The 71,806-nt window shown below is 47.1% G+C and overlaps 2 protein-coding genes across 2 annotated transcripts; both read right to left on the bottom strand.

The window, feature by feature from the left end:
• Positions 1–23,298: 23,298 nt before the first annotated feature.
• Positions 23,299–35,449, bottom strand: LOC144096951 (uncharacterized). Its single transcript, XM_077629758.1, has 6 exons — positions 35,304–35,449; positions 33,637–33,853; positions 30,662–30,882; positions 25,607–25,868; positions 24,436–24,843; positions 23,299–23,563 (listed from the first exon to the last, which is right to left on the bottom strand). Exons 1-5 carry the CDS (start codon positions 35,316–35,318, stop codon positions 24,440–24,442), a joined length of 1,119 nt encoding a protein of 372 aa, XP_077485884.1. The 5' UTR covers positions 35,319–35,449; the 3' UTR covers positions 23,299–23,563; positions 24,436–24,439.
• A 21,400-nt stretch (positions 35,450–56,849) lies between these two features.
• On the bottom strand, positions 56,850–59,680 carry LOC144096950 (uncharacterized). Its single transcript, XM_077629757.1, has 4 exons — positions 59,449–59,680; positions 59,138–59,339; positions 57,655–58,656; positions 56,850–57,070 (listed from the first exon to the last, which is right to left on the bottom strand). Exons 1-3 carry the CDS (start codon positions 59,542–59,544, stop codon positions 57,665–57,667), a joined length of 1,290 nt encoding a protein of 429 aa, XP_077485883.1. The 5' UTR covers positions 59,545–59,680; the 3' UTR covers positions 56,850–57,070; positions 57,655–57,664.
• Between the last annotated feature and the right edge of the window lie 12,126 nt (positions 59,681–71,806).

The following is a 71,806-nucleotide window of genomic DNA, read 5'->3' as shown; positions in this document are numbered from 1 at the left end:
ACACGTTTTATTGAAATTAATCAATTATCGCTCACCTCACAGTACAAAATGCTGCTTTGTACGTAAAAATCCACCAGTCATTTCATCGCGCGGGTTCGGTTTGGGGATCGCGGTATTGCTACCGTGACACACAGTCACTCAAATAGCTAATGCTTATTCACTTGTGGTATCTCCTTTTCAATTCCGGTGGCAAGCGAGAAATATAGGAAAGCATATTTTGCTCACTGTGGTGACTCAGTGAATTAGACGTTCGGCTGCTGATTCCAAGGTCTCGGGTTTCAATCCCGGCCGCGGCGGCCTTATTCTGATGGAGGCGAAATACATAACATTCGTGTACTGTGCTGTGTCAATGCACGTTAAAGAACCCCAAGTGGTCGAAATTAGTCCGGTGCCCTCTACTGCGGTGTCCATCATAAAACATGGGTCACTTCTGGATATTTCACCCTGCAAATTACAATGAAAGCGTATTTTTATTGCAATCAGTTTAGTTGTGGTAACGAGGTAACGGCACCTTAACGCAGTAGCAATGGGCTTTTTAAAGTCTTTGGAACAGTACTTTGAGGCTTTGCTGCTGTTTCTCAATAAAAACAAAGAAAAGCTTCTAATCCTTCGCGTTCAAAACATATTATGTCATAATCAAACTACATACGTGTGCACTGAGCCCGCGTTAAGCAGTGACGTTAGATGCCGCGCGTGTTTATACTTGAGAACTGTTTCTGCTTGTAGCAGTATTAATTATCGTAATCAAAGCGCCTGCGTCCTAACGTTCCCTCACACGAATGTCGTCATGTTCCTTTCTTGCCTTCCTCTCGCAAAAAGCAAGAAAGCAACAGCAAAATCAATAAGAAATACGCGGAGGTTCTAAGAATTTAAATCGAAAATTCATCTTTGAAATAGCTCAGCATGGCCAGCCCCTGTTCGCTTGCGTGCAACGTCGTCGGAAGATTGGGGGGTAGCAGGATTGGTGGGATATTAAGAAAGAAATACAGAAGTATATGGAATAAAATTATAGAGTTAGTACAAAAACCAAGGTAATACCAGCAAAGAAAACAACAGAATCCGGGTATATCGCAGGGAGTACAATGAAAGAGAGGGAAAAAAACTGGAAAAGAACAGACAGCAGACCTATATTCGTTCGTTGGAGTATTCCTGTTCACCGAGCATCTCATACTGGCTCAGCAAAAGCGGAGGCGGCTTCGAGAACGGCACCGCAGACGCGAAAATCTGCGAAATCAGATTAGCAACACCCGGATTCCGCCACCGTCCGCAGGGAAAACCGTCGTCCGCTGCGCATATAATCGCCGGTATCGCTTCGGCGCCGCTCGGGTGCGGGACGCTCTCCCACCGACGGTATAAGCCTTCCCGGGCCTCCCGTATTCGTTCGCGGCTCCGACAATGGCGAGCCGCGTTGCGATTTCACGCATCGCTGCGACTCGCTTCTCAGGAAAAGCACACATGTGCGTAGGATGACGTACAAAAAAAAAGACCCACTTTATTCGAGAAAAAAAAAAGGAAATTGTGCGGTACGTTGCGTTCTGCCCTCCGAGACGTCCAAGCCCCGTCTTCGAAGGGCCCTGGCGCGCAATTGTTGGCGACTTAGTTCTCTCCGCAGCTTATCTTCTTCTTTAAGCCTTTCAGTTTATGCAGATGAAAAGAACGGCGAGTCGTGTTTGCAGTCTTTGTGATGGCTTTCGAGTTTGTGAACGGCCCTGGACACGAAACAAGGTCCTAAATAAACGCACGTATGGGCCCTCCTTACTGGGCGCTTCTCTAGCCACTCCCTTTCTTTCCTTGAACTTGCTGCTGGTTCGCTTTTGATTGTTATCAAGCACGTTCTTTCTTTTGCTTTTCTACTCTGAATTATTAGAGCTTGTCCGCGATTAAGCTAACTACATGGTGTACACCCGCGGAGCTGCCAGCAGCAGTTTTCCTCTATCTGCTTGATTTGTTTGCTTCTTTTGGTAGCGACTAAACTTTACCCTTCTATGAGACACAAAATTTCAAGAATGTTGTACGTGTGGTGCTATTAATAAGCGCATAACTGTCCTCTCTCACTTATCATTTGTTTGCAATTGTGTGTGACAGAAAAGTGTGTGTGTGTGTGTGTGTGTGTGTGTGTGTGTGTGTGTGTGTGTGTGTGTGTGTGTGTGTGTGTGTGTGTGTGTGTGTGTGTGTGTGTGTGTGTGTGTGTGTGTGTGTGTGTGTGTGTGTGTGTGTGTGTGTGTGTGTGTGTGTGTGTGTGTGTGTGTGTGTGTGTGTGTGTGTGTGCGTGCGTGTGTGTGTGTGCGTGCATGTGTGTGTGTGTGTGTGCGTGTGCGTGCATGTGTGTGCGTGCGTGCGTGTGCGTGTGCGTGCGCACGCGCTCGCTCGCAGGTATGGGTGCCACAGAAACAAAAAATTTAGAAAGCAATGAACACTGGTTAGCAAAAGTAGCTTTATCAGGCTTTATTTTTTATTACGGGGGGGTAGGTCGTATAAAGCAGAAAAAGAATTACTACAACACGTATTTAAACACGTATTAAAGAAAAACATGAATTGTAACGCGTTCTGTCTAGTATTTATTAATTGTTTTCACTCTTATGTCAACAAAACACACAGACAAAACAAAACTTTTTAGCCGTACGTACAGCAGTACAAAACACAGCACATTGTTTCTGCATGACGGTACTGGCGGAGAACCATAGCATTAGCCTTATTTAACCTCTGCAGTAACCCTGTAAGGGGAAGTGACGAGGGAGGTTCACAGTATGGTAATCGTGGAATCAGCGCGTGTCCCTTTCTAAAGATCACGTGGAAAGAGTTTAAAGATTGTCAGTATGGTTATTGTTTTGCAGAGAGGCGAAGAAATGATTCAGGACAAGGTGCTACTGCGAAGGCCAGGCCAAGAGACGCAACAACATCCAAAACAAGAGATCCAACACGTGCCAGATGAGTGAGTGCCTACATCTTATGCTGATAACATGCGCTATTGTCGAAACAGTTTGGAAATTATCATAAAATATGTTGGGCTGTTGCAGAAGAACCATATCTGTTGCAGGATGGACACATACATTCTCCATAGTCATAGCGGTATGAATATAACTGTTCTTAACTGTGACATACAGAAGATATATGATATAACAAAGACTTCTCGCGCGATTAGCAAGTCAGTGCGAAAGCCTTGATTTTATGCGGAACCATTCGAATTTGGGAAGCCGTTATGATAAGACGGCGGACTAGAGAGAGGATCCCTTTCGTCATAAAGGCACATCTTTACCAGTTTGATATATAACGTTTTGCGCAGAATTTTTTTTTGTAATTCTGGTAATGATGACATTTGCGCGCCTCTTCACACACTTTTGTAAGCTAAAACTGCTATGAGATAGGAGCCTTCATAATAGAACACAATGGGCAACAACACTGACAACTTTATGCAGGTATCCGTTGCAGTGGATGACTGGCTGCTGGTTAGGTGCTCTGAATAAGTTAATGAGAAAGGATCTTACAGCTGCTTTATAAAATCGCGAATGTGCCTTACTTTCTGATTTCTGCCGTACTATTTACTTAATTCAGTGCAACTTTTACGACGTGGAGGACATAACCAACTCCGTGGAAGAATTTATGGCCTGCAGAGCGCACATAGGGCCGAGAAAAGGGAGCCGTTGTAGAAAGAATGTCTATCAGTGCATGTTATGGGTTTCTGATAGGTCCTCAACAGTTATAAAGACTTGAGAAATCTGTAATTGCATCTGTAACTTTTATCAGCTGCACAATGTAAGCTTCACTCTACGAGGGAGGATTCTTGCACGGGCTTTCCAAGGTGCTGCAGCCTGTGGCACGTGGCTTTACTGATGCCAGGTATGTGCAGCTTCATTCAAAGAGGCGAGAGCGTCCAGCGAAGAATACCTGAAGGAAGAACTTACAGTGACTGAAAAGTGATGGGAAGACTGAGACCTATGGCAGTTTCACTTTAAGCCAATGTTGCAGCATGTATGTCAAAGCAGCATGTATGTAATCATATACTTTTGCTCTTGCTTATACTTTCCTGCTCCACAGTTTGCAAGTACAGTCGAGAGCAATATGAGAGGGAATAAACTTTTTTCCACAGAACTGAAAATTCTCTCATTATTACTCTAGTAAATTTGAGAACGAATTTTGGATATTGTACGCCAAGAGGAAAACTAGTTAGAAACGAGAAAATTTGTGCATGTCACACATAATTATAGAGTTTGGTTTGGTTTGGTTTGTTTTATTTGTGTTTAACGTCCCAAAGGGACTCGGGCTATGAGATAATTGTAGAGTAATTAATTATTTCTCAAATTTTGTCCCCTCCCATACCGCTCACGACTGTGCTTCGTGGAAAAGGAGCTCTGTTTAAGGGCCACTGGTAACTGACAGCAGATGCTGTCCCTTACAAATCTCGTGAAGGCGTCTTAAATTTTTGTAAACTCCTCTGATGTGTTACGGACAGCAGGCCTTGCTTCGAGGGGCGTCAAGGCAAAAAATGTTATGCATAGCTGTTCACTAAGCACAAGAAAACGGGGACTAAATTTATAATGTTCTTACCCCCTCTTCCCTGTCATGTCTTCGGGCATTGCGGGTAAGAAAATCATGGATAAATGCATGAACCAGTCCGGTGTCGGAAGTCTAGGTCTCTTGCATGATGCAAGTTGCTAGAAGTGCTGCTAACGTTATCCGCGTTGGCTTTAGTCGCTTACTACACGAAAAATATGCATGCAAACACATGCGCATGAGAATGCACCATTGAAATGGCGGCTCCTACAGCCGAACTAAAGATGACTCCGAAAGCAGGAAAAAAGAGCCAAAATCATGGGCTGCGTTTTTATGGAGGAAAAACGCTAAGGCGCCCGTGTGCTGTGCGATGTCAGTGCACGTTAAAGATCCCCAGGTGGTCGAAATTATTCCGGAGCCCTCCACTACGGCACCTCCTTCTTCCTTTCTTCTTTCACTCCCTCCTTTATCCCTTCCCTTACGGCGCGGTTCAGGTGTCCAACGATATATGAGACAGATACTGCGCCATTTCCTTTCCCCAAAAACCAATTATTATTATTCATTTCAGCGTTAGTTGTTTCCTCCACGAATATTCGCTCCCATTATGCATCAATGCGTGTTTGCCAACATCTAACAACATGTGTATAAATGTCGCCTCTGTTCGCAGTGCCAAAATGAGTGTTTCTGTGCGTCGTGCCGCATGTACGGTGAATACTCGAGCGATATTACCGTGTCGATATATTCCGGAGCGCGAAATAATACCTCGCGTGTCTGCATACAGCTCAGTAATCTGGGACGATTAACGTACTGTGCCGAAACGTGCAGTGCAATGGTTCGGTCGCTGGCTCTAATTATCGGGAAAGGCGCCGTCTCTGAAGAAGTACCATTTCCGTGGAACTGGACAGCTGGTTGCTATTTCTGAGGGATAATCGCGCTGTCGTTCTTCGGTACAAGGCACCATTATGAGGCACAAATGATGCTCTTCAGTGAATATGCGTTGGAGGGAGGGAACAAAGCCGCGGGAGGTACGCTATAGTTTAGTCTCGAGCATGATCACTCAGGATAAACAAAAGAAATACAAAACCCCGCATAATAAAAGAATTTGTGAGAGAACTTTTCGATATAATGGAGTGGCACGTAGAAAAACCACCGCTTCTATTTTTGCGCTCAAGATCCTTGGGCACCACCACCATTCTATTCTAAACACAGAACAAAAGCGATGTAAACCGGATAACCACCTGATAATTATTTTAAATAGTTACGGATCTATTCTTAAAACTGACGAATAATATATTATTATTCGTCATGTACCATGCCGGGAGACCAGACGGGTTTCCGTCAGACTGTAGACTTCTATTCTTAAAACTGTGCGTCTGGCAGGAAAGTTGGAGGCGTACAGTCTGTTTTTAGGGCTGTAATGTGTGTATAGTGCTTATTACGCTTGGGTTTTGTTGCCATTCGCATGTCTCGTTTCTTTCCTCTTTTTTTTTTACCTTCTTCCTCTTATCGTCCTGAAGACAGAACACGATTTGCCCTCTTTATTTAGAAATGCTTCTTGGCACCCGAGGCTTTCAGTATGCACTGATCTTTCTCCGTTGTGCTTAGTACTTCAATCCTGAACACATGCCCTCGGAGATCACGCTTAACGCTAACATCGTGCCAGCCACCTTGGCCGGCGCCGACTTTGCCACTGCTTTTCCTGTGCACGACCGTTGGGGTACAGATAGACTTGCCGACTTAATAAGTCTCCTTTTAGAGCCCACGATAGAGGATAGTGAACGGTCATGTATTCAGTTCATGTGCTGCTGAAAGGATGATCAACGCCTACGGAAGTATCTCGTATGCGCTCCGAGCTGCAGAGCTACTCCGTCGGCATTAGCCGCCCTTATTTGTATTTTAATGACCTGCGTGAGCGCAATTAATAACTTTGTTCTTGGACGTCTCGCCTCCCTCGCCCCGCCCCTCTCCAGAAGAGAGCGCTAAGTTCCCACACACCCTCGCTCTTAAATTTAGGAAGGTTCCGTCTCACGTATGGGCCGAGTTACGTGAAAAGATCGGCGCGCGCCCCATCTCGCGACGACTTCGCTAGGCAATCGGCGAAAGTGGGTCACTGAGAGAAAGTGGTGGTCTAAGGGCCACCGCATAGATGGCGTCGCGGTTTCGCACAACTTGGCACGTGAGTCGACTGTGAAAGATGGGGCTGTGATTCCCGCCACCGAAGGATTATACCTGCTTCCCACGTGTCAGCAATTATAGAATATGTTTGCGTGTCATGACATGCATGCTCCCGGAAAGGCTTAACAATCCACGGGCCGTGGGCTTCAAGTTTTCATTTCGTATTGCAACTTTCTCGACCCGTACTTGTGAAATACATCGTGTCGTACACCGTTAATACGTCATATGGTTGGTTTATGGGGGTTTAACGTCCCAAAGCGACTCAGACTATGAGAGACGCCGTAGTGAAGGGCTCCGGAAATTCGACCACCTGGGGTTCTTTAACGTGCACTGACATCGCACAGTACACGAGCCTCTAGAATTTCGCCTCCATCGAAATTCGAACGCCGCGGCCGGGATCGAGCCCGCGTCTTTTGGGCCAGCAGCCGGGCGCCGTAACCACTCTGCCACCGCGGCGGCTGTTAATACGTCATATGCCGTTCTTACAGTAATACGTTATAATGCGCTCTCACACATACTTTTGCACGATAGGTGACGCTAGCGTTACTCTAATGCCATATCGCTTCCCTTCCTTAATGGCCACAATGCTTATGTTTCTTATAATTTCCACTCGTAAAATTTTACTTATGACTGCGTTGGCGAGTAACTGCACCACAGTAACTGCACTGCAGTAACCGCACTGCAACAAGTTTCAGTTATTAGAGGGGAGGGGGGGGGGAGAATTCTAGAACTAGAACGGGCTGCACCACATGGGACGGAAAAAGGGCTTTGCCAACGTGCTGGTGAGCCCTGTCGCGGTGCCATAGCTTCGGAGTGAATTCGGAGCTTCGCTTCGAATTTCTGGATGGCCGCTGGCTTTAAATGGCTCCTGAGGTTTTGCCTTGGGTTATCCCGGCTATAACAAAATAGGAGCTCGGGGCGATAAATTTGCCCTATTTTTTTTATTTCGTTTCACCATCCGGCAGCTTAGGCCTAACAAGATGGGCTGTTTTTTTTTTTTGCAAAAAAAAAGGTTCATTTTAAAAGGCCAGGTAGCGCCACTATTACTGGAGTTATCGTCGCATCTGCATTTCACTACGATGATCTCAATGCGCGGATGCGACATACAGAGCGACATCCTGAATAATGCTTGTTTTTAGCGTACGTAAACGTGTATGCGCTTTTCTAAAGCTCACTATTGTACTCATTTTCAGCAATATCGACGCGAAAGGTACATGGACGCAGAAGAATGCGATAAGATAAACGATGTTTCGGACCTGAAGGATTTGCTCAAGAAACAGAAACCGCATTTATCTAAATTAAAAAAAAAACTCCTGTGCGCTAAATACTGACCTAATCATAGCACATTTTATGATCATTAGCATGTTATTATTACATAATATTGTATTGCTCTATATTATTATAATATTGTATTATCCTAGCATATTATTGTCTACGTTATTTAAAATGGAATTAAACATCGGTACTTGCCTGATTTTTTTGTAATTTATTGATATCGCCAGCAGATACAGTTTTCAGAAAGGCTGGCTAGGCAGCCGAAGCTAGTGGCTGCGTTTCCTGCCGGGTGGAGAAGCAACTGATGGCTTGTGGGCACGTTGTGACGTTCTTTGAAGATTCCGTTTCGTCTGCTCGTTAAAATGGCTGTCAAAAGGAAGAGCCATCGCTCCTCTAACTAAAACACCGCAAAAATGCAAGAGTAACCTTCAAAACAAACGAGCAACATGCCCATTCATCGAGCCGGGATTTCGGTTGCTCCTTCTTCCGGTAGGTAAAGCAGTCTGTCGGATCAGCTGCTTGGCTCGCGTCTGTCAAAACTTTACCCGCAGCCGAAAGCAATTTCTCCTAAATTCAAGAAAATTGAGGATAGTACCGATATTCATTGACATCTCAACAAAAGTAGTCTATAATACGCTACCTTGTGAGCGATGTCTGCACTTGATTAGGCAAGTACTTTGCGCACAAGAATAATTCTTTTAATACCGACAGATGAATACTGAATAGTCTGTGCACACTCATAAAAAAAGACGTGACCATTACTAAGAATGAACCAAAGAGGCACCAAAAATATAAAAAATTGGCCAAAAGCCGCGAAGTCACCACTACATGCTGCCCATTATCAGATTTCTTGCCGCGTTAGAGCGATTTGTGGGTTTCTGAAGCAAATGTTTTTTATTACGTGAAAATCTTCATACTCTCCTCTTTCCTCCTGACTTTGATGTCCTGACAGAATGGTCGTTCTTTACAACTGGGGTGAACACTGTAGACAACTTTTACGATGAGCTGGTAAGTGAGAGTAAGCAGAATTGCATAAGGATTTTTTTTCTCAAGGCGCTTGTTGATGCAGCGCCCGTCTGCCTTACATAATATTTTCCCTGTGCCAAAGGGAGCTCATAAATGACTACAGACTAAAAAGGGATGAAACGTTTGTAATGTTGTCGCGAATTAGTAACGCGTCCCCGACTGCCGAAGGGGAACGCTATCGCGTGCAGTTTCGAACGAAACAACAAAACAACACACAAAACAAAACGAGGCCAATTTATAATTTAAAGGAAAACAACCGATACGGAGCGAAAACAAGAAAAAAAAACGCACTCAACAAGCGTTCAACACTACAGAATAAAGGAGAGAGTTCACCAGGTACTGAGCGTCCCAGGTGAAGCGGGGATGCCTTGCAGACTGGGCGGACGCGGTTGGATGTATAGTGCGACGCGTCGCTGGCGTTGCGTCGAAGGAAGCGGCGGAAGGGAGCCACGGGGTAACAGGAGCGTTGAGGAACGCAGGAAAAACGCCGGTGGACTCCCGTCAGCCGCCCCAAGAACTTGGCATTAGCAGGAAAAGTGTAGCCAGGTCCCGTCGGTGGCGTCCCAAAACGTCGTAGACTTAATGCAGGCTATCCAAGGGAGCCTCTCGGCAGCACGTACCTTCAATCCATCGGCTGCCACCTTCAAACTTGAAAGGAACGCAGGAGGCTTGTGTCGGTGATCCAAGGGACGTCCACGGCCGATGGCTGCCACCTCCACGCTTGAATGACCCGACCTCCGCTGCGCTGTCTCCCTTCACACCTCGGGTTTCTGACACGTCAGCTCTCCGCTCCTCGTGCTCGCCACACTCTTCGTCACCGTCGCCTCGCACACACCATTCGCACGTCCACACGCGCAACGCTGGGCTGGCACGCGCAGCGCTCCGCTGTCCGACGCACCACTGTCGACGGACCGCGTTCGAAAATCCCCCGACGATTTCGTGTGCACCTCACATATGTCTAAGTTCACAGTCACCATTACGTTTATGAGGTTTTATATTATTGTGCTTAGACATGATGGTGCACAAACTTGAACCTCAATAAATCCTTCATTTGTGAAACAGCTCTCACCTTGAAAAAATTGGTTTTTAGGGAAAGGAAATGGCGCAGTATCTGTCTCACATATCGACGGGCACCTGAGCCGCGCCGTAAGGGAACGGATAAAGGAGGGAGTGAAAGAAGAAGGAGGTGCCGCAGTAGAAGGCTCTGGAATAACTTCGACCACTTGGGGATCTTGAACGCGCACTGACATCGCACATAACACGGGCGCCTTAGCGTTTCGCCTCCATCGAAACGCAGCCGCCACGGTCGGGTTGGAACCCGGGGACTCCGGGTCAGTATCCAAGCGCCCTAACCCCTGAGTCACCTTATTCTTCTTTTGTGGCTGTGTATTTTAACGAGATATCGTTTATCGTTAAGGGCCTCGTTCTCAAGAAAATCCGGTGTCGGCGTTGTCGTCGTCGGGAATGAAAACTCACGGGCATAGCCCTGGCAGGTGGTACCCAGAGAAGCAACCTAGGAGGCAGGTGGGCCACCTAGGTCACGTGATCTTGTGGCGTCATCACAACCTGCTGGCCAGATAGTGAGCAAGCTGCCCACCGTGGGATGCGGCAGCTAAATTCATAACTGGTCTCTCGGGAGCAGCAACCTGGGCGCACAAGGCCCACCGTTGGGAGCTCCTTACATTGCAGTGCAGTGGGGCATCGTTAAAATCCTTCACCACTGTGCCAGGAAGTTATATGAGCACTCCCACGAATCAAGGAATGTAAAGTAGAGAATGACCCCTGCATGTATTTGAATTAACCTACTATGCTATCGCGTCATACCTTTAGGGCGAAGCTTAAGTGTCCCTTCCAATTTTTTTTTGCATTGATATCACTATAATTAAACTAGTTATTAGCGAAAGGAAATGGCGGAGTATGTCTCACATATCGACGGACACCTGAACCGCGCCGTAAGGGAAGGGATAAATGTGGGAGTGAAAGAAGAAAGGAAGAAAGAGGTGCCATAGTGGATGGAGGGCTCCGGAATAATTTCGACCACCTGGGGATCTTGAATGTGCACTGACATCGCACATAACACTTGCGCCTTAGCGTTTCGCCTCCATCGAAACGCAGCCGCCGCGGTCGGGGGTTCGAACCCGGGGACTCCGGATCAGTAGCCAAGCGCCCTAACCACTGAGCCACCTTATTCTTCTTTTGTGGCTTCAACCATGCAACTAGGTAAACATACCGTTTTCTATTGTACACCATGAGCGCCGATTTCGTCGCCATGCTTACTCTGGCCGGCCGACTTCCGCCGGAAGTGGAATTGCTAGCGCGTCTGCTTGGTTCGCGCCGACGCCTGCATTGACCGCTTCCGGCGAGTGGCCGGCCGACCGGCGAACATATATAACTCTGCTAGGTTGATGGCGACCAGATGCTTCTTGGCCGCCGGCTGGCCGTCTAGCGGCGTTCGTACTTTTCTTCGTCGGAGAATCGTTCCGTATTGGTCGGCCTTTAGGACGTACAGATTCTCATTATTTCTACTGAAGGCTGGGACCACTATGCAGGCTCCCGCTAAAATTCAACCAACAGATGAAGCCTTGCACTCACGAGCTCTTGCTGGACTTTCAGACCTATGAACGACCACCACGCCTTCTTCACATATGTACAGGATATGCCAGGTGAATTTGGGAATACTTAAAGCAATTCTCGAAACTGGGTTTTTTGAGGTAAAATATGACGTTTTCAGCAAATATTACCAACGTTTGCGGGCATGCGTAACACCGGTGAATCGTCTTAAGCAGTAAGCTGGTTAATTAAGCTTTAATAATTCATTTTAGTTATTAGTTAGGCGTCTAGTTGCATTTCGATATTTGTATCCGGTCTTCAGTAATATCCATCAGTTTTTAGAATTTTTGAACTGCGATTGCCCATCGCGCTGTGACTCAACAAAATTTGGCTTTTTCGCCTTGTTACGTGTACTTAAGGAGTTGCTTTGCCTGCATGCTTTCGAAAGCGCATGTATTTTCGCAAAATGCAGCCAGATTTCGTAGAGCCATAGCGGCGAGGGTAATCGCGTTTTCGAAATTCTAAAAAACTCATATGGCTATTATTAAAGACCGGCTACAGATCTCTAGTTGGAACCGGTTGCCCAACTGTGATAGTTAAAAACATAATTATCAGAAATTAGTTAACCAACTTACTACTGAAGAGAATTCACCTGCTCTCCCATGTTCGCCAACACTGGTAATACTATGCAGTAATAATTAATAATAATTGGTTTTTTGGGGAAAGGAAATGGCGCAGTATCTGTCTCATATATCGTTGGACACCTGAACCGCGCCGTAAGGGAAGGGATAAGGGAGGGAGTGATAGAGTAAAGGAAGAAGAAGGTGCCGTAGTGGAGGGCTCCGGAATAATTTCGACCACCTGGGGATCTTTAACGTGCACTGACAACGCACAGCACACCGGCGCCTTAGCGTTTTTCCTCCATAAAAACGCAGCCGCCTTGGTCGGGTTCGAACCCGGGAACTCCGGATCAGTAGTCGAGCGCCCTAACCACTGAGCCACCGCGGCGGGTATACTATGCAGCAAAAACCGTATTTTGCCCCCAAAAGCCCGTTTTTGAAAATTACAAAGTCTTCCCTGAAACACCTGCTACATGTAAAAAACTTGGTGACCTTGACATTGATATGTAGTATCCTCTACAGCCATAGCTGGGGTAACACATATGGAGATCCGCTCTTGATATGGGTCTCGTCACACGTCCTAGGGCGGCTCGTAAATGCGAATCGTCTCGGCCAAGTGTTTCCACTTGTCGTGTTTCCAGCATTAGAGACGCGTTCGTCCCGTTTTCTTTTTTTTTTCCAGGCTTAGAGACGTGTTAGGCTAGGTGCTTAGGATGAGCTGTAATAACGCTTGTTGATGGGCTAGTTGGTGCGTGACTTAGGCGGGAAAACAGCGCTCAGAAAAACAAGGACGAGAAGAAGGTGACATGGACAGCGCGAGTCCGTGTTACCTTCTTCCCATCCTTGTTTTTCTGTGCACTGTTTTCCCACCCAGATTTAGGATGAAAGGTGACGCCCCGTCGTGGTTCAGTGGCTTAAGCGCTTGGCTACTGAGCCGGTAGATTTTATAAAAAATTATAGAGTGACGTCATCAACCCGCCGTAGGACGCACACAGCAAGCCGAGCGGCGCAATTTCGGACAACCAACCTTCCGATCGTCTTATATGCCCCTCTATGGCTCACCTCAATCTGGCGCCAATTTTCCCAACTACATTCGTACCAAAATTGTGAAGCAACCATTTGTCGTACAGCGTTACGGGCACGTAAGCAGCCTTAAGTGCCCCCTGAATTCTTTTCCTCCTCCTCCTCCTCCTTGGTATCCAAAATTGAGAATATGTACTAAGGCACTTTTCTGTCTTCGTTTGGTTGCCATTCCTTTTTCTTTCGTTGTTCGCGCCACGACTGCTATAATAATTGTCAGCAGACACCTGACATCCGCCGTTCGGTACAAACCCGACGGGCGTGCACATGGGTGGAACCCAGCTTTCTTTGTTTTCGCTACACCACTGCGGCGCCCCTGTGAGGCGCTTAGGTATTGCCTTTAGACAATAGACGCGCGTCGCTTGCAGTGCATGTCATATATAATTCAGAAAGCCTGGCATTCAGTGGTAGCAAGAGGCATGTTTTTGTCGGAGGCTGAGTGTTGCAACAGTATTCAGTTGCTCGAGCCACTTGCGCGTGGCAGAGCGCTAGATCTTTCTGGCATCGCATGCTACCGTTCAGGCGGCGCCTAGTTACACGTCTCACTTTTCTTCGAGTAGGCCCCAGCCCGGACTAATGACCTATTGACTTGCACATGGTGTCAGTGGTCTTTGCTTGTGCGTAGTTTTGGCGGGAAATCAGCTTCGGCGGAGTGGACGTCGAACGTGTGGGCCTAAAGTTGTCCGTGGAGACTCTGCCTTGGCGTTCATTGAAGAAGAGCGTGAAGAGCGTTTTTTCACGCTTGATGACTTTGAAGCGGCCTTCGTAGCGTAGCTGTAGCGAGTACCTAGCGCTGAGCGCACACGAGGCTTCTTGAAGCACGAAATCTGCCAGATACAGGTTTATCTGTATACAAGCTATGCGTCTCAGGCTATGCGCAGACCATGGATGAAATCTTATTCAGCCGGATTCGCTGTTACCTGCGGCAAATATCTCAAGAACTTCTGTTCCACTTAGTAATGTGCAAAAAAATTCTCTTTAATCACCGAACTAAATGGCGCGCACGTATTTGGCAGGGAAAGCAGCGAGGACCAAGAAACAAGCAGGAGTAGTCATTGCGAATTTCTATCGGGGCTCTGGCCCAACCTGGTTTTCTTTTATCGTGCACAAGATACAAACTCGCGGCAATAACGCGAGCCCGGGAGCTGGTATCTTAAAGCACGGTATTAGACTCCCCAGTGTTTTAAACTTGTTGAATACCTTTCCCGCTGCGTCACTAATAGTGAACTTTTGGTTCGTGTCAGTGCATTTTTACAAACTAAATGCAGATGGCATTGGAGCGCAAAATGATCGCCGAATGAAAACTACATGAGCGAATTTCTCGTTTGAGTTCGCGTATTAGATGCGGTAACAAATTTTCCTGAGCGAAGCGGATAGATCATTTGATATGTATCTGTGAGTTCTTGTGACTTCCTGTCTTCGTGCGGCACTCCTGCACTGCATATTTTGAAAATAACAGTGACCGGCAAAAGCGGGATTAACAGGGCTAGCTGCTTGATTTTGCCTTGAAAATAGCACAAGCAGACACATTCGCATGCATAGACGCACGCACTGGTATCTGACGTAGCTGTGACTTATTGAACTGCTACCTCAGTGACGACATCTCACACTGCAAGCAAGACGAAGAAAGATGTGGTGTAAAGTAAACAAAAACAGAATAGCGCATAATATGTACAGAACAAAGCTTACTTATAAGGTGTCCGGAAACACATTCTTTTGGCAAAGTGAATTTATTGCGTATTTTTATCCCAAATTTAATAAAATCGAGATGTTATCAAGCTCAAATGTTTTTTAAATCTAAAATCAGATGTTCAGTATGGTTTCGGAAAGATTCACAATTCTCTATTTCTCTGCCACTGATAGACCGGCCCCATCATGCAACATAATTTTCTCCGTGCGAAAGTTGAAAAACTATGAATACTGTGTTTATCGTTGCTTCTATTTCGGTAACAAAGGCCAGTTTTGTTTAAGGACTGGAAATCTGCGAAACGTGCAAAAATGCGTGAAAAAGTTAGTAAGGGATGCTCGCTAAACTGCTCCGAAAATCTCTGAAACAGTATTGATAGCAAAAAGGGAATCAGGCCAGACCGATTTCATCACACGTAGGCTACTGCAACTACCAACAAAGGCGCATAGGATGGCCAGGAATTAACGGCAGCAGACAAGAAATGAAAAGCTGTTTTTGAAAGACAGACGAAACATCTCCAGTTACCTTCTGTTTCGGGACAGCGTATATATTTATTTCTCGAGTTTCCTTCCGAGCCCATGACCTCCGCATATCTTTGTGTATTGGATATCCGAAACCCATCCGAGCGACGCCGCTTCCAATATCCTCAAGTGCCCAGTTGCACGGGCGACGGCAGTGTTTGCCGATCTTGCGCCAGGGTGCGCAGCACTCACACGCCCTGAGACGTCCTCAAACGCAGACGTCACGGGTCAGTCGGCTTTCTCTTACGCCACGTGGGGCAGAGGACGCAGCGGTGCGTCGCAGCGACGAACGGTGCCACATCGCAGCGTGCGGCGGCCATTCGCGATACGCTGCTTTTCACCCATCGTCGCGGCCCATGGATCAGAACATATAGACACTGCAGCGTCCGGGCGGAGTGCGTGTGGTTTGGAAGAATGAAGGCGTCCCCGCCGCCGGTGCCTTTTGAGGGCTATACGGACTTATGCCTCGTCGGCTGCTCTGCACCTGTTTGCTGACACTTTTTTATTATTTGTGTTCACAGCTGGTGACTCCAGCTTTGGTGCGTACGCAGTCGGCATTGTCTCGCATATCTGCCAGTTAGTTTTGTGGGAGTCATTCCCGCTACGGCGAAAGAAAAAGGGAGGTTTTGAGACGCGTTAATAAAGGTGTTTATTTTTTTTCGCATTTTTGAACAAATTCTATCGTTGTTGATTTTAATTGTCAGGTAGAAATCCCAATCTGATAGGAAGGATTGCTGCAGTCAAAAGGAGGTATTTTTTGCAATTTCTGACCAGCACAAAAATTTCTTTATACATGCGTGGAAAAAAAACAACAACTGTTCTGTTAAATGTTGGTCCCTAGGGTAGCTCAAGCTCTTCGAGATAACTAAACTTTTTCCGCGCACGGTTCTCTTTTATAGAAAGCTGCATTAATAATAAGAAGGTAAAAGAATAGGAAGGTAATAAGAATAAGAAGATAATACTAAGAATATAGCCTCTGTAGAGTACGGGCGCCCCTGTGGGCGGGCACTCGATGAGAAAGCATTTCCAGAGCAGTCGAACATACCATTCGAGTATACCTGCATTTTTTTATTTATTAAACATCATTCCTTTTAAACACCCTTTTCCGCGTGCCATATCTGCAGTTTGTTCTATAGATTTGTGCCCGTCTTTTAATATAAACTCAGTCGAGACAACTTACAACGGCCGCAGTTATAGCGAACGCTCGCTTATTACGACCGTCAAAATGTGTATTAGGGCTGTTGCATCGTATCTCAGATACAACAGAGAAATGTGGCCGCACAACTCAATTACAACGAAGGAGGATACTCTGTAAAATTGTCCCCCGGAGTCGGAAACCCTGGCTTTATAAGAGGAGAGCGATGAACGCCTCCAGGCTTCTGTGACACCCCCTTCCCATCAACAATGCGACCCCCTGAAAACAACAACAACAACAGAATTCGGGATGTACAGAATACCTACGGAAAGTTTTTTGACAGATGAAGCCGTTAAAAACGCATGCCCTGCAAGGCGGCGCCTAGCGCTGGTGAAAAGAGCAGCAAGCTTGGCGTTACCGTCGTTGTATGCACGAGAATGGAAGACTAGCGAGGCGCAGTGCTGCGAAAGGTACGCTCTCATACGCACGCCACAAGGGACTGGGCGATGCGCGGCTATTGTTTTCGACAGGTGTGCTACTATTTAGAGGTAGGGTGGGTATGACAGGTGATTTGTTCACCGATTTGTTCACTTAAAGCAGCTTGTGGGTAGCAGCATGATCGGCGAGGGTTATGCGACTGCTCTGGGGAGCTTGGAAAGCGCCGTAATAAGTTCTAGTTTGAATAAATAGACGCATATAACGGACTTACAAGATCTGACATTGCGCTTTTGGCTCTAACATGGGAAGTCCACTTGCTACGAACTTCGGATATAACGAACGAATTCCGCGCGACTGTCAGGTTCGTTATAAGTGGGCTCGAACCTCATGTGGTAACCAGCTCGAGTGTGCATCCGTTTGTCAACGCGAACATGATGACTCGAGTAAAACATCTGATTGTCTACTTGGGCTTTTATTCTCTTAGGTTAAAAAAAATTAGCACAACATAAAGGCGTTCACAAGTGATAAATACAGGATAATGCACTGTCAAGTCTTTCTCACTTGTGAACCTTTTTATGTCGCGCTGAGTTTTTACCCAACTATATAAAATCGGTTAGAGGAGCTTCAGAGGTGCCTCGTTGAACTAAGTCTTCGTAATTCGTTCGTTACTACCATCGCCTAAATAGCAGCTGAAATTAAAATAAAACTAATCCTTTGCTGATGACTTAGGCGCATCATTTTCACTGCATTTTTTCTACTATATGTAATGAAGAGACAAAGAGGCTCATAGGTCATGTCAGCAAGAAAAGCACCATTGCGTTTGAGCCAACTGTCACCACTCACTTCAGAATGTTTACTTGTAGGAAGGCGATATGTGAGGCTTGGACATGTGGATACCTGGACATGTGGAAACTTTTGCGTGCATTTTTTTTCCCTGATGCACAGGACTTAGCACAGTGCATTGCTATGAATAGTTCTGTACTGAGCATTGTTGTGCATAGTGCCGGACTGCCAGACTGTTCCTAGTTTCAGACTTTTCCCACTAAAACACATATGAGTATTTTTGCTTTTCCGTTTGTAACCTGGCGCCGTAAATCGTGTCGGAATTAGCTACGGCCTCAATAATCACCAATGCTCGCTCCCTGCCACGACACTGTTACATGGCTGCGGCGATTCAGGGGCATTCCGTTCTGAATACTTATAAAATATTCAATCTAATGATATTTTAACGATGATGAACCACATTTAAGCAACGCAGTAAATTAGAGTGCCACAGGTAAATTCCTACTATAAACTCCCTAGCGGAAACACTGAAGGTTGCCAAGGCGTAAAACATACTTGTTCGGTAGCCAAGGAAAGAATAAAGTTTAAAATCTCGTGGTGCCGACGACTGCGATTTGCGTTTTGTTCTTTGCCACCTTTTCCCGCGCGAGCTGGCGGAAGCGCAGTCCCTCGTCGATTTCAATGCAGGCTGGTGGCGACTTCTGTCTGCAAGCCGGCTCACTAGATTTAAAGAAGCGCCAACGCGTGAAAGTGTTCGTTGTTTATATTAAATCTAAAAAGGAAGAAAAAGTTTAGGTTCTTTGGTTTATCCCGGCTTTGCGAAAAGCAAAAAGTACCAGAGTTTTTTTTTTTAATTTTGAAAGATGAAATGTAATATTACTACGTATATGTTCAAAAGCCCATTTTAAGTGTAGTGCACGGCATGAACAAGAACGAATTGTGAAGGATAAGGTTAAGGTAATAATGTTAAGGTTCCTTGACTTTGGTCAATCCCTACGCACATTGCACATTGCATGCGACCACGGTGGCTGTGCGGCGACATGGCGCTGTTCTGTTGTGCGATCACGGTGGTGGCAGTTCTACGGAGGCCTAATGCAAATTCTCTCTGGCGTCAAGATTTTGTTGAACATTAAAAAACTTTGAGCATTAAAACTTTAATCTCGATACCTTGGCTACAGCTTGCCTGCACAGCCCTGGCACGCGCATTTACGTTATCGATAGATGCTACAGCTGGCGAGCAAAGCTTCAACGAAAGCCGTCACAGCTTGGAAAATGAAGAAAACAAGCAAATTCGGGCTTAAGAAAGAGTCGGAGTACGGGCAAAACTTACGAGACTGGACGTTGCTCGAGGGCATAATCATTGCGTGTTGTTACATGCCACTACGTATGTTATGATGCGCAAGTAAGGTTAAGTTCTGCTTCACATAGATACTGTCGGTGTTGCCCCCTCGGAGATGCAGCGCGCGTGCAAGCTATGCCTTTTCGTGTTAATGCGAGCTACCTGTTTTCCTAAAAGCACACACGGCGATCCTTTCTCTGTGTTGAATAATATGCAAGCAGTTTTTTTAGAGGACTCACCACAGTGCCACACTGCCTTTGTCAATCTCCAGCCGAGCCTAAGTTCATGAGTTTAACCTCGGCCACGACGACTCCATTCCGGCATTGATGAAACCCAAAAACAGCCGTCAACTGGGATTTTTTTGCGCCCTAGAGAACACTAGACAAGGGACATGGATTATGATGATAATGAGGAGGAGGAGAAGGAATTTCTTTTTGTGTTGCAAGGGCATCTGTGGCCAAAGACCGCCATGACACAAGGTGTTTTCATCTCCTCAAGGTAGGGTCAAACACCGATTTCCCAAGAATTTCACCCTAAAAAAAAAAACCGAGCACCAGGTCAGGGGGAAGCCTGCACCCACTGTACATTCGATGCGTACCAGGTAGCAGTGCGGATCGAACCACGCACCTCCAACACGCGGGGCGAACGCTCACTCGATTAGGTCACCGTTGCGGTGGACATTAATTATGATTATAACGATTGAAATACCTATCATTACGGCACCTTGGGTAATTGTCGCGGTAAATCGGTAACCAGATATCCTGCATGCAAATCCGCGTGGGCGATGCAAATAATGAGGGCATGCGCAGTGCACAAGAAGGAAAAAAATTATAATAGAAACCGCACATCATTAACAGAAATTGTTACTAATGGCAGACGAGACATTCGAACTCCGATATGTTACTGAACATTTCTCTTGCGTACGTATTCGATTTCTCCTCTGAAAAATGTTTGTCTGATGCTCTTTTGCAGCATTGCCTGCTGTCAAGTCGGCAGTCATTGGACATTGCCAAGGCAATTTTTTAGAGGCTTTTTTATCCACTGCCAACAACATCGCTGTCTGTTCATGTTGGTGTGAAATAAAATGAAACTAAAAAACCGGGGCGAAATACAACTGAGGGACATTTGGCCTAAATTGCAACAACTACCAGCTCCCGGTGATTGAATAAGAAAGCGTAAGCGGGATAAAATGTGAGTGACAGGAGATAGCAGAAGGCCTGACGGAACATTCTGAAAGCCCCATAGAAAGACTTTGCAAAGCTTAGTTAAAGACGTACAACAGCAGCTTTGTTACCCGAAAAGAGAGACAGTAGTTTCAGAAACCTGGGATCTATGCTGTATTCCGTTATTTTTGTAAGTGGAGACAAGAATAAGTACAAGAACTGCCCTGGCTGAATTTAAGGCGCATACGAAGCACTAGTCATAAGCAGCAGCATTTCATGCATCTTCTTGTGTTCATTAGGCCAAACGGGCTCGTTTTTTGAGCGTTGTCTGTTTTTAAAGAAGACTTAATGATATAAAAATCTAAACGTGGAGCGCGCTTGCAGTTAAAAAAACAACTAAACAAGGAATAACCTTGCTGCAGGAAGCCTCGATGCTTTCTTTCGTTCAGCAGAAATAAAGCCTATATTTCCAGTACACTATTCATAATTGACAGACCTCGAAGTTTTCAAACTGGTCATCCCGTTCAGCAGCGAGCTTCCTGGCTCCTTTTCCAGAACTTCAAAAATCAGTATCTTCATCACAAATAGCTGCGCCGCTGTTACTGCAGGAATAAGCAATGATACAAAGCTTGCCGAAGTGACACTTGCCTACCAACTTCCTTTTGACAGCATTCGACTGCTGTCTAAATTCACCTTTTGCTCTCCCCACGTTGTATTTCTGTTCTCCTCTTTTGATGCTTGCTTCATTAATAACACTGTGCAGCGTTTCTCCAGCCGCATGAGTAAGTTCCTTCGCTGTAGCTCTTGATGGCAGCCGAGCGCTGCATCTTTTACGGAAGCCATGCAAGTCGACGCCACTGAAAGAGCGCTTTATTTTCTTCTTTGTTTTTTTTTATAGTGACAGCCGGTAACGCATTCATGGTGGATGAACAGCGCAAAAAAGGCGGGACAAAGCTAAGACAGGCGCTTGTCTTGCCTTTGTCTCGCCTTTGTTGCGCTGTTCACCCACCATGAATGCTTAACATCTCGTCCAAATCTCAGCTTTAGCCGGTAACGCCTCGTGTACCGATAGCCCGGACACCCTGTTGTCAGCGTGGTAACACAAAGAGTGAGGAGGAAACGGTAGATAGAGGGGTTCAAGATGTGAGGCGTACTACTCTGATGGGTCGGAACGCTCTGACCACTAGTGACGCCGTAGCGAGAGCGACCACACACGCAGCGCAAGACGAACCGCACGGCAGCGCGCCGCGTAGGTCAATTCTCCCCCTCGTTAATTTCCCTGATTGCGCGTGTCACACCGGACGCCCGCCTTGTCCGTGCAGGACAGCGCGTAACACACGGTCGCAGGCGAACGCACAACTATCTTACTCTCTTAGCCCCCATTCCCTACTCTACGTTGCTAAACACCCCGACTGGAGTGCGAATTTCAGAAGTCGCTGAAGTTCGCACTGCCAAAAGGAAACGGCAGGTGAATATTTTCTTTCCATCCAGGCAGCCTATTATAAAGTTGTAATTGTGTAGTACATATAGCCTCGCCTCCTATTCCTAGCGTCTTGTCCGAACCTGCTGGTACTCAAAGCTGCGTTGGTGACCACATCAGGCTTATAATTATGTTTCCGAAACGAAGCATTAAAGTCGGACAGGCAGCGCCACTTTCACAGCGGTGCCTCTATGAGAGCCACTTCGCCGGATTACGGCATTCTGATATAAGAGTAGCGACAATCGCGGAATCCCACTCGGTTCCTGCTGAGCGATTAATGCGATTTAGGCCTGAGATTTAACGTCGAGCGAAAGCGCTTGGAAGTAAGAATATGTACGTCTTGGTCAAAAGTCTTAAGGCCACCACATTCAGCTGGGGCGAAATGAATGTTCCTAGAATGCTGCGTGTGGCGGATCATTTAAAACACAAGTCAAGCAGGAAGCTTCTCTACCGCTAGAAGAAATATTCTGCTGCATTCAAGGTCATTCGGTTTTTAATAGTGCCGTAATGGCTCTGTTATGCGTCTGAAGCGAAAACCCTTTGGCCTTCAGACTTTGAGCAAGACTGTGCCTGTGATAAAGGGGATTATGATGGATAAAAAAAGTGAGGAGAAGGAGAGATTGGTGGTTTCCCAGGTGATGGTAGCGGTTTTCTACCGTGCATTGGTGGAAAGAAAATATTGGCTATAACATGAAAGGAGAACAGAGGGAATAATTAAAATAAAGCGAAGTACGTGGTAATGTGGCGTTTAACATTCCGAATAGGCACATTGGCTACGAGGGACGCCGTAGTGGAGGGCCTCAGATTAATATCGACCACGCGATGTTCTTTAATGTGCGCTTACGTCGCACAACACACAGGGCGTCTCCGGCGAAGTGAGACCACCGAGGCCGACATTCAATCCTGTAAATTTGGACTTGGACTCAGCAGCCTAACGCCATAGCCACTCAGCCACGGCGGCGGGAAAATAAAGTAAAGAAAGTGATGACGTACGGCAAAGTCACAGCCTATCGCGCTCGCATAAACTTTCAAGAAACGAAACTGGTATACATTAAGATCCGACACTCGTTGCCGCTGCTGTCCGAGAATCTTCGTCTCTGTCAGAGAACAGGGATCGAAATGGTCTAGTGCACGACGTAGCGGTGGCCTTTCGGCACTACACACAGGTAATGCACAGAGAATATGTTCTGTCGCCTCACTGCAACTGCAGCTTGCGCAGGCAAGGTTATCAGCCATACTGATTAGAAAGGAGCATTGGTTAGTGAACGCAACGCCAAGCCACAGGTGACACAGCGAAGTCCTTCACGTTGCGGCAGGCGTTGGGGAAGTCGCCACTGGCGTCGCGTAGTGCAGAGCACTTCAAAGTTTGGCCACCATGAACAAATTTCGGTGACATAAGCCTTCGCCCTCATGTCCACCAAACTACGGCATTACGGCTAGCTCTCAAATTTGTACACCGCGGAAGGGTGCATGTTTCGACAAACTATAAATGAACAGAACAGATAACGTGGGTTTCTTTTTACAATATGTACAGGGGATTTTATTAACAATGGCGCTGAGCAGTGCGCCGTACATTCTCATGAGAGCGGTGGGCGCGCGAGGTCAACAATATATTACACGTTCCCGAAAAGCATGGCACCTGTGCCTTTCTCAGTGCGTTCGATGATGTGCGGACGTTCTTGGGCTGAGTGGGTGGCAAGTGCTCTCGGAGCAAGGGCCTGATTGCTTCGCGGGTGGCAGCTTTTCGAAGTTCACTGCGGCAGTGCATTGCTTGGTTGGATCACAGTGTGTCTAGGAAACCTGCAACAAGTTAAGTAGAGTGGTATTTCGGTCATTGTAAATTAACAAAAGTGTAATTAAGGTACCAATTATTAATTATTATGTGGCTCATTCATAGTGGTACACCTCTACAGCGCCTAATGTTTATTGCAAGGCTTCAAACAATAACACGCATTTATTCCCTCACTCATACACATGAAAAAGAAAGGAGTGAACTGCAGGTTCGTCTCACGACAACTCTGTATAACAGTAGAGTATGACAGTATTTTTGGGAAACTTAAACGGCGGCATATAGTTTTCAAATACAATTATTCCTGCGAGAAGCTCGCACTTTATCACAAGCCGTTAGAAACTGCCTCAACGTGTGCTGCAGTCTCTCTCGCGCAATGAACTAGTTCAAAAATAGTTGAGTTAATAGTAGCTTGCAAATCTAGATCCCTACCAAGTCCAGCAATTTCGGACAAAAATATTGAAAATTGCAAAATTGTAACATACTTTTACTATAATATTGAAGGTAATCGTTCATTCTTCTGATATGCAGCAAAATCTTTATTTTAAAGTGCTTCCATCAGTCCCATCGAACAGTTAAGACTCCCATAGAAAGCCAATGGGGAATACTTTGGACGATAGTAAAAACGTTAATAGAAGAAGAAACCCAAAACTGCTGTCGGATGGCCTGCAGACATATTGACTGTTACAGAGAAATCTTACATTGTATTAAAAAATTTTGTTCACAAATGGTTTCCCACTCAAAAATACTCTTGGCCAGAATTGCTGAGCATGGTTGACACCGAGTAACGTGCGACCAATAGAAGAAGACGAAGCCCTGCACTGGAAATCAAAATTTCGTCTAGACTAATGGTGCCTAGAGTAGTACTCAGTGACCTACTCACCCGCTCAATGCCATCCGCCGCCGTGTCCGCCATGGCCACCACCGCCACCGTAGCCTCCTCCGACTCCGCCTCCGAATCCACCGCCGCCGCCGCCTCCTCCAGAGACTTTAACGACCTCAACGTTGTGGACCTCGGCTCCTCCGCCGCCTCCATGTCCTCCGCCGAATCCTCCTCCGCCGCCTCCGTAGCCTCCTCCGCCGCCTCCGTAGCCTCCGCCGCCGACGGGGGCTGCGTGCGTCTTGGTCTCTTCTTGCACGGGGAGCTGCTGCAGGTTTGCACCGCCGCCACCGGCACCGCCACCATGGCCGCCGCCAAGACCACTTCCGAAACCACCGCCATGTCCGCCACCGAAGCCACCGCCGAAGCCACCGCCGCCTCCTCCGCCGAGTCCGCCGCCGAAACCGCCTCCTAACATGGCGCACGGAAATAAAAGGCCGTGACTCAGTTCATCCTCATTATATTCGTCACAGTTACCTAAGCTCAACCCCATTGTTATAGTCACTATCACAGCAAGGTTTGTGGATAAGAGCCTCGTTATCTCTGTTGAGGTCGAAGCAATCTACTTGTCGTCTCATGTCGACGTACATAGAGCAACGTCGTGCACAGAGCGATGTCGGGCACAGAGCGACGTAAAACTGTAGAAGATCTGCAGATTGGGCTAGTTGGTGATGCATAGTGCTGGTTCAACAGCGCAACAGCCCACACAGACCAAGTAGGAGACAAGACACACAAACCACACACAAACTGGTTTCTGTGTCTCGTCTCCTACTTGGTCTGTGTGTGCTGTAGCGCTGTTGACCCACCACGACGTAAAACATTGGCGCCAACCGGCGCACACGTATCCTCTTATGTAACTGCCTGGGGAAGCGATACAGACGTGCTGATTATGAAAAATCACCTTTGTTTGTTTCCACACCACTAAGTGAGGCGCTAACTCATTTTCTCACTTTCGCTGGGAGCGTTGCTTATTAGAGCGCAATGTTTGGCTATGTGGTTAGTTATTATGTTACGGGAGCGTTGCGCTTGGCTTGGCGGTATGAATGGTTGTTCGCCCCTTGGTAATTATTCTTCCTAATAGTCCCCACGCATTCAGAATATACCGTTGTGCAACTGCTCGACTACTGCACATTTCTCTTCGCCTATAATCCTCCGGCTTAGTTTCGTCACTCACCTCCGTAGCCACCGCCTCCTCCGCCTCCGGTGGACACAGCCTTGACTTCGTAGACCTCGTGTCCACCGCCGCCTCCACCGAGGCCGCCTCCAAAACCACCACCGAAGCCGCCTCCGGCGCCACCGCCGAAACCACCTCCGAAACCTCCACCACCTCCACCGCCGCCGCCACCCTGGACTTGGGCCTGGCCTTCCATGGCGACGACGTAGCCGACGGGGCCGACGCGGGGACGGATCGGCTTGCTAGGGAACTGGTTGGGGATCTGTGCGTGTGGCGTAGTGGGCCAAAAAAGAAATCGTGAATAAATAAATTGAAATTTGCAACACAAGACTTCAAATCGAGAATGAGGGAGCGAGGAAAGGTGGACCAATCACTGTCATAACTGCCAACACATCCTCTGAGCTTAGTAACAGTGACGTGGGCCATGATCTTGTATTCACGCCAGTGCTGCCACCTAGTGCCGCTCAGCGCTTCTTTCTTCTAGCACTTGCATTTCGAGTGTAAACATCATGTCTAGAATCTGCTCTTTTGCTAACCTGCACAGACCTCTAGGTCTCTCTGCCAAGAATGCATCATTCTGTGCTTCTCTCGATAACTCAAACACCGCGAATTGTTCTCATGACGATTTATATCTCTATTTAATATGGCTGTATATTTTTCTGTTTAACACGACTTCTATGGTCTATACGTTTATTATGTATACACCGGTCTTTAAAGATACTTGATAAATATATTATTGCACTGCGCTTATAACCCTATCTTCGTTTTAAAATGGTGCCGCATCTACGAATCATGAGAAAATTCAGCGGCATTAGCTAGAATACTAGCCAATTTGATTGGTTGAAATGAACAGAGCCACAAAAAGTTTAAAAGAATTCCACTCAGGACAAAATAAATATATAGCTTCAAATCGACAAGACTGAAAAATGCGCATCAAACTTAACAGCCACAGTAAGTACAAAAAAATGTACTCATTATTAAAACTATGCTCCAGAAATAAAGATACAGGCAGAAAACGCGAAGAAATGTAGTAAATGAATTTAGCTGTTAGCCGTGCTTGATTTTTCACTGACTTCTACTTACATAAGTTTTTTTCTTTTCTACTTATTTTGACTCCTTCTTTTAGCGGCCACGGTTTCTCAGTGGTTATGGTGCTCGGCTGCTGACCCGAAAGACGCTGGTTCGATCCCGGCCACGGCGGTCGAACTTCGATGGAGGTGAAATTCTAGAAGCCCGTGTACAGTGCAATGTCAGCGCACGTTAAAGAACCCCGGGTGGTCGAAATTTCCGGAGCCCTTCACTACTGCGTCCCTCATAGCCTGAGTCGCTTTGGGACGTTCAAACACCCATCAATCAATTTTGAGTCCTTTGAGTTTCATTCTTCACTTAGAAACCGAGGCTAAGCGGAGGGCTCCTCCGGTCGTAGTAATTCTGCAGATCAAGCTGCTCGTTATAATTTAAGCCCTCAACGCGCAAGCCCTTTCCCTGCGTCGTACAGTTCGGCGACGAGTGGACGTCACGACAGTCGCGTTGGAAGCCGTTTACGTGCAGCCTCCGGTGTCTTCTGTGAGGTCAGTGCTCGAAACGAGGACACCCGCGCGAACGGACGTCGTCGGCCGCGCGTGTCCGGCCCCAAAGGTGGCCAGGCGCCGCCACCACCGCCGCCGCTGCGAAGAGCGACGAATCGCAGAGCGGCGGGAGCGATTATCCTCGTCGTTACGCGGAAGTTATTACGAAGCGCCTGACTCGCAGCTATATTCCCCACGGCCGGATGTCGCCCCACTCTGTATCGCACCGACTAACAAGGAAGATCCAGAGGGCCCACGCACGACACACGCTTCACGAGGCACGAAGCACGGCGTTTTTGTCCGCTTTTCTTCACGGCGCTTTGCTTTCCCGCCAGACTCGATCGAACAGTCGGCGCACGAAAAAGCTGGAGTTTTTTTTTTATTTGTTTGTGTCCTCTCACGTCTCCCCTCCTTCGCTCTCCTCCTGGATCTCCCGTCATATCGTCCTCTCTTTTCCTTCCCTCCACCGCGTTTTTTGTGCGGTGCATGTTTTTTTTTTTCTCTCTCGAAGCCAGGCAGCTGCTGTGTGCGGGATCGTGAGTTGTGTGTCATGTTTCCATCGAGAACGAGCGAAGGAAGGAGGAAGGCTTCCGATCGTATCGCTTTCGCCCCGCGCAAAGGTTTGTCAACAGAGGAAGTGGACCGGCCGATGAAATTACTTTGGCGAAACGGATGCGGTTTACCCGCAACACGCGGATACACACAACAACGTGGGCTCTCTCTCCGATATTAAAGAGGAGAGAGAGAGAAAAAAAAAAGCAGACCGCTGTCACAAGTGGATACCACGCAGTAAATAGGTCCTCATCGTGATACTTGAGATGGTTTGTTTTTAATTGGTTGCGCAGTATATTTCGCGTTAGAATGAAGTGACACCTGATGGAACACTAGCTGCAGCCACTGGCACACAGCAGGCTCGGTGTTTTCGAAGCATTACGGCTGAAGGGCAATAAGGACTTTCTACACAACGGCTTTGCTGCCTCGCTTGGGCCTGTTCTCCTCACGGCTGGGTGCGTAGTGGAGAAAGACTACCTAGTTTGGTGTACTTGGATTTCAGTAGGGCTTCTGCGTTTTTGTGACGGGCGTTTTGGGAACTTAGAAAAAAATTCTATCTGGTTTCCTTCTGCGGTGCAGTATGCGTCTTCTTCAACAAGGGAGTGCGACTTTTTTCTGCATTTTTATCTGAGCTAACTTAAAATACCGAAAAAATATTTCAAACCACGTAATTACCCTATTGTGGCGAATTTGGCCAGGGAATATGTTGCACGCCTGGCATTGTGATCGCTTTATTTTTTTTTAGCTTTCTTTGTTATTGGGAAAAATCAGAGCTCACTTGCACCCTCCGAGTCTCTCTATATACCACGGCAGCAATGATAGTGAATGAGCGTACCTTGTAGCGCTGCTCGGCCTGGCTGCCTTTGTAGACACATACTTTAATGAGGTATTCGAGCCGCTTTCAAACGGCATACTGATGACTGAATAAGGTGAAATATGGAATCATTTACGTTCGAGGTGGTGTACTCCTTTGCATGCGGTTTATGTGTCTGCGTTGGTTAAGTTCTTTGGGAACAATGTTTCTTCAACCAAAGATTTAAAGCTCAGATGCTGCTTTCTTTGCTCCGCACACCAATTATGGCGGTCATAAAGTAAAGCAATCGAGACTACTGTAACTCAGAGATCCGAATTTCACTTGTTTTATCAGTTTCTAAAAACAAAAATGTCCCTTTTGGGATACGCCTCGCAAAGCACAACAGTTTCAGTCCGCATCCTATCACAGTCGCCGACGAGGTCTATAAATAAAACTTGCAGTCCCGCTATTTGCTGCAGCAGTTTTATTCGAAAAGAAGCTAAGGGTGTTGCGGTTGAATTTGAGAGTGCCCCGTACGCATGAATAGCTTGTGAGGCGATAAGGCGTAAGCTTATCGCGTGTTAAATGCGTCATAAGATGCTATCAGTTAACAGTCGTTGTCAACGTGTGGTCTGGTGAGATTGATGAGCACGGCCTAGGCCACAGGTCGGCAATCAAGCCATACTCTTAGGTGGTGATATGGGGCAACGAAGTCCTTATTGAGTCAACTTACTTTCTTGCAGGCGCCAGATGGTGTGGCGAAGTATGAACGAGGTTCTAAACACTCTCATCATTATCCTTTAATGCACAGAATTCAAGCCTCTTAGACGGTAGCGTAATCTAGGTGCTGAATGAATTATTTTGAGAATTTGGATATTGTTCTTAAAAGATATTAGAGTGGCATGTCTACTAGCTGACGCATAAAATGGGTCTTACATTTAAGCAAGTTTTTGTTTGCATTCTGTGTTTAATACGTTATGTTATTGTGGATTCACAAAAAACTATATGCAATTTGTGAACAATGCCTCGCTTGTTTCTAGTCGTGCTGTGACACTGCTCTGCTTTTGCTTAGTCTCATATATTGTTGTTCTTGATTAATGTTTTCCTTGACAATTCATTTTTTGTAAAAAATTGTCTCAAAAATTAAGAAATATTATAAAAATTTTAAAATTCATACATTTTATAACATTTTCAATTTAATAAAAATCAGTTAAATAACCATTCCATGAACCAGTCAATCACATACATTACAGTGAAGGTATTGCTTTTATACTGCACCTGATTTCGAATTATATTACAAAAATTTGTTCTCTTTCAAACCTACGAATAAAATTTGCCGTCAAAGCTAGTTTGAGGACAGGGCAGATATGACAGCATGCATATAGACGCACCTGGTTCAGGCGGGTAAAGCTTATGAGATAGTTGAGCCTGTAAACGCAGCAAGTTTAGCGAGAGTGTCAGTATAAGACGAGTTTTGTCTCCTGTACCTTAACAAGTGCTTTTTCTCGTTCCATGTGTTGAAATGGAAACTCGCTGTAGAGTATATAAGGACTCTAAGTTTCAAGGCGGGGATTATGACTATTTTGTCTTCCTGTTGTGGTGCGTTATTCTTCTAATCCTAAACTATCTTCTGAATTCGTTAAATGCGCGCCAATCTAAACTACAGTGGTATTTTTTCTTAACGAAGTTCCTTTTGTTTTCGCTTCCACAGCAACAACACTTTTATTATGCATTCTAAAAAGCGACATGCTTGTCAGTTTGCGCTACTTACCTAGAGCCCCCTAGCATGTGCTCTACCATATTCTAATGTCACAATCTAGCACTAATGTTATAACCGAGAAAACGCTGTACCTGTCGTGGTGCTCTAGTTTGAGGCAGGAAGCATGTAATTTCTGAGCCCGAACTCCCCTCTGGAATAGAAGCACTTAATTTGGGCTTCTGAATGAAAGGGATGAAGCGACTTCAATTAAAAAAAAGAACAACGTGCTAAGGCGCTACGCATACTACTTCATGGCGACGTCAATACCACCTTAGGCTCTGAAAGCCCTCAGTAGAGTTATAACAGACATTGTGGAAGCGCGTGAACTAGGACACTGGTTGTAGTCGACACAAGTCGATTCGACTCGACCACCGTCTCCCTACCTGGACGTGCTGGAAGTCGATGGGCACCGAGCTAGTGTCGACGTGGGCGGTGAAGCGCCGCAGCGTGGTGACCAGACGGCCACCGCCGCCACCGCCGCCTCCTCCGCCACCACCATTCTTGATGACGATGACGTTTGCGGTATCTCCGCCGCCACCGCCTCCGCCGCCTACAGCGCCACCGCCGCCGCCTCCGCTAACCACGGTAGAGGGAACCTCAATGGCTGCAAGAAAACACGACGTTGCACTTTTCAACGATTTAGAATTGTATACATGTCTAGTCTAAGGAGAAGTAAATTTTTGCGAAGAACATAATTTTAACCTGAAGTCATTTTCTAGTTTGCACTTAACACTATTTAGACCTAACACTTACTTCCTACACTGCGCCTACATGCACAGTGTACATGCAGCCTTTGTCAAAAGGAATGATCCCAGAGGATTTGCTTACAATATCCGTAAAATTCCGTAGTTTTGGAGAGGCGAGGAAGAGAATTCCTCTCAGCTACACGTGATTTGGAACGCTGGGGACGCATAACGAGCTACACAGCACGGGACAGAAATAAGCCGCTTATGCTGTTCACTTTTGACAAAGGGTGCACTTATTTTTGTAAGATCGCTTTCGTTCCTTTATAACTTGTAGGCAATAAACCCCTTGAGCTGTCACGTCACTGTTCGTTTGTAATTCATTCTCAAACAGACATGAACTGATACAGTATATTTCGTTTGTTATCAAAGACTCAACATTAAGATTAGTTTTAGTTGAAACGACAATTCAGTGCATAAAAGTACCGTAGCCTACACTGAACGGACTCCTTTTCGGTTAACTGTAGGTCAAAGGGACTCTTGAATGCACTTTAACTTTTGTGGATTTTGTCTTTTTTGTCCAGCACTTACCTTAAACTAGGGCTCTGTTAATTTTCAAGGCAGAATCTGTCTTACGTGAGTGTTACAGTGCTTTTTCGCTAACTTAATATAGGACTAGCTGTGTTTCCGGTTGTTGCGCGCATCTTCTTGTAGCTTGTTCTCACCAGTCACTCTACTTTCTCTTCCTTCAACTTCTTGTATGGCGCCATCTTTTTCATAGTCTGTCGTCTTTCATTAGCTAATCGTGATCCACCTTTGATCGCCGTTTCCTGCTCCGTATGGTTCTCTTGCGCGTGGATTTTTTTCAGATGCCAACAACCGACATTGTCAATGTATCACTTTATTTTTTCCCGAGCTAGCATCTGTTTTCTTCATTTCGCCTCATCTTTTCTCTCTCTCTCTCTCTTAGACCCACTGCTCCCCTTCGAGGCAACTGCATAAAAAAAAAACATCCTCTCATAATTGAAAGCGTGCTCTTCCGCAATGCTACATAGCGAACGGTGAAGCTAGCTTTTGGTTCGAGTTTACGACAAGGATGTTTCGCGCTGTCAAAACAATGCGATATAGCTTCATTGATTCCAGGCAGGCTTACCATACGTCGAATCTGAGTGAAAATAATATAACTAAGACAAAACTAAGCTTTAAAAAGACCTGTTACTTATTTGGTCCGAAGAACACATTATACCTTCTAAGTCAGTTGGGTTCCCTGATAGTTTGGCTTACGCGAAAAAGTTACTGTAATTTAAAACGTGGAAGTTGGAACTTTGTTGTCGACAATGCAGTAATTCGATTTTTTCATGTCGTGATGACGGGTGTCAAATTGTCATTGCACATTCCACTTTCAGCTTAGCAATATATGTGTCCTAATTATATAGTACCGAGCAAGGCGTAGAGAGGAGCCCAACCTCTGCTTTCGCGGTGTTTTCCACGCACTGCAGGTTGTAAAACCTTGAGTGGTTCAGATTTGCGTTATATTTTTCACTTCCAAGCACCACTGGTACAGCAGTAACAACAGTGTTCGCCGAAGTTTACCACTGTGTCCTTGCTAGAAAAAAAAAGAGAAGTGGTTAACAACAGGGAAATAATGCGGACACCACCAAAGTTAGGCACAGCCGCAACGCTGCAATATCTGCCCAGCTCGTAAAAGGCAGGATAAGCATTTTTCGAGCAGCATAAATATAAAAGGACAAAAGAGGAGATCACAAAAGATAAGAGGCATTCCAGAAACACTCATTTAATTGTTGATGAATATAGGTAATTTATGCACCTTCTTGCGTGAAATCTTCCAGGACAGCAGACGTGTTACAGGAGTAACTCACACGTCTCTAGGCGAAAAAGCTGTCTTATCTTGCCTGCGCGTGCCCAATAGGAGACAGCGCAGCTGAATTTCTCCTCGGCATCTTTATTGGCAGAACCAACGATTGGCTGCTATCAGTGCGCAAGCTTATTTTTGCAGACCTGGCCATTTGTGCAGTGAACTGGGGAGATTTGCGACAGGTGTCCGCACTTTTATTCTTGAAGGAAAGAATTCTCTTGCACTTCTGCCTAAGTTAAAAAGAGGGTAAGTTTTATTTTGTGGCCTCTTAGGAGAAAAAAAAGAGCGGAGCAGTTACAAGCTGTACATGTGTTTAGTAAAGTATTACTTTTTTTAGGGGAGTAGCTAGGCCGATAACTTAAGGACCAGTGAAGACCTTCGATTATCTTACGTGCTACTGAACTGTAAGATCGTAGTATTTGTCCGTATTCACATCCCTTTCTAGCATGGCTCCAGTCAGCACTCAGAAGTCAAGCACTCAGAAGTCAAGCATGTTGCGCAGTTTTTTCATATTTGCCACCTCAATAGCAGAACACCGTAGCCTTTACTTACAGCTACAAACTACACATACGTGCATCTCCTCAATTTGATCAGGGTAGTGCTAGGAAGAAATAGGTATATGAATTTATCTGTGTTCTCCGCCATGTTCACTCTAGCAACGTTCGCTCCTCCTCCCACGTACTACTCTGATACACTCGTCAAAACTGCAAAGTTGTAGACATGGAATTCAATGCAAATCTCTGTGGGGCTCCAACCACTCATGGCGACATAGCAGCCACACTCAAACACTGACGCTCACCTTGTACGCTGACGGCATGGCCACCGCCTCCGCCACCTCCGTGGCCACCACCGAATCCGCCGCCTCCGAATCCTCCGCCGCCGCCACCACCGTAGCCGCCGCCTCCGAAGCCACCGCCTCCATGGCCACCTCCAAATCCGCCACCTCCTAGGCCGCCTCCGCCTCCACCTAGACCTCCACCGAGGACCAGGCCCCAGCAGAGGGACAGCGTCAAGGCCTGTTGGTAGCAGAAGGACGAGTGCCACACAAATGACGACATTGCGAGAAAAGCAGCTTCATGAAACATCACTCACTGCAGCGGTTTCTACTAAAGTAGAGGCTTTCTCGCGGCCTTCTATACAACTACACGGGTGACAAATTTTCAGACGGCAGTTCGGTTCTTGAGGTACGCCTGACTCTCTGCTAATTTTATTTAATCAGAGAGACTGTCCCCTGAAATCGTTATAAAATTGATAAGTAGGGTTCTTCTCACTGCATAAAGCTCTCAGACAGCGCGTCCTACTCATCCCACAAAGCGTGAGAAGCCCCCCATCCTACTACTAGGCTTGGTCTCTGTATTGGGCAAAACTGAAGAGAAGATAGAAGTTACAGAAAACATGAGGGAGCGAGGCGTGGCTGTGGCTTCATAGAGCTAGAATATGCGCGCTGATATCCCATGTCCAGAAAAGAGGTTGCTGTCATCGTCGCCATAAGACTAATGATTGCTGTCTGAGTTTACCGTTTGAGTGAAGTGCAGGTCCTCTGCGTCGCATCAGAATCCTCGCGTTCTAGTAGCTTCTGCATTTACAGTAAAAAAAATCTCTTTACTAACCTAAATATTGTACGGTTGGTTAAACCATTAATTTCACTTATTTATTTTCCATAAATTACATGGGAAGGGGCGTCGAAAAAGCCGCATAGGGCATCTTTAAATACCCACCACCCCAAATACTGCTGCTTTGCGAATATGAAATGATCTGCTGCTGTAGGCTGCACTGAATAATATCCACTAGTAGAGGAAGATTCAATCTCAATTTCATAGCGTTACGTAACTCTGGCGGATGTATGGCGAGAGCTATGTAAGGTCACCGCTCGACTGGAATGGCGAGGAGCTGTGAGCCGATATGTGAACGCGCCGATAAGGAGCTGCTTTCTTTCCACTGGATCACATACCTGCACCGCTAAGCCCTAAAGAGCCGCCGCGTTTCCCCCGCATACCTGTCACGTTGTATACGCCCATTTTCCTGCAGATGTTTATCCTGAGGAAAAGCAAGCAATCCGCAATATTTTTCCACCGCAGTCAGGATAGAAACAATGCAGCGACTCGCAGTGTTGCTAATCCTCAATAAAGAAAAAAAAAGCACCCCCAGGATTCGAGAAGACGCGCGAGATGCCCGCCACAAGCTAACTCTACGAGCTCATCTACTGCGCCCGTGCTTCCTCCTATTGTCCCTAGCACCGGCGGTTTAAATAAAAGCACGCTGCGGGTAGGATCTATGAGCGGGTTTTGATCACAGTGAATGCCGCCGCCTTCGCCATAACGCGGTGCACTGCACGGTCCGTCGCCTCTTCCGTCCTTCTTGCTTCCTTCCTCCCCGCCTTTCTCATGTCCGGCAGCCTCCGCCCCGTTCCGTCGCCGATCGCCGCCTCGGTTCGTCCCCGTGCAGGAACCCGCCACTTCCTCTTACCTTTGTGATCGCCATGTGTCTTGAGATCTCTCTGCGCACTGCCCGTTTGGCTCGGAGGCCTCGGTAAGCACTGATGCCGTGTCTCTGGTGGCAGGCGGCTTTTTATAAGGACTACACTCTCACTCGTGCCGCTGCGTTGCCCCACGCCGCGTGTTGGTCGGCCCTGTGGGGGAGAGGGTTCGACGTCGTCGTTGGCGGGGAGGAAGGAACCAGAGCTTGTCCGCCGCCGCTACACACAGCCCTCTAAAAGCAAGGAGAGGAGCATGTGGGTGCCAGGAGTGAAGAAGAAGAAGAAGAAGGCAGGGAGGAATGGTGAGGAGGAAACGAAGCTGCTTTCACACCGGGAAGAAGACGACTGTGCCGCCGGACCCACATTTTCACTCTCGTTCCGTCCGTTCTTCTTCTTGCCACTTCCCAGGTCCGGCGGGCCGGGAGAGGCGCGAGGGGCACTCGCGTCGCCGACCCGAGCGGAGAGATCAAGCAGAACCGGAGGTTCGCAGTCAACCGTTTTCCTCTCCCGACGGGCTCGCGCGAGCAAAAATGAAAGTCCGCCTGATGGAAGTGCGCGACGAGAGGAGGGGGTGTGGAGGTAGCAGAGGAGGAAAAGGAGGAGAGTGCGAGTGAGAGTTGGGTGGAAGCGCAGGTTTCCGGATTATCCTCGCGCCCGGTGACGCGCGTCTGCCGGCCGGAGCAGTTGCTATAAGCGTTTGCAGTTGCATCGTAGCGTAGTAGTACACGCGTGGGATCGCGTCGCGAGCGGTTGCGTGTACCGCGACCGTAGCGACGCAACAACAAAATAACCGCCGCGAAATGGTAGTTCGCCGATCACGACAACGCGCTGCTGTCCCATTCGATTTGAACATTTTCGAGACGTTCTGGGCGGAAGACGGAATGCCCGCCTTTCTGAGATCGTCTTCGAGACACCCCCTCAGACGGACGCTTGAGTTCATCTCGCATTGTGGTGATCACTCGCAAACTATTTTTATCACTAAAGGAAACGCACCTTGGTTTCGTACGCAGGTTCCGCTTTTACCGGCCAGACGTATCCGACCTGTGATAGCTTCGCCCGACGCGTCCGGAGCTTGTTTGGGGTGGCAGAGCCTCATTTGCGCTTGAAAGAAGCGCGAGTCGTTACTGCGAGGTCAGAATCTAAATATGAACGAGGTCCTCTTTCGAAGTTCTGTGTGTTGAATGTGGAGCTAAATCCAGACATGTTTGAACAGCGCTGTTTCTAAGATTGTAGCACTCAAAAGCGGTGTAACGAATGTCCCCAAGTGATGCCGAAACAGCCGCGATGAAAGATGGTATCTCTTCGCAAAGAGAAAGTGTCCGTGCGACAGTCCTTATTTGCATCGCGTGCATATTCATAGCGCCTATTTCTAAGCCCTTGTCATGCGTATGTGAAGTTCCCTCGCTGGTAAGCGCTGAGCTAGAGCGGGCGCACAGAGTGAGACCGTTATTCGAGAAATAACAGAGTTGTGCTTGACGATCAAACGCGTGAATTTCTGTGCCTGTTCCAATTTATTTGCATGCAGTACTTGTTTTGTGAAAAAGCAAACGTCACTAAAAACCTTCCTGTAAGTTATCCTTAAGGCCCACCGGGATTATTGCAGAGTGGGATACCGGAATACGTTGAAAATGACACAAATGAATGAAATACATTAAGTTGACAGCAAAAAAAAATATTCAGGTAAGAAATGCCTACATCCATAAATATTGGCGTGAAAACACAATACTAGTTTTCTTGCATCTAACGGGAGCGTATCTCTGTTTCAAAGGAAGAACATTATTATCGTGTCACGTATATCTCGTACCGACAGGTTAGCGGGTGTACTTTCCGCATTGCGGCGAATATAGGCTGCCAGCTAACTATAATTATGTTTTAAAGAACCCTGTATTTCACCGAAAATACAATCAACAATCGCTTTTTAAACTACGGATTCTTAGGTCGGCATTTTGCTTGCCACCATATAATATGAAAACCTCCTTAGAAAACGCCAGATGTTTCGGGTCACCAGTTGGGTACTAACCAACAGGGTAATTTGGCCAGTCTGCGCGCGTTGTTCTCACGTTGTTTATATACAGATTGCGGCTCGTTAACCTTGCTCTTCGCAGTTAACCTTGTGCAACTTCGAGCTTGGTTGAATGCAATTGTAAGCATGAAAGGTGACAACTGGTGCGGTAGCTGCTCAAGCATCACCTACTACTACAGCATGTTCGTACTTACACACTAGTTCCTTATGCGGCTGAACTGCCATCCACCCGTAGCGTCGACGGCCGTGTTATACGCGAGTGGTCTCTAATAACGTTTGCACCCTAAGCTGCAATTGGATTTATTACGAGACAGACAAGGAACGTTTACATTCAAGTAAAAGTTTAGGAAATCTTTTTCCAGGTCCGGCTGACAGTTCCGTTGACCATCCCCCTTATCACCGAACGGATCGGCACCTAATGTTATGCTGTTCTGAATAAAGCGAATCTCTCTCTTCCTCTGCTCTTCCCCGGAAGCACACCGTTTATTAATATGCTTCCCACCAGCGATGATAATTCTGCCACCGGTGCCATTGCTAAGTACAGATAAAGGCGTTGCGTACTTTTTTTTTTCAAGGCTTGTCGGTGAGCTGCCGTTGATAGCCTGAGAGTGCTTGACAAATGCACTTGAATGCATTTCTGTTCTTCTAGCCATTTCTTTCTCGTGGTGCGGATTTGCGGTCACTTCTTGGCCAAAGTTGATGTCCTTTCTCATTCCTCCAGTAGCTGTTAACCTATTGTCACCGGTGTTTCTTTTCCATACCGTTGAACCCTATACCCCTTCGGTTCATACTTGTTTCTAAGCCTGCTGTTGTGCTCAGCCTGCTCAAGTCCTGAATCATGCACTGAATTTTATCCTCTGAGGTTCTACGCTGTGAACAGTCGTCGGCAAATGTCATGAATATTATTGTGCTTTTTATTAACTCTTACTCATTGTTCTTCTCTACTCAACATTGCCAGCTGATGAAGCATGCTTGTTCCCGCCCACCTTCCGACATTTCAGGCGACTGGCGTGCGTGACTGCATCGAAACAAATTCTTTAGTGCGTCTGTTCTTATGCCCGCACTCAACGAATTCACCACTGTATGTCTGGCCCCTACCTCCCGGGTTGTGGGCAACCTCCCAGCTGGCTGGCTATGTGCCTAGGTGACGTGTACTTGTGACGTAATCACAACCTGCCCATCGCATTGTGAGCAAACAGTCCTCCGTAGTAGGTGGAAGTTCAATTAAAGTTTGGTCCCGAGAGGTTGCTAGGATTGAGCAACCTGGGTCTTACAAGCCCCACCGGTGGCAGCACCTGTGGCAGCATCTCTTAACCGCTGCGCCACTGCGCCAAGAGTGATATGAGAACTCCCGGTAATCTATGAATGTAAAGTAGAATATGACTTATCACTCATATATGGGCACTCATCCAGCAACGCTATTGCGTTATGAACTTAACGTGGGGCTTAACTATTACCTACTTTGTACTAGCACTAAGGCCCCACTCAAAGATTTCGCCGATGTTTGTCTGAAGCCTGCTTGACCTTGAAAACAAAACCTCGGCCTGAAACCGAAACCGAAGTGAAAACCGAGGTGCTAGTGGACCTAAATCAGATTTGACCTTACCCCACTAAATCGTCCGATATTTTTTTCTCGCACACCCGCAGCTGTTTCACCAAATACGGCATATTCCGCATGGCCTATGATGGCACAGACCTCGCTTTTATTTTTAACGCATAGATATAGATTGATTTTCGCGGCATCAGTTTTAAGGCTGCTCCGTAGAACAGCTGAATAACAATAAAGCTAACTTTGAATAACAGTCTGGGCAGCAATAAAGAGCACCCGTGTATTTATAGGCGTTCACTGTACACATAGACGTGGCATCATTATTATGACACCCATAGAGAGGTTCAACGTTAGCGCAGCAATAACAGAATGCGTTCTTGTGCGTGAAGTGTTCCTCTGCAGCAGATCTGCTTGTAGATCATTCCTGTTGTATCCGACGGCGTTGGCAATGACGCTGCTCACGGTGGCATGAGGATGGGGACGTGACGTCATCTCAGCGAGCGCTCCACGCGATGGCGTCGCCCACCTGATTTTACATTGTGACGTAAACACAACCGGAGCCGTCTGCCACAGTCGAGAGCGGAATTCAGGAGGGCGCGTCCGACGACAGCTTTGAAGCCTAGTAATAAAAAGTTAAAAGGAGACAGTCGGTCTCTGGTCGATCTAAGACGGAGTGAAAAAAGAAAGAAGGAAAGAGCTGCCGTAGTGGAGGGATCCAGAATAATTTAGGCCACCTGGAGATCTTTAACGTGCACCAACAACGCGCAGCACCCGGGAGTCTGTTGTGTTTCGCCTCCGTCGAAACGCGGCCACCATGGTCGGGTTCGAACCCGGGTACTCCTGCTCCTTAGCCGAGCGCCCTAACCACTGAGCCAGCACGGCGGGTGACTCACAAATCAAAAAGTTCGAAATCCCAAAAGCATAAATCGCAAAAGAATACAGAAGCTGCGCTTAGTAAACACATTATTTGCAGCTTAATCGCGCAGGTATTTTTTCATAGTGCTGATACCTGACGTCTTGAACATTTAAGGTGGCCGCCGTTACTGGCGAGGAAATCCAACGAAGGGGCCTATTTTCGCGTTACTGCATACTGGACTTGAGAAAGGGAGAGACGCTAAAAGGGAAACATTTATTATTATTATGCTCATTGTTTCGGTTCAATGTTTAGTGAACCCCCAAGAAAAATATTTTTAAAGGAGTAATTAGTCGTTACCACCCACATAGCACAGCCACACGGCTAAAATAGAAAGCTGCACAGCTTTCCCGGCAACTCCTTAGTTATCGAAAAAATCGTCTTGGTGCGGGGCTTGTATCCGTACCACCGCCTCACTGGAGAAGTCGCTCTACCAGGTCAGCTGACTGGGACGGCTAGCATACGCTGGCGTGAGGAAGAGGAGGGAGAACAGACTTTTATTTAATCCCTCTTATAGTACCCCGGGAGGGCCCCTAGCGGTCCAGGAGCACCCTGTATTCAGCTCTCGCTACGGGGAAGGCGAATTGATCAACAGCTCGAAGTGAGATGGATGAAAGCTATTGATCGATTCATCTTCATCATCAGCTTAACTATGCCCACTGCAGGACAAAGGTTTCTCTCATATCTCTCCACTTAACCCTGTGCTGTGCCAGCTATAGCAACCTTGTCCCCGTACTTCATTATCTCATCAGTGAATAATTACTGCGTTACAAATCTTCTCCAAGAAGGGTTTTCTGGCTGGCTAGTTGGTGCTTCTCGTCCATGATTAACCTGCGCGATAGAACTGGGGAAGAGAAAGGAAACACGTACACACACAGAGCACAGCCTTCCGACTTTTATCTTCTCCACCTTGGGGAATCCCCCTAAACAATGAACCAACACTGTGGCCACATCGAGTTGTTGGTCAATTCGCTCTCGTGTTACCATATAGAGCGACTACACCGGTAAAGCCGTGGGCCCGGGCTCGAAGGACGTACCAGGACGAATTTTTCTTCAACTACGAGGTTTCGGCGAAAGCTGCATAGCATTCCTTTTTAGCCTTAGGGCTGCGCTTGGCTGGATGCCAATGAGGAATTACTCCCTTATACTTTCCGATTCACATGATGGCGTGCATGAGCTCCACAGACCGTTCTCAACTCACCCTATCACGTAGCAGATTACTTCTACGATCGTAGCCCTCTCAACGCGCAGCGTGTGCATCCGCATCACTTGGATGGCTGGACACACGGACGATGACGACGGGAACCAGTTCGCTCACCACCTGTATTGGGCAAGTACCGACGAGACCAATTATAAGAACGCAATTATAAAGAACGCTTGCTTAGCACGAACGATGGCTGTGCTAATGTCAAAATTTATAATAGGGCAATGGCGCTACGTCTCAGATACAACAAACAACTGTGGCCCCACCACCCGTTTATAGCGAACGAGAAAGCGCCCAATAACTCGCTTTAGCAGTCGAAAAATTGCCGATTCTCGCAAGCGCGAAGACTGCAAAACGTCTCCCAGCCTCCGCGAGACTTCGCAGACAGAACATGGCGAGCAAAAAAGCAATGAAAAAGGTTGCATGGAAAGTGCAAATAACCGCCGGCCAATAGCACGCACACTAACTACCATGCCGACAAGGTCATGTGTACTCATCCGAGCTGGCTGGTCAAAAACCTGAAGTGGAAGTAGAAGCGTGGTTGATTTGATCAAAGAGACAGCGTTGAAGGCGAAACTACTGTGCACGGTCGCCGATGAACCAATGGGGCCAATTTGAGACGTTTGTATGCCGGTCATCTGCCCTTTCTTCATGGCCCAACAGGTCGCGAGGCATGCTTCGCCTACCTTGTTGGTTATCCACATTATGCGCTGCTACCAAATGCGGACAATACGTTGGGCCAGCTTAGTCGCTGCATGGGGCCAGGAACGACAGATGAGGTCGAAAGCCAGTGTGATCCGACGCATGTGTATTTGCGGCGACGCGTCATTGATACATAGCTAGCCGGACTTGATCTTCACTGGGATGACTTCGTTGGTGCACATGTCAAGGCATAGCCACTAACTGAAGAAGCATTTGTATGCCAAGTACAATCACTCCCCTACAGCCAGGAGTCGGATGATGATGACGATGGGGGTACGCTGCCACTAGCTGGCATGAACGCTTCAATGACGATTAGTTATTCTCGTCCCTGAAGCAGCTTGTTGGCAGCAAAGGTCTTGGCGAAGAGCACATGGCCACGCTGCAGTGGTTGGATGACGCCATAATGAGGTCGGCTTTGGCGTGCATAATGCCTTCCTGAAGAAATAAACACTGCGCCTGCCTGGCGCTCGTGTACTGTACGTTGTCGGTGTACGTTAAAGATCCCGAAGCGGCAGAAATAATTACGGAGCCGTCCACCACGGCTCGGCTCCTTTCCTCATTACCACCATAAGCCACCCTCGCCCACAACCCCCTAAATAATTGCATTTAAGATAATTTAAGGCGAAGTAACTGTCTCACTTCTCGGTGGACACATCAATCGCGCCGGCAGGGATGGGAGGAAGGGGGGGGGGGGTGAAAAATTAAAGAGAAAAAGAGGCACCACAGTGGAGTGCTCCCGAATAACTTCGGCCGCCTGGAAAGCAAACAGGTGCATTTTGAGTTTCATCTCTGTCGAAATGCGAGAGCCGCGGCCGATACACCAGTTTATTTGCAAAGTCGGGTGGCGACATCTGTACTTCGTTTTTGGTCTTCTGTAGCTTGTCTTTTACCTTTTTAGGCAGAGAGAGATAGAATATGATCCCAGGCATGTACATTGCTGTGGGAATATGGGAAGATGTGGAGCAGGAAGAATTTATGAAGCAAAGAAAAGCGTTCACTGTCTCCTTCTCACGCTCAGTGGACACAGGAGGTTGAACGTGCCCCCTAGGCTCTCTGTCGAGCGCTTCCTTTTATATATATATATATATATATATATATATATATATATATATATATATATATATATATATATATATATATATATATATATATATATATATATATATATATAACAGGGTTTAATTCACGACGTTTCGGCTGGAGGACCAGCCTTTTTCGACCAGCCTCACTCTAAAAAGGCTGGTAATCCAGCCGAAACGTCGTGAATTAAACCCTGTTATGTTTCTTCAATTTTTGGTGATTTTATATTATATTGACCAAATCAGCTGCCAGAAATCACTATATATATATATATATATATATATATATATATATAAACAAGTTCATTACTACTGTGCAAGCTGAGAAAGTTGGATGTACAGGGTTCGTCAAAAGTTTCCAGGCCACAGGTTCTGGTTTTTGAGCGGCATATTCTGCCACTTATGACAGCAATGCAGCAATCAAGGTTCTCAGAGGTGAGAATGATATTTCTTCATTCCTCTATCGAGATTTTAGGGTTCTGGGCTTTCATAACTGCCCTACTATAGCGTTCGAAAGTAGACACTGTGGCAAGGAAACTTTTTACTGGCCCTGTACCATTGGATGTTATCGTTTGTCTTGTGTTCACTGAGGGATCGACAGCTTACAGGCGTGTGATAATTGAGTAAGTTGTGATGTTTCCAAAGAACTTCGGACTTGGGACCCTGGTAGTTGTTTGTTCAGAACGAGAAACAAGGGTGGCAGTTCCCGGCATTTATTATCAGGCAGACCCCACCTGCTTTTTAATATCCACACCGATACCGCCGACACAACTTTGCTCTGTTCCTAGTGTGACTTTCTTTAAAAAATATTAGCCCACGCACTATCAACTAGCCCTAGGGGAACATTTGGTAACTATTCTTTTCCCGTTCATTCTTTACGCCTTCTGCCAGTGGTCGACCTTGCGTTTGATACCAGAGCTGGCGAAAAATATTGTACACTGGCTATCAACCAGTCATGTCGGTGGCGACAACTGCCAGTCACAATGGGAGACAAGAATTAGCACTGGGACTCAATCTTTAAAAACGGCGCTCTTAGCCTTTTTGTTATTTTCGCTTGAGGAGAATTAAATTTCAACTGGTTAGGCGAACAACCAAACCAATGGCTTATATTTTTCGAGCCGGCTTATATTTTCAGGCAGCCTCAAGTGCACTACAACTGCACTACAACTATGCGAATAAAGCACGAAGAAATTTCCGACGAAGCGTCTACAGGAGCAAAACGCCGGATTACGTTCTAACGCCATATCAAGACGTAGCCTTCGTGTCACCCCTGCCGACACGTTCAGGTTGGAACCAGGTAGTCGACGCGGCGATCCCACTTAGGCGTCCAAATATAGCGTGGTGCCCGGTTTAATCGTGTTATCTCGGTGCGAGAGAAAGTGGTCTCAGGCGCGGCTTCTGATCGCCATCGGCTGCTGTCGGACGTCGAAAGGATGTCACTCTGCGACAAGCCCAAGCGCGCAGGTATCAACCGATGCTGGGGCGAGTGAAAGATGGGGGGGGGGGGGGGGGGAGTCGTCAGTGCAGCAAGACAGCATCGTCACCGGACCAATCAATACAACGGTGGCGACAAGAACGGTCGCGCTTCGTCTCTTGCGTGTGCATCGCGCGTCGCCGGTCACAGCGGGGGTCTCAAGAAAAGAGCCGGGCCTCCGTCGCGGCGACGCCGGCAGCGACTGCGGCGTGGCTCATCTGGGTCAGCCTTGGGAAGTGGACGCGCTCCCTTTTGTGCCAGGCGGCGCCAGAGGTCAAGTTAATGGCGACCGTTTCGGTGCGGCTCTCAACCCGGAGAGAAGCGGCGTGTGTGTGCGCGCCGCCGAGACAGAAGACAACAAAGAACCACAACTGAAGCCGCTCACGGCACGTGGAAGTTGGAAGGCCTGCCCGGCGAGGTCGTGGTTCTTGGGAGGGGGGGTGTCACGACCACGCAGGAAGAAGGCGGGCGTGGAAGAGGAGAAAACTCGACTTCCATCCTCGTGGAAAAGAAAGCCCGCCGGGAGGAACTCTCTTTTTTTTTTCTTTACCGTCACCACGACGGGCACTATGCGACTATGGCGGCCGGCCGTTGTAGTTGAGGCAGTAGCGGTGGTCGCTGGGTGCGGAGAGGGTTTCCTTTGTTTGGGATATTCCATATATGCCGCGAGGCTTTCTTCGGCGGGGCGATTGCCAATTTGAGAGAATCACCGGCCGGGGCACAATTACCTCTCCTCACCCGTACCCTCGCTGTCTTCGCTGCTTTATTTCGTCGTGAATTGGCCGAACAAGGACTGCCCGGCGTGGCGATCTTTCCTGGATATTGAAGGAGGCTTCGTTCCAGGAGCCTGCACGAACTTGCTCGGCTTCCGCGCGAATGAGCGCAGCTCCGTCGTAGAAGATCGCGGCAGCGGCTATACCAGGAGCCCGGGAAGAGGAAATGCGGGGGTGAACTTCAATGACGGAGAAAGACGCTTCCTATGGGAAAAGGTCGAGGTGAAGGAAGTATTGCCCGCTTGTTCCGCTACTCACCTTGTGTCGCTTCTTTTCCTCTAGTCGCGAGAAATGGAAGCTGGTACAACCGAAAGAAATTGTAAAAATGCAGTGTTAAGTACAGGAAATACACGTTGCTTCGTTGGCGCTAAATTCGCCTGAAGAGACCAAAGCACTGTTCGAAAGGTTCCCTCGAAGCAAGATCAGAACGAATATCCTCAAGTTTGAGAAGACTCCGCATTTTGCCATTCTCCTCCCATGACAGTGCGAGACACGTTCATCAATGTATTGTATCCGCTGCGTCGCCTCGCCTGTGAAGTGTAGTAACTAACTTAAATATCTACAAGAAAATACGAAAATTAAAAGCTCTACCAATTAAAACCAAATGTATGAGTCGGAATTCACTCAGAGTTTCACGTGTAACGCGAGTTCACAACTGGCGCATGCTTTAGCTCTTGTCTTAATCAGTACGAAAATTAAAAGCTGCACCAATTGAAACCAAACATATGAGTCCGAATTCACTCAGACTTTCACTGGGAACGTTAGCTCACAATTGGCGCGTGCTTTGGTTGTTGTCTTAATCAATGTCCGAGGGGATTGGCCAGCCTCCTTAACCAAACCCAATGCAAACTTACGCTTGAAGTGATTTGTGAAATGGCCAAGAATTGGCTGTTTACTTGATTTGAACTAGGTAACTGCTCCGAGGCGGCTTGGGTAACGGTTGATACGAGTTGCCTGCCAGAGAGAATACTGAAGAAATCAATTCAGGCAAGGAGGATTGGAGGCCAACAAACGACCGGGTGTGAGGGGCAGGTGTGGTCCTTCGCGCACAGAGATAGAAAGAAAGTGTGTTTGCATGATCGCTAGTTGCGAGGGAAAGGGTGAAATCATTGCTGCAAGTTCTTTGCGCTCAAGATTTCGAATATTTTGGAACTTTCTTTCTTTAAAGAAGAAAAGTAATTCTCGTTTCACCAATGCACGACATTTAGTGCCATATACTTTTCCCCAGTTTAATTATTCCTTTTAGTCAGTAGATGAACTGGGCTGCCACATTTTTTGTAAGTAATATTTTGAATGCAGTGGGCTTTCTTATGCAGAAGTGAAATTTATGAATTGTCGAGGCACTGCCACTGCATATTTAGCACCATATAGAAAAGGCTCTAAAAGAGGCTTTTTTTTCGTTTCTTTGCTAAGCTTATCTGCAAAGGATGCCACATAAGCAGCCCAGTTTAACTTCAGTTCAGAACAAAACAACACGCGAAACTTAGCACTCTCAGTTGTCTTTTAACTTTCTTTTGTTTTAGTTTTCAGAACACGCGAAGCAATCCAAAAATGAAGCAAGACATCTGGCTCACTTTTAACTCCTGCGTTTTGTTCTTAATAGTACGCACGTGGCACACTCTATAAATAACCCGTATAAGAATTTATGAAGACGCACGTAACTAAAATATACGCGAAATAAGGGTACGTCAGCATTCGCACTCCATTATCGAAGGAAATCGACACCATGTGCGCTGCACGCCAGTGCTGTTGAATTATTGGACCTCGCAGGAGCCTCACGGCTGCAAAAAAAAGTTTTTTCCGTCACCCATAAATTACTTCTCGCGCTCCCGGTCTTGGACTTATGGGCTCGATTTAGCGCCGCCGTGACGACAACCGAAGGAGCTACGAAGCCGAGTCTCCGACACGCACTGCCAATAAACCTCCTCCATACCTCCACGCAACATCACGTGCAAAGCTTACGTTGTTTTTTTTTTTTTTCCTCGCCGCTGCCAAAGAAGGCAACAATGCCAGGCCCCAAGACGCCTGCGCGTCGCAGTTTAATTCTGTTTTTGTCTGTATGTTTTTGCTTCTTTTTTCGTCTCGTTCACGCTCGATCCTACAGTGACACGTCTGGAGCGTGAATGGAAGAGGCCGCATACAACGCGCCCCCCAGAGCGCAGCAGCTCAACAACGCGTCGAACTTCCTTGATCCATTCGGAGGCCGCTTTTGTCGCCCTGCTCAGGAGCCGGTCTCGAACGCACCGAGGTGCCGCCATTAAAGAACAACTTCTTCGCCTTTGCCATTAGTGCACGCATAACAAGTTCCGCCGGTGTGTGAGTGTGTTGCCTGGACGAGCCCCCTTAAATATAGCAGGTCGTTCGGAGGAGCCCGACCGGTGTAAAGATGGCTCTCAACTGAGGGAAATAGGCCACTACTCGTGTAGCGGTGCGCATAGCCCGGGCCCGGCAATTCTCGAAACTGCCTCATCTTGCGCGGCTTCGTCGTTCGTGCTTTCGCCATCGCCGTTGCTCTCTGCTTTGCGTTTTCCCTAAGCGTAATGCGTTGTAATCCGTCAATGCTCGTCGCGCTCTTCTCTGACATAATAACTAAAGTTGAGGGAAAAATGTTTCAGCGCGTCTTCTCTTAAATTAGAATGAAAAGAATCGTTGGAGGTGGTTTCGATTCTTTTTTTTTTAGTGCCATTTGCGTGTTACAGTTTTTAAAAGTTATTTCAAAACGATGAAGACGCCATACAGGCTGTAGGTTTTTATTATTTCCTTCCTGTCTGCCCTCGCGCAATCAATTTACTTCTCGCCTCCAAAATTATACGCTGCTCCATATCTAGACTTACCACGTGACGTTCGGAAATTATATTTTCCTAGGGTTTTCTCCTTAGTTTCAAGCATATTTCTGTGAGCCATTCTCATCTCCGCTTTTGTGTTTATATGTGCGGCCTTCTAAAAGCTGTCCGGTGGTTCATTATTTATATCACATAAAAATGTTTTAAGTGCGTGAAACTACTTCACACGAATGGGCTGTTAGATCCGTTGGCTAACATGTAGTTCGTCATGTAAATATCACATTTAATAGGTCGTCATTAAGGCATAAATACAGAGGGTATTAGTTAAAACGGCAGACGTTGGACTGTTCAGTGAGTCTGTAGCTCCCGGCTAATCACTGTACATAGAGAAATGGGAGTAAAAGGTAGAGCTAAGATGATGATGATGATAATGATAATGATCAACAGAAATATCCTGCAGTTTACATGCTGGAGGAGAAACCGTATTCCACAGAGTGGCGAGTCCATGTCGTACGATAGTGACGCATACACCCCGTAGGAAGGCAAGATGCGAAGGCAAGATAACCACTGCTCCTTAAGGGTAACGGGACGGATTCTAAGAAAAGGGCAAAAGTAGCAGGGCCGGCAGAAAGTTAGGTACGCGTATGAGATTAAGAAGTTTGTGGGCATACAGTGGGCGCAGCTGCCACCGGACAGGGTTATCTGGACAGACACCAGAGAGGCCTTTGTCCTGCAGTGGTCGTAGTCAGACTGATAATGATGACGCCTAAAACGTAACGCCAGTGTTCAAATGTGTCATAATAGTTGACAGCCAACGCCTCGTACTTGGTCTTGATTTTTCTCCTGACCTCTGAACTTTGAGGGTCCACGTCAGACAGTTTATGAAACGCAGCAGTACATCTCTACAGGGAGCTTCTATGTTTACTTATCCTTTTTAATTCATCCTGATTGCGAATACACCTGCCACTGTTTGACTTATTTTATTCCTTCTTTCTATCGCACACTTATTGCTACATATCAGCTGAGGCGAAATGAAAAAAAAAATGTCGTCGGCTGTACGATGTAAGCGCATGTAATAGAACATCAAATTGGTCAAACGTTTAGGGGAAACCCCGAACCTGGAGTAGATTTGTAATAAGTAAGTAGTTGCTCATTGGAATCCACCCAATCGCAGCCACACGGCTACAATGGAAAGCTGTACAGCTTCCACTGTGAATTCGTAACTGTCTCACTTATCTCGGTGGACACCCGAACCGCGCCTTTACGGAAGGGATGCACTTCAAATTTGCCGATGCTCATTGATCAGTCAGTGTAGATCACGTGACAATTATGACGTCGTCAGGAAATTGACCAATCTGGGAATTTCCTTGCCGAGAAATCGGAAGCCACATGACAACAGCCTAAATGCTGCCGCGTTAAAAAATTGTCACAAATACCACTTATTTCTTGTGAATACATTTTTGCAATTATTGTGCGCATCTAGGGAAGTGCAGCAGTTCCACTTGTTTATTGTGCATTCATTGAAGCCAACGTGTACAGAAATTGGGCTCATATTGTACTGCGCCGCCGCGGTGTCTGAGCGGTTATGGCGCTCGGCTGCTGGCCCGAAAGACGCGGGTTCGATACCGGCCGTGGCGGTCGAATTTCGATGGAGGTAAAATTATAGAGGCCCGTGTGTTGTGCGATGTCAGTGCACGGTAAAGAACCCCAGGTGATCGAAATTTCCGGAGCACTTCACTACGGCGTTCCTCATAGCCTGAGTCGCTTTAGGACGTAGAATCCCCATAAACCAAACCAAATCATATTGTACTGGCATAATAGTCCAGTTTTATAGCACTTGGAGGCCACACGAAAAGAGAACACCTTTCACCGAAAAGACACTGCTTGCTTGACCATGACAAGCGGCAGCTGCAGCTACATGCGTCTGCTGCTGCCTGCCGGGACAGCAAAGAGACAAAGAGACCTTTGCGGCGCTCTCACTTTGAGTACCTCAATCGTCAGTATGCACACGTCAGGGACCCGGAAACGCACTACGCTATCGCTTAATCCGTAAATAATTGGGCCCTGTCAGCAAACGTGACTTGTCGAGCAAACACAGCCTTCCAGGCTATGAAAACAACGCGCTGTTTTCTTTAAGTCATCTCGTTCTAACTAGACAAGTTATAGACTATCGGCAGGTATTAGGTTCAGGTTGTTGTGTGCGACAGAGATCCAACCTCGCTGTAGGCTAACGGTCTGGTGAATAGACGCCGTTCATTGTGACTTACATTTGAAAATTTGACAGATGAAAGCGAGAAAATAAAATGACTGAAACAGACATGGCGAAACAAAAGAAAAACGTGTGGAGACGCACGTGGACATGCATTAAAAGCACACCAAGAGGAAACGCCACTGATTAGTGGTATAAACTGGTGCAAATTGGAGACGCTGACAAATAAGAGGCTTGGTTATAATCGATGCGCACCATCCGGCCTCTCGCAGATGGAGCACACCATTCAGTGTAGTCGAGTGCTGTTCGTTATACTACTATGCGAACACTCGTAATGAGCATTTTCTTCTTTATAAATGTGTTACACAAATTCGTGCGCGCCGTATGGTTATCTCATTTCTATTCCGTGGTGAAACTTATTAAATGCATTGTGCTGCTAAGATAAACTGCCTCAGATAGATAGATAAAGAGGAGGAGGGAAAGGCAGGGATGTTAACCAGAAAAGGGTTCCGTTTGGCTACCCTGCACTGGGGAAGAGGGATTAGGGGACTAAAAGCAGACATAACACAATCGATAAGGACTATTCAGTTTTCGCTTTCGGTGCTGCGTCTGAGATGACCAGGCAGTAGGCTTCAGTTTTATGCATATCTTTCATAGTGGCATAAATATTATGGTCACATTTGTATTGTTTGTGTGCGTAACCTGGCGCTGCGGGTGAGGTCCGACTCGCTTCTCTGAAGTGGACATAGATGCCCCGTGGTTGTGCGGGGTGGGTGGGTGGGGAGGGGGGGGGGGTGGGGACATCGCGTCGTTCCCTGGGGGAACCCGGTTGTTACAAAATAAGGTCTTCCAGGTGTCAAAAAATTGCTGTCCATTAATTATTAAGCGTTTCTGACTGCTCATATGAGCTGCGAAAGAACACCAACGGCACATAACATTGCCGGGGAAGGGTGATGATCTCAAACTGACATTTATATTGAGCTTTCACTAAACCTGAATAACAGTGCCAATGCACAGCAAGGCTTGTGCAGCCGTAGCCAGCAACGGCTTCAACCTGAACGTTATCATTAGTGTTGGCTGTTTTTGCTTTATTTACTCAGATACGCAACTTTGTTGAGTTTTACTGAAAACGAACATCGCGCGCTAAAAATTCCGTTTTCCGATCTTATTCACTGCTTCAAAAACAATATTGACTTCTCCGGATTTTGCATTTTTTGCTCTTGTAAGGTTTTTCAGGCCTCATGCTGCCTGCATCATAGAGTAGGGGCGTGCTTACATGATTGAACATGTTCAGCAGCAAACGCTTTTTTGCTAGAATACATATAATATTTGGCTTTGAAAAGTTTAGTCAGCAGCCTACTAGCACTGCAAATGCAAAAAAAAAATATTCCGTACCTCGCCTTTAACTATTCACACTTCAACATTCGACAAGCGCCTGCCGTGGCTGCATTGCACTGCTTAGACTCCCGTTTCTTAGACACTGGCTTCACCTTTCAAGAGCCGAGAAGGCCACCACACCATCAGCTCAGCATATGAAAGCTACAAACTTGGGTGGTTGCCTATAGAAGCTGAGCTCGTGTTTTCTTGTTGTTGTTCTTACTTATCCCGTTCTCATCATTAATGTTGTTGTTTTTGTTTGTTGTTCTTCTCAGCCGCGCTACACTTATTCCTCCACCCTCTCTCACTTTATCCTCTCTCTAAGAGTAGGGTAACCATCAGTCCATTACAGGCCACTAACCTTCCTGCCATTGTTTTCTTGCTTCCCTCTTATTACTGTCCTATTAAAAGAAATACTCCACTTAATAAAAAAAAACCACCAGCAAGGCTTTGTTTACTTTATCGCATGAAGAAATGACAACAGCCCTTGAGCTATAACAAAGCGTGTGTGAGCTGGCTGGCCGTCGGTGCCAAAATCTGGGTTACAACACGTGCAGCTCCTTCTACAGGCCACGACAGTCCACGAAGCATCGCCCACTGGCGCTTCACTCCTGTCGGACAAACACGCGCGCACGAGGAAGTGCAGGAGCAGCAGCGAGCCGTCCTGGCTCTCCTCGCTGCTGCTGCTCCGAGCATCCGGGAAGTGAATCGCGCCTGTTATTATCGCGGCGCGGGTTGTCCAGGCGCACGGGGAACGACGAGGCGAGCAGTGCCGGCAACTGGCGACAGGCGTCGCGAGCTGCGCCGACCTTCTCTTGCGAGCATGCAAAAAAAAGCATTGTTCTTACCGGAACAAAAGCAAAGCGGAACGATGACGTCCTGACGGAAAACGTTATGTCTTGCTTCTTCGAGGAACTCCTCACAGGGCCGATCTACCGCTCCGCATAGCTATCGATTGAAAGTAGCTCTGAAAGTGATATGATGTAAAGTGATGGCTGTGGTTGTGGCTGAAAACAGTAAGGAGGTAAAGAACCGCAGCCTCTGTGCAAGAGCTGAAGAGGACAGATTCATATCACAAACCCGCTGTTCCACAGCGACATTGTTCAGGACATGGAATGAAGTCTTCGCACAGAACTTAACTTCGCTTTGTGGGGAAGATCAATCCAGCAGATGAAGATGAAAACATTATTTATTTGTTGGCCCCATGAGAAACATTGTGTAGGGCCTTTATACTATTCTACTTAGATTTGTAATTCTAGGGCAAACAGAAAGCAGCTCTATGACCAGTCGATTGTTTCTCATCCAAAAAGCACGCGTTCTTCCTCCTCTTCCTCACTCCTACATCTGACGCCTTTCAAATCTCTCCCCGTTCATCTTGAAGCCCCATTTACCCACGCCTATCAGTGCTTTCTACGCTGTTTGCATTCATATCAGACCGCACGGGTCTGCATTCAAGCTCAAGGGTATAAAACGTCAGAAACAGAAGGAAGCATTCAGACCCCCGTAGCGACGTTGATTGAGCTAAACTGAAAGCATTAACTCTCCCAGGAACGCTCTCCCGGCGCGCGCGCCCCCGTCTGCGCTTGGAAGCCTCGGGGCACTGCCACAACACAGCACGTCCTCGTACGTGTCTCGCGGCTGTTCCAGGTGAGGTGAGCCCCCCTTCCTCGCCTAGCTGACACAGCGAGGAAGGAACAACGTGTCAGCTTCGCGAGCGCCGTGGCGGCGGGGGAGGGGGGCGGGAGCGCTTCTTGAAGCCACGACGACGAGGAACGCGCGCCAGGATGGAATTGTTGTCGCGCCTTGGTGGCTGCGCGGCCTCGCGCGGTCGCGCGGGTTCGTTCGCGCGCGGAATAGAAGAAAAGTCTCGGGGCGAGGAAAGCGGGTGGGCGTGAAAAGTCCGCGCCACCGTCGCCGTATCAGAAGAATCCAATGACTGCGGCGCGTATAAGAACGTAGCTGGCGGGGGGAGGGCAGGCAGCTGCGCATCTCTCGAAATAGCCGAGCCGACCGGCGGGCCGGCCGGCCGGCAGTGAGGGTTGACAGCTCGTCAGGGCTAAGCGTTCCTTGTCGGCGGTGGCGGGCCCAGCAACGGGACATTTCCTGCGTCGGTCAAACCCACAAACGCGCGCGCTTCACAGAGCGCGCATTGGCTGCACCGCCGGATCGCCTCTTCCTTCCTTTTATAGCTGCTATAGTTGCCGAGACTCCGAGGCCTCGCCAGAGCCGTACAGGAAAGTAACGGAGAGGGCCCGCGCAGATGCTGAACGCTGGGTGCACCTGCTCACATCTCCGAGACTGTGAAGCCTTCTTCTCTTGTTATCTTTCGTCTTTACCTTCTTTTCCTCAAGCATGGCTCTCCACGCCCTTGTGCTCAGCCGCAGTCTTCCTAAAAGTGCGACCTTTCATCGCCTTAGAGTCTTGCACATTTCTTTTTCCCTTCCTTTTGCGAGCCTGAGCAGGATCCATCGTTCCCGGATTATTATGTACCTCCTCCATCCTACTGCGAACCATGCATACCGTTCATCGTGCGGTTATGTTTAGAAAGTGTAATTTCTATAGCCCTTCGTGGCAGCCGTGCATACAATGCCTCGGATATAGGACAGTGGCGGCGGCCTCCGATTCAGGCTCTCTTGAAGAGTGAGAACAATGACTGTCGAACTTCCTTCATTTATCGACGCCTCTTAAGTCGCGAAGATATGCCACTGTGTCGCTTAGTTGAGAACCGCGGAGGCCCGTGCCCTGCTTATTCTTGTGTGCTAGGGTGAACACATTTGGAAGCAGCTGGTCAGTATTCAGCCGGTGAAACTTCTTCATCAAGCGTTGCGAGAGTGAAAGCGCAAATTTGATACCCGAGTGCTTGCCTACCGTCCGCAGCGTGTATATTATCAACTGGGGCCAATGACACTCTGCTGCGTGCAATAATACGTAATGACTGTAGGTTTATCTGTGTCCAATGGCTTTGTTTCTTCGACCGGAGGTGTTAGCAAAAGATCTCCTCCACCATGGCTATGTACTTCACCTACGCGGCACAAGCTAGATTCCTCAGATTCGTCTTCAAAACTAGAAATTCAGAAAATCTACCATGCTGGCTTGTTGGTTTGGTAGCATCGTAAGTTTCAACCGGAGCGTTTATGCACAGTCTGTCACTGCACCCACTGGACATTACTGCTGCGACCGACCCAAATACCGTCTGTTGTTACAAACAAAATGAAAGGATTGTGACAGAGAATTTAATAGACCTACCTTTATGCATTGATATGTAATCGGCTGTTGCTTAACAAAGCATTTTATCGAACAAGCTAGTCCAGGCTTGACGAAACATGAACGTTCAGTAACGTGATCTAGCCACAATTTTATGCAACCGAATGGCTGTAATATAAGGTAATGCTGTTTGGACAGTAATGATTTCTTACTAGCCGTCACAGTGGCTCAGTGGTTAACGTGCTCTACTGCTGATCCGAGGACGCTGGTTCAATCCCGGTCACGACAGCCGCGTATCTATGAAGGCAAAATGAAGGGCGCCCGTGTACTGTGCGATGTCAGAGGGTGCTAAAGACCCCACGTGGTCGAAATTAGTCCGAAGCCCTTCGCTCCTCATAGCCCACGTGTCGCTTTGAGATGTTAATCCCATTGTACCTATGCATCTGCCTTACCGCCCCTGCAACTTCTAGAAGACAACTTCATTCACGTCAACTCACCATTGTATCACTACTACTCTGAAGAGTTGTTCTCTCCAGTTCATTAAAGCGAATTAGTTGACGTAGTTTGGCTTCGAGGAGTTGCGAAGGGCTATCGGGCCATTGCCTCACTTGGTGCAGACCTGAAGTGTTTCTGACGTATGTTTTCTGTGCAATACCGCCATGCTGAACAGAACCGGTGCATCTAATCCATTTCAGAACTCAGAAGGGGGAGCTATCGTTCCGGTGTAATCCTTTTCTCAACCCACGAATACTGCCTCCATCGTTTCCTTTCTATATCTCGCAGTGTCCGCAAGCAAAACGTCCCACACATGTGCAGTGCGGTATGCCTTTTCATGCGCATCACGTGCTGTTCACGAAACTTAAGATTGTAAATTAGCACGTCTCGGAGAAAAAGTCCTAGCTGCTAAGTGCGCATGTTTCCTACACTGGTGCTTTCATCGAGCATGAACCTCGCTAGAACAAGCGATGCAACTGCAGTATATAGTCATTTATTTTCTGTAGTAACGGTTGCTCTGCAACGCATTCTGTTTCCACGTTAGAAAGGTGCAATACTAAGTTTAGGACAACATATCGCCGTGTGTTTCTATGTGTGAGTCTACCTAACTTCCCTCTCTCTTCCCCTTACCGAACTGTTTCACATCGTGCTGTGCTATCAGCTTTTAGGTGGCGAACAGAGTTAAGTGCACGACGCTGACGTAACAAAGAACAATGTCGTAATTGACATAGAAAAGGAGGCTGCAAATAATGCGGTGCACGCTTGAGCCAAAAGGGAAGGCACATAATGGTGCCAGCAACAAGAACAAAATTTACTCGCTAGAGCAATTGAATGCCGGATGTTCATGTACCAAGCTAAACATCCCTTCATGTCTTGAACTACACCACCCCGAGCTATTCTTTTCTACCAGGCGGCACTGTAGACTCGCTATCCTTGTAGACTGTAGACACGCATGTGCATGGCATACTATTATTTCTGGGTTGACAAGGCTGTTCGCTGACTCAGCATTGTCGCTAATACAACTGTTCTATTTCCCGAGTGGACACTTGCTTTTTGCTCTTACATTTACGTAGGAGGTGCTGTTTAAAGAATGCTGCTATAGCTCAGGCTTCTGTAGGTACTTATTTATGTGTGAGTTTTGAATACACGCATCAGTACCAAACTTCCTTGTGGCGAGATCAGTCAACCAAAGAGAGAAGCAACGAACGCAATATCCGTTTTAAGACATTGAGGCTTTGTGTTCGAGTGAAAGACTTGTCTTATTCACGTGCTTTATAACATGGTTTGGGCTGTTAAGTCGCGCTGACAACCGTGGCGTAAGCCATTAATGAAAATAACAAAATGCAGTGCATGAAAAGCGATATTACTAGATTGATTGCGTTACCTGCTAAAAAGATCAACCTGCTAACGAGAAGAAAGAGGTTGTAACTCACATGAGAAATGGGGACCTGCTCAAGAAGCGCAGGGTAATCCGTGTGTTTAAGGGGTCAGTGTAAACAGTGCGCCGATATTAGGCCCTGGTAGAACATTACACCCAGTCAGCAGTGCCCCTGTTGATGACGTCGAAAACGAAATTCTGCAATATTTTTTTTTTCAAGTGACGCATTCAAGGTGTCCTGTGAGCATGAGCGCAAAGTTAGCTTGTAATGAAACGTCGTTGGCCTGAACTTATGAACCTTGAACCTACAAACTTGGTTCAACGAAGCAAGATCGAGCAGTCGCTCCGCTGAGCAGAAACAAACAAAATCAAGTTCTTTTAACCATATTTACAAAAGTTTATTTTACAGAAGGGTTGAGATGTTCACACAACGTCTCACAACAGTATATTACAAAACAGGATGACCATGTTCGGCGGATGTTCTCTGGTGCCGTGGCAGTGCCGACAGGGGGCGCCTCGCTGAGCGGCGCATTTGGCAAGACGGAGCAAGTTGCTCGCAGCTGGCAGCGATTCTTCATTTCAACTATCGAACGTCTGCATAGAGAACAAACACAAAAAGGCAGGCGTTAGAGGCATCATTCATTCATCCGGAGCAAGGACTCAGATGCGATGTGCTCATGTCTGTTCTTAAGGCTTTATTTGCTGATGTCTACAAGCTGGGGCAATCACGCCATTCCAAAAGTTGATAGCTGAAGCGCATGCCTCGAGTTCATTGAGTAATCAAGTAGAATGAGGGAACAGTTAGGATGCCTGGCCTCTATGAACCGATCTTACGTATTCAGATAGGAGAAGGTTTCGAAAGGCCCACCTCAATTTTATTCAAATAACAAAAAAGCACTCACAAGCACAATATCAAAGCTATAAGATCATAAGCGGATGCCGAAAAATAAATATAGGTAGGGGCACGTATTGACATTTTATCAGAATCACCAACCGAGAATGCTGTGTAGTCTAGATTGTGTATCTGAAACAAACGACTCTACAAGTAAGAACTTCAAAGCAAAAGAAATGCCCACTTAAAATTTTACTGTTAACTGGAACAGTCTCTGACTGTCCATGGTTGAGCACTACTGAGCAGTAATGATTTCACTAGTGACGAGAACAAACCAGATACTAACATCATGAGGTCTAGTGCCATCCACCTCCGTGGTGTCCTCCTCCACCTCCGCCTCCAACTGCTCCGGCACCGCCGGCAGCGCCAGCGACTTCGACAACCTTGACTGGGATAGCAGCGAACGCGGCGCCTCCGTGGCCTCCGCCGCCACCACCGTGTCCTCCACCGCCGTAGCCGCCACCTCCGAAGCCGCCACCATGGCCGCCGCCGCCGCCGAATCCTCCCCCGTGTCCGCCGCCGCCGCCGCCTCCGCCGTGGTGGTGGACGTCAACGCTGAGGACGGCTGTATCACCGCCCCCTCCGTGGCCGCCTCCGCCTCCTTCTTTGTGCGTGTCAGCAGCGGTGCCCAGTGGAATCTTGTGCACAGCCTCGGCGACTTCAACCCTCGGGTGCGGGAACACGCTTCCGCCACCGCCTCCAGCGCCACCTCCGAAACCTCCACCGAATCCGCCTCCAAGACCACCACCGAAACCGCCACCCAGGCCGGTCAGGCCACCTCCGAATCCGCCGCCTCCATATCCTCCACCGCCAAATCCGCCACCACCACCGCCGAATCCACCGCCACCGAATCCGCCGCCGCCGTATCCGCCGCCGCCGAAACCGCCACCGCCAAATCCACCACCGCCAAATCCACCGCCTCCAAAGCCACCTCCACCGAAACCTCCGCCGCCAAAGCCTCCACCACCGCCGCCGAATCCACCGCCACCGCCATCAACTCTCTGGATTTCGGCTACGTGGACCGTGGCTTGCTGTGGTCGAGGGATGCCCTGAGGGAAGCTGATCCTTGGTCCCGGAACATTGGTGGCAACCATGATTGGCTCGACGAGAGAGATGCCGTTGCCGGTGGCGACAAGTCCCTGCTTGTACTTGATGGGCAGCGGTGTGCGGTCAATGTGCGCGGTGTAGCGGGTGACTGGACGGGGAGCCGGAGCGCCACCGCCGCCGCCACCACCTCCGCTTACGGAGACAACGATGGTTTTGCTGGCACCGCCGCCGCCTCCCCCGCCTGCAGAAAGAAAAACGAAATGTCTGGGCTTCGTGATCAAGGCTTGCCGGAGGCATAGGAAAGTCTAGCTAATGGGCGAGCTTATCTGATGGTAATGACAGTAGGCGCAGAGCCGCCCTTGTAAACTGCCCAGTTGTGGGGCGTGTACTCGCCTTGCGCAACAGCCGTTTAGAGAAGATCGCATCTGGTCTACAACAAACTGCATTCGTTTTTCGTTCACGCGCATGTCCGAGTGGCATCGCTGCAATTCTAAATGAATGAACACCGAGCAGCTTCTGCCTCTGAAACTGCTTCCTGGAACATCTGATTACGATGTGTAAACAGCACCCTGTTCACCCCAGTGTGCGTTAAAACTTTTGCTTCCTTCTTTCATACAGCCGCTACCGTGGCTGAGGCACGACAGCATAAGTTCGTGCCTTCAGCTGCAGAAAACCAGCACCGATGATTCATAAAGCACGCATGACTAAACAAACCACCGTACCTCCAAACCCACCGCCGCCGAATCCTCCACCGCCGAATCCTCCGCCACCAAATCCTCCTCCGCCGCCTAGGCCACCTAGGAAGCTCGCGCCTCCGAGGCCGCCTCCGAAGCCACCGCCTCCGCCGCCGTAGCCTCCGCCGCCTCCACCACCTCCGATGTCACCAGCCATGGCTAGAACGGCGCACATGGCGACCGTCAGCACCTGCAAGCGAAACACCGACTTCATGGACGCCCCGGCGAGACCCCCGGACGCAGGCGTATATCCACTCGCGACGTCGGACGCGTCCGCGCTCTGGCGTCTCCGCGTTTACCTTGAAGGGATTCATGCTGCGGCTGCTCAGGTCCCTGTGGGCCAGATGCCGCTGCTGCTGCCGACTGATGTGCTCAACTGTGGGGGCACTTGGCATTTATACGGGCCGCCTCGCAGCGCCCTCGGAGAGAGGTTGGCCCCCGGCAGCAGCGAGCGCAACGAGGAAGAGGACGGCGACGCGAGAGGGCACAAGAAGAGAAAGTTGCGGGGAGGGCCGGGCAGGAACCCTCGCGGCTTCCCGGCGAAAGGGAGAGGACGGCCCGGACCATCTCCCACCACTGCTGGCCGGCTGGCCCGGATGGAAGAGCAAAACATTGCCATTCTTGAGGCGCGGGGCGAGAATAGCCGGTCGGCGGTGGACGTTCCTGCACCGTCGCCGCCGCTAGCGTTGGCTGGACCGGCAGGCAACGTCCGTCGGCCGGGAGAGGAGGAGATGCGGCGGGCGCTCGGCGGACGGACGGGTCCTGACCCCTAACGAGTTTCCTCGGATGAAAGTGGAAGTCGAAGGCGCGCTCCACGCCGGACGGATGCCTCCCGAGCCAGGAGGAGATGGCACACTTCCCCGTTGTCTGGCCGCGCGCTCTCCTCTGACGATGCTGCTGTGTTCGCTGAGCGAGGGGGCCGCCCGCGATCATTGCGCGATCACCTTGCACGGATTGTCTGGCGAGGAAAAACAAATAACGTAAACGAAATTGTAGGCGCGGTAAAGTTAGGGGACATGTGTTCTCTTCCTCCTTGCCATGGAAAGCGCAACCCCTTCGAGCGCTGCTCCGTACGTACGCGCCGTTCTTGCAGCGCCAGTTACTACGGAATGAACTGTCCTCGGACACAACAATAAGTGATGTACTCACGTCTTGTTCTGTCGCAGACAAGGTGCCAGCTTTGCCAGACGCTGTGTTCTGTGCTTCTCCTGCACGTGGCAACAAGCAGAAACTTAAGACGCGGATTATTTTAATCAACTAATTATCTAGTAAAACTTCGTTATCAAAAAATTCGGTTAATAATGCCTGCATTGAAGAAAAAATCTATAACTAGCTTTCATCGTTCTCTCGGCTACTTTTTTATTAGACATATGTTTAACCATCGTGAGCAGCCTGTTTATCCATTTCATGATATCATTAAGGGATAATGAGTTTCTTTAGTACAGTATATTGCGCTATAGAAGTTGAGCTTCATTACTCACATGTTGTTCTCCGCCTAACACGAAACTTTTTCATCCAGCTCACGTTATGTAACATTGCTGCTGCGGCCTCTACTTAGAGAACTTGTTGATGAGCAACGTGCTGCGTCCACGTCATACCTGGATGCCGCGGAAACTTCACGCAATGTCATGGAAACGGATGAAGAAACTTATGCCACTTCGACCTTCTAGTCATTCCCGTTAGCTCTTCATATTCATGACCGCGAGTTAACCGTACTTATTCTGGTGGAATGTCAGCCGCTTACACTCATTTTGAAAGGAGACCTTTTATCGTTACACATAGCATTTTATGCCTCAATTTTGGACGTTCCCCACAGTGTGTTCAGCTGATTTATTTGTGTTAACATTTTCGAAAATGGACCTAAATAATAGCTCAATGGCGCCTTTATATTTAGTCGTAATCGGGTTGTAACTTTCCTGGTCAGAAAAAAGTAGGAGTGTGCGAATGTACGAAACTTTGGAATAGCGAATCGAATATCTTCCTCTTCGATTGACTGAACGAATAAAAAAATGCAGATTGCAGTTACTCAAATATTGTCCCGGTTTTGGAATAGGTTTCCAATAATGAATATGAATAATTGATGACATACAAGTGCGCTAACTTCGCAACAGACAACACAAAGAATACACCCCGAGACGCAGTCACAAACAAGCGCAGACTTTCAAGTGATCTTCTTTTCTGGAAAAGCAGCGCTGAACAGACGAGGACAGAGACGAGGCGACAAGGACGGGCCTCGTCTCTCTCCTCGTCTGTTCAGCGCTGCTTTTCCAGAAAACTATGTACCAACACGCCCAACTCGCCGCATTAACCACTTTCAAGTGAGTTTATTTTCGACGGGTCGCATTTTTATATGGCCTTGATCACGGGAACCTGAAATACAATAAACGCAGAAAATGCAAAAAGAAAGAATTCCCTCAGTTTTCTTCGATGGCTGTTTCCAGAAGAGTGACCACTCCGACGGCGAACTGCATGCTGCCGCGATCGTGGTCTACTCAGGAAGGAGGGTACAGCCCAGCGACGTGGTTTATTCTTGCGGCGGGGTTTATGATGCGCATGCGTGGCCTCCGAGATTGCACTTAGCTAGGAATGCCGGAAAGCCCGATCTCGGGCCGGGCTCATAGCTCGCTCCTCTACCACCGACGATGCGAATCTCTGATGGTTAAAAAGGTTTTAATGCAAAACCATTATATGCTCACAAGCAACGAAACTCGGCGTCGTTGACTAAAAAAGTGGTCACGAAAAATCACAGATGACGTCGCCGTAGTATCAAACAAAAATAAAGTTTTTTCCGAAGGTGCGGGGAATCGAACAGAGGACTCGCAGACTGCGAGACGAGCATGCAGCCTCTAGGCCAAAAAAAGTTGTTTTTTTTTTCAACATTATATTTATTGCAGTGATGCTGTGTTTTATGTGGATCAACTATGTACAAACATTAGGAAAACAGTGACCGCGTTGCTACTTGGCGAGCAGGTTGACAAAGTGTATGCGTTGCTTTACGACTGTGTGCTAATGAGTAGGTCTATCACAGGAAAGGAAGAAAAAAATTAAGAATACTCAAAAAAATGTAAAATAAAAATAGAAATAAAAAACAACATTTTCGCATGCAAGGCACGTAAGTAGTCTTGAGGGCACTCCGTATTTTTTCTATCCACTTTTGTCTCTCATCTGCCGAAATGTGTCGCTGGTTTATACGCTTCGCCATAACTCGTATAACAGGACGATGTTGCGTAGCCGTATTTTCACAGTTACAGCTATCACTCCATGACTTATAGAGCCGCGTCGCAGGGTCGCCGATAGCGCTTCGATGCATTCGCTCTCACTTTCTGAGTAGCGAACATTGGCCAGAGGTAGCAAACGCGCTTACGATTATGCGATTTGCATTCGATTCGGCGTTTAGTCATACTATTCGCATTCGATTCGGCACAAAGCTGGCTATTAGCACTCGAATCAGTGACGGAAAAGTGCTATTCGCACACCTCTCGCAAAATAATTGACAGCACGCACAAACAGAGGCTGCTGCTGAAACAGCGCCCACAACGACCAGCACACCATGCTGTTCCTCACTGCCACGAGAAGCTCACCAGCCTGGCTCGGCATGGTCTTCGTGTATACTAAGAGTTTCACGTAACTTGAGCAAGGAATTAAAAAAAATGGCAGTTGCTTAGCTCGGCTCTGCCGGGATATACGTAGCGAAAGCTAAGGCATAGCTTGGTTAGCCTTGGTTAATGTTGATTGCAAGTCCAGGTTAGTATGGTTGTCTGACTAGTTGTTGTCACGTGGTTCGTCACGCAGTTGGTCACGTGATCAGTCACGTGGTTGCTCACGTGGTGCGGTGCGACCACGGCGGGAATGCGACCACGGCGAAACTGCGAGTTCATGGCGAATGTAGCTTTCGCTACAAAAATCGGAACAGAGCAGCTGTACCAAATGAACGACGTATTGTTTGCCGTCATGTGGCACTCCTCAGTGTATTTTTTTTTAAATTGCGCTGATTACTTAATCAGCTAATAACTTTTATGTAAAATTGATAATATTTATTTTACGCCTAAAAGTATTTCATCAAGTTCTAGACAAGGTTCAGAAACAGCCGATTCAGTTTTTGTAGCAAGCTATCTTCTACGTGGTCATTATGAAAAAAAAAAGACTACGCTACTGTGGTAACGTATTGCTGTGCAGCCAAATGCGTTCTCAGCAAATCGAGCATGCGCGCTCACTGTCTATAAGTGAATTAACGAAGCCGCTCTCAGCGTAGTCTTGAAAGTGCATCAGCGCATTCTCCTGGACCATGGAAAGTGTGCGCTTTGCATTCTCCCGTAAGTTATAGGCAGGCCACCAAGAGTCAAACAGGTTGAGATTTGACTGAAACATCACAAAGACAAAAAAAAAAGGAAGGGAAGTCAGTGGCCGCATAGTTCATGGCAGCCTCCGTTTTTTTTTTATTTCTGTCATTAATCACTCCGCCGAAGAGAGCAGCGGCCGTTCACTTGACATGGTAAGCGCTCAACTTTCGTTCTGAAGTTACGTGAAACATCCTGTATAGTTTCGTAATGCGCTTTCCAATGTGTAATAATTTCCGACGCTTATATAAACAAGGGACAAAGACTTATTTTCAGACTTCACTCTTCGATACCTACAGCTCTGATTGATTACAATCACGTTTTGTTTTGTCTTTATATATATTTTGCGGGCTTTCTTTAACTGCCAGAAAAATAGACCATACAGGAAATACGTGGCCACAAGAAACTCGGTTCTTGTTTTTCTGAAAGCCCCCAACTTAACGAAATGCACTGGGTCCTAAAATAAATATTAGAAATTTGCATATTGATCCGAATTAAAACTAACTAGCGGCATTTACTATATTCAAAGGAGCACCACATGAGGGCGCCGTTGCTTTTATCCAGCTGCAATGTACCGCTTTTTTTTTTATCCGTGGCTCTAGTTACGGGAAACACCCTGTATACTTCCGTAATGCGCTTCCCAAAGTGTGTGATAATTTCACACACTTGTATACACATGGGACAGAGCCTTCTCTTCACAGCCTACGCTCTTCGATACCAACAGCTCTGACCGAATGCAAGTCTAAGAGTTCTCTTGTTCCTATGAATGCGATTGGCACCATAGGCAACGGTAAACAATTCTACCTATATTTTTGAATCTTCGGAAGCATTAATGTTTTTTTTCCTTTATACATTCATTGTCGCATTCATTGTGATTCCGACTTAAGTCCATACAACACGAGTATTTTAGAGGGCACAATCAATAGAATTGCCCCACGTGACCTCGTTCTACTGACTTGCTTGCACAGGGCTCGCGGAGTAAATGGGATTGACCGGTACACGCTGAATATCCGAGGACAACCAAAGGTCCACTTCAGTGAAAACGAAAATTGCGTAAGTGCGCAGCACAAATCGGCAATTCTAGGGACTTTTCTAGTCGGATTGTATGTTTTGATTAGTACCCTTCGAAGCCGGGTTTTTGAATTCAGAAAGAAGCGAGTCTTTGGTACGCCATGCTTGCATGATGTCTTCGTCTGAGCTTTAGCACTTAAAGGAATGAATAAAAATTTCTGGCCCAAGAAAATTCGGTAATTTTCTTCTCATATCTCGAGGTTTTGTCTACCCTTTGGAGTTATTTCGATATGAGAGCCCACAAACATTCGGACGTTGCAGCGGATTTCATTGCAATTCCACATATCGCGAAGTCCGAAGACCTTTCCTATAACACACTTTTACTTTTGCGTGTGCGTATTATTTATTCACGTTTCATAACTGACGGGAAGACCACGAACGGCTGTTCAGCTCGTTTTTTTTTCCTTTTTCTTTTCTGGAAGCTGTCTACGCATGACGCTTTATTACTGCGTGGAAAGTGATTGTGTTATCACTTCTTGCCTTCGTGCTACTCCATTTTAAAATTGTCCCCAAAACGAACTTAATCCAGTGAGGTCGGCCTGTCATTGTGGGGCAGCGATTTTAATACTGTGCTCCGCGTTCGTGTGTCTGCACATGCATACCATAATCTAAGGGTATATGCGTACGAACACAGTTGGGTATACCTGATTGCGTCCTACATTTTGTGAACTTCAAAAAAATATATATATTAGCGCACTTTAGAGCAATTACTCTGATTTTCTTCTTCTGGCTTGTCTAAAGAAAGTGCACCAAGAAAGAAAGTCAACTACTGCTTTTAATAGATAATTTTTATCTGACACGATCTACGAGGAGAACGGGTTAGCGCATTCAATGGAAATTGAATGTGACCCTTCGGAATTCTAATAACAGTTATCATGAAAACTCCATGTACTTAGTGTTGTAGTACTTGGCCAATTAATTTGTAATGCTCTTCCTCTCATTGTTCTTTTTTTGTAAATTTTCAAAGATGTTTTTGTTTTGTGCAATGGTTTGTAAAACGTACGTAATAGTTCAATAAATTATGATGATGGTGAATTATTCCAACTCCTCTTGAAAAACCGACAGTTTAAGCGCCTCAAATGCAGGCTTTTTTTTAATGGTTTAACATCCACTGTATTTCATGAATAGGTGAGTTTTTATAGCATACGGAACATTTATGATCACTCTTAGCTAAGGAATTGCGTACGGCATATTATAACTTCCCTTGTGAAACGATGATGTTGCATTATTTCGATTTTTTTTAATGTCGCAAAGAAGCTTCGGCAAAAAGAGCTATGGAATTTTCTATTTTGACGAGGTGAGGTGAGAGCCCCATTTTATAAGTGTTTCACCCAAAAGAAGCACATCAGGGGAAAATCTTGCACGCATCGTATCACTGGTGGGTACCCGGCATCACGGGGGATCCAACACCGCATGCGACGCGCACCATATATGGCGGCTAGACGCTCATGGGCATCCGAAGGCATTGAATGGCAGACTTTAGATGTAGAGCATTCACAGAGGGACATTTAGTTGCTCTAACGGGAATCAAGGAGCCACAGATTTAACATCGTAGATGGTAGCCGCAGTTGCCTAACTTTTTTTAAAAACTGCTTCTAGTTTATCACTTGCGGGTATCAGTTTAGCTTGTTATGTCATTTAAACTTCAGCTAGCTCGCTGACTAAATGACAGCATTCCCGGTAATAAAACCAGTCAACGAAAATTCATTCTATTTTTGCAGCGTGCACGTTAGGCTAACAAAATATCCCTACAAAGAAAACTTAGCTTTGAAGTTTAGTCTCGCTAACATTGACCCAGTACGACCGGACTTTGATATAAGGGGAGCTTGTTGCGCTATACACGGTTAGACTATGGCTTTTTGTTTAATATTCTTTAAGCATCCTAGCTCGATGTAGCTGTGTCTTAGTTAAAACGAAACTGAAGTAATGAACGGAGAAACCTTGCAGGAGACCCGCTGTGCAGACCACGCATATTCACAGCGGACATTTGTAACAGTGGATTAGTCGAGCTAGAAGGGCTTTTGACTATTATTCATTGGGACTACGAAAATAGCTGCCAACCTCAAAATTTCCTGTTAGCTTCTTGCAATGTATTTCTCTAATATATATTCACTGGTTAGTTTAAACTCTTGCCGCATTCTCACCCACCAGCATGACTCACAGTTCGCTGCCCAGAAATCTTCGCAGGAGAACGCGTTGTGCTCTGTGCTTTACAATTATGTCGCCTATTTTTTTTAAAAGCTGCCACATTGAACGCTTTCTCCAGGGACGTTTCAGCGTCATTTCAAGCCGGAAAAATAGCTCGGCTCTTACGACTATCACTCTCTTCAACACCCGACCTGCTATATTAAGCTCCAGTCCCAGAAGCCAACGGGCGTATTGGCGCAATCAGCCGAAGTAGAGCGGTTATGCAGCGTCGTGTGGAAAAACGAACTGCCCGCACGTACCGCGCAACGCCCGACTAAATTATTCCACGCCCTGACTTGGCAACACAGCCGCCACCATTTGCGGCTGCCGCGGCAGCTCCCATTAGGCCTATGGAAATCCAGACAGTCCGGTCAATTGTTCAGCACAGTTCGTTTCGGTCAAAACTTCCTGACTCCTATGGAAGCTCCCCTGTATAGCCCGCCCTCACTGGCGCTGCATTGTTACGAGAAGAGGCATTGTCTCGTCGTGCGCGGTCGCCTGGCTTAGAGCATGCGGGAAGCCGACTATGCATCTCCGTCGGAGCTGGCAGCATATCCCAAGACAGTGCCACTGCTATCTATGCATTCTTTGCGCCTTGGCTACCTTGTGCAGAAAAGAAGCGCCATGCCGCTTGCAGCGTCCGCACTGCGCTCAACTCAGCGCGGCTAATTGGTAGCCGAACGTCTGTCTTGCGCTGTTGTTTCGTCACGAATGCCTCTGAGCCAGCCCTGCTTGCTTGGCGAAAATTCCCCGTCTCCGCTGCATATCGCAGTTAAGAAGGTTGTCCGCGTACTTCCGGCAGCCGTGCGCAGGCGCCGCACCCTACGTGTATTACCTTTGTATTCGCTACATAGTTTATAGTGCCACTCTCCTTTGATACTTTCTTTATATCGCTCCCCTCTTTCTTTACCCCTATCTGTCCTCTGTCTCTCCTTTTATTCCCGCTAGGCGCCGCTCAGGCGCTTCAGTTTTCGACGGCATACGCCGCGGCTAGCAACATCTTTTCCGTCCGTTTTTATTTTCTTAAGAAATCCGGCATTCATAATAATTGCAAACTTGCCTGTCAATTCTGAGGCCGTAAATATTACACGGATGTTCCCCAAAAATTGTGATTCAGTTTCCGTTTGCTTTTATAACAAGTTGGGTTTGCCTTGGTTTATGGGGTTTAACGTCCCAAAGCGAATCAGGCCGTGAGGGACGCCGTAGTGAATGGCTCCGGATAATTTCGACCAAATGAGGTTCTTTAACGTGTATTGATATCGCACAGTACACGGGCCTCTAGCATTTCGCTTCCACCGAGATGCGACTGCCTCGGCCGGCCAGGATCGAATCGCGTTTTTCGGGCCAGCAGCCGAGCACCATAACCAATGAGCCACTATGGTGGCTTTTATAACGTACTCCATGCATCACACATACCCGGCAATTCTGGAAAAAAGCATTTTCTAGCGCGAAAGAGCTTATGAACGCAATTCGAGTATTGTTAGATTTCACTATACTATAAAACTATAACTATAAAACTCTAAAACACGTGAAACTGGTAGCGTATAAGGCTTTGGTGCGGCCTCGTCTGGAATATGCCTTTAGTTTATGGGACACATTTACAGCCAAGAATATCTCCAATTTAGAAAGAGCGCAAAAGATCGCAGCCCGTTTCATTTACAGCAGATACAAACGAACAGATAGCGTAACAGCTATGATCAATTCTATTGGCCGAGAATCTCTCCAGACAAGGCGCACTGAAGCTAGGTTGAAATTCCTTTACCTAACATATAATAATCTGATTAAAATAAGCACTAATGATTATATTACTACTGTTTCGCCAGCAAGTACGCGTTATAATCATAGAAAAATGCTACTAGAATTTCGTGCACATTTTAATACAGTTAAACACTCATTTTTTGTCAAATCAATTGCAAAGTGGAATGAATTGCCGAAGTGTGTAGTGAATAGCCAGAATGTAGAAATGTTTGTTGATAATTTGAGAGTCTTTTGTATGTGAAACCCTTGTTTTATGCTTCTTTTTTCGCATCATCTGTTTGCTTTCGCATGACACTCGTCTATATCTTGTTTATTTTTACTTGTATTCGTGGCCACCCCTACTTGGAGTTAAGGGACTCCGCAGTATTAAAAACATAAAAATAAATAAATATCCACAGATATCTGCTCGGCAGGCTCGCATTTTTTTGCAACGAACGTTTTTGCTGCCGTCAGAAACGTTTTCCATTGGTTGTTGTTGTTGTTTGCCTCCACTGGTTTTCAGTAGCAGCCTTAACTTTTTTTTTATTGCGGCAATGTGCCTTCTGGCATAAAACATTATTTACAAATATTGGTCTTAACTGTCCGACGCGAGTGATGAGAAACTTTCAAAGAGAATTGTGCAATACATTCGAACAATAACCTATTGCGTACAGTATTTTCTTAAGAGTACCTTACAATAATCCAGTCTTCAAAATTTTTGCCCAAGACTGCTGGACATGCAACCAACACTCATATCACTGATGAGGGTTCCCGAGTCACAGAATGAAATAGAACCCTTGGTGAGGTTTTACAGAGAGAAAAAAACGTCATAAACAAAAGTAACAATAAACAAAACTCAGTAGTGTCAGGAACAAAAATAAGGAAAAGACCAACGTATTTATTTCTGGCACATGTACTCTGGACAACCATGGGATTTCTTGGATTGATTGGTTAATGTTGGTTTGACAGTAAACAAGATTCTAGGCAGTCATGACCCACAGTTCTGTAAGAAGACCTTTAAAGTGATACATTTCCTCTTCCTGTCATGATCCAGCTGAACTGGTGGCGATAGTTTGCTGTTTCTTTAATTTTTGGTACAAGCTAACACCACGACATTATTCATATTTAGCGAATAGCTAAGCACATGATATTTCTTCCGCTTGTTTATCAAAATAAACTACGTTAGAGCACCTTAATCCGAGGACGTCAAGGCTGAAGCGAGTACCTTCAAATGATGATGACTGCTAAACCACGAGGCACGGCGCATGGGCCGGCGCACAGCAGTAACAATTAAAAAACAAAGCTGGAGCGCGGGCAAGTGAAACGCCTAACACCCGCTACTCGTGCTAAGAAAAAAAAACAGTCCTAAGAATGCCTCCAGCCAGGTATGCTATGATGTATGTTTCCTTTGATTAACTTTCACGAGATGGGTATATATCATGGGTTTTTCCATTGAAGTTTTATTTTCGATTTAACGCTCGTGTTCTGTCTTTCTCCCAACTTGGTCCTCTTTTTTGGCGCAAACTACATGATGAGAAGACGTTAGTTTCTTTTTTTTTCAATTTTCTGATGACATTTCACTGCTGAGTAAGCAGAGCAATGAAGTGCGGAACGCGGTTGATGACTTAAACAGAGAAAATATATGTGTAGGCTGAGAAGTTTACGCGAAAAGAGTTGAAATATTCCTCTACAGTTAAGAAAGGTAGCTGAATATAGGCAACGAAATACTCGAAGGGGCGAGGGAGCGCATCTAGTATAAGCAGTGACCGCAGTTCAGCACCATGAAAAAGAATTGCCAGGCTGTGGAAAAACTAGGACACGATAAGAATAAGCTCGTGTACATTTGGCATGCACTCTCATGTTACGAACGCTAACCTAGTGATATTCCTCAAAAGAAATGTAACTGTCAGTTGTATCTCACCTGTATTCACATGAGGGGCTAAAACGCGGAAGTCGACAAAATAACCTTGAAAGTACATTGCGAACAGCACGGCGAAAGATGGAAAGGACAAAGGATAAGAGCATAATAGTTAAGTGGGTATGAGAACAAACTCCAGTTAACATATGTGGTACTCCGGAGAATTCTAAATGGATTCAGGCAGGACGGGTAATGCGCAAAACAGATAACCGATATTGCCTGAAAGCAACAAAGTGTATGGGAATTAAATACAGCGTAACAGGAGGCACCAGAGAGACACATGGACAAAAGAGGATAAGAAATTAGCTGAAAATTAAGGGCAGTGGCTGGCAAAGAACAAGGTCACGTGAAGGCATTTATGGGAGGCCTTTATGGGAGGTTTTCGTCCTGCGGTGGGCCTTAACCTGGCTAAAGGAGGTATAGTGGTGGTGGCACTGACGGGGATGATGATCATGTAACAAGACAGACTACTGAGAGCGTCCTATTGAACGACAGCCATGGTAATCTTAAATAAGCAGCATGACCCTCATCTTTGGTTTCATTACACTAATCTCTGTTCTCTCTAAAATCTCTAGTATGAGTGCTCCATCATACATGTGCTTCCAATCTGAAGTTCAATGTTAAACACTGCATTAAAGTGTACAAAAAAAGTGCCCTATTAGTCTCACTGTCATTGCTTCATTGTAAGAGGAAAGTATAGTCTAGTAGGAACTGAAGGTAGGAAACTCAGAACACGCCGTTAATCCGGTTTCCGAGCTCAACTAATAAAAGCAGCTTCCGCGTATGGGACTTGAAACCACCCTCGACAAATGTCCCGAGCGCTGTAAGACTAATACCGCGCTCACGATATCCGCTACACGCGAGAAACATGGGCTCATTAAGCGGGGTACAGCACGTAGTATACTTATTTCTCCTTTTCTTCCTTCTCCGAGTCTCGTTTAGAGCCATCCAAGTCTAGGCGAACTCGGCGACGTACGGTGCACAAAAAGACACTGGGCGCTTTTTCCAGCCTCGTCTCCGGAGGATGCCGGCACACGTGCGACACATCCTGCGTGCATCTGCCTGGACCCCTAGAAAGCATCCGTTCCCGAGCAGCAGCAGCAGCAGCAGCAGCGGCGGCGGCAGCAGGAAGACAGCCGACTAATGTGATCTCCTCCTCTCCCACATCCTCCGCTTTCGCTTTTACCAGGGAGCTGCGGGAGTCTGCTCTTCGTGTACGTAGTTGCTGCCTCGCCAGTCTTGCCACTCAGCCCGCGGTTTTTGTCGTCGCGACTGGCTTCCTGAAGCAGGTGTTTGTCGCCGGTCTGGAGAGCGTCTCGTCACGAAGTGACAGAGTCGTGCTTGTTCTGGAATGGCTACGGTTGCCGCACGACTCGCCCCTTTTTCTCGTTTGGCCGGGAGTCCCAG

This window comes from Amblyomma americanum, chromosome 7, assembly GCF_052857255.1.
Source record: "Amblyomma americanum isolate KBUSLIRL-KWMA chromosome 7, ASM5285725v1, whole genome shotgun sequence".
NCBI classification, from domain to species: Eukaryota; Metazoa; Arthropoda; class Arachnida; order Ixodida; family Ixodidae; genus Amblyomma; species Amblyomma americanum.
This window is presented reverse-complemented; position numbering and strand designations above follow the sequence as displayed.

What these genes read in the sequence shown, in the direction of transcription:
- LOC144096951 (XM_077629758.1), bottom strand. An exon ending in CCATGCCGTCAGCGTACAAG is followed by an intron (nt 30,883 to 33,636) that starts GTGAGCGTCAGT and finishes GTTTTCTTGCAG; the next exon opens with CCATTGAGGTTCCCTCTACC. An exon ending in AGGAGGCGGTGGCTACGGAG is followed by an intron (nt 24,844 to 25,606) that starts GTGAGTGACGAA and finishes GCGCCATGTTAG; the next exon opens with GAGGCGGTTTCGGCGGCGGA.
- LOC144096950 (XM_077629757.1), bottom strand. Translation starts at nt 59,544, where the DNA reads ATGCCAAGTGCCCCCACAGTTGAGCACATCAGTCGGCAGCAGCAGCGG. An exon ending in GCAGCATGAATCCCTTCAAG is followed by an intron (nt 59,340 to 59,448) that starts GTAAACGCGGAG and finishes TTTCGCTTGCAG; the next exon opens with GTGCTGACGGTCGCCATGTG. An exon ending in CGGCGGCGGTGGGTTTGGAG is followed by an intron (nt 58,657 to 59,137) that starts GTACGGTGGTTT and finishes TTCTTTCTGCAG; the next exon opens with GCGGGGGAGGCGGCGGCGGT.